Source organism: Nicotiana tomentosiformis, chromosome 2 (genome assembly GCF_000390325.3).
Source record: "Nicotiana tomentosiformis chromosome 2, ASM39032v3, whole genome shotgun sequence".
Classification (NCBI taxonomy): Eukaryota; Viridiplantae; Streptophyta; class Magnoliopsida; order Solanales; family Solanaceae; genus Nicotiana; species Nicotiana tomentosiformis.
Genome location: NC_090813.1, coordinates 143,170,251 through 143,242,339, shown reverse-complemented (window position 1 = coordinate 143,242,339; position 72,089 = coordinate 143,170,251). Strand labels below are relative to the sequence as shown.

The 72,089-nt window shown below is 38.1% G+C and overlaps 4 protein-coding genes and 1 long non-coding RNA gene across 10 annotated transcripts; 3 read left to right on the top strand and 2 right to left on the bottom strand.

Moving 5' to 3' along the window:
* The first annotated feature begins 7,997 nt into the window (after positions 1-7,997).
* Positions 7,998-13,441, top strand: LOC104097110 (protein GET1-like). Of its 6 annotated transcripts, none has more exons than XM_018771140.3 (7): positions 7,998-8,373; positions 9,042-9,121; positions 10,035-10,105; positions 11,113-11,183; positions 11,253-11,432; positions 11,572-11,621; positions 13,104-13,441. In XM_018771140.3, the coding sequence occupies exons 1-6, from the start codon at positions 8,266-8,268 to the stop codon at positions 11,605-11,607; spliced, it is 546 nt and encodes a 181-aa protein (XP_018626656.1). In that variant the 5' UTR covers positions 7,998-8,265; the 3' UTR covers positions 11,608-11,621; positions 13,104-13,441. The 6 variants fall into 6 exon arrangements, with proteins under 6 accessions (XP_018626656.1, XP_070052307.1, XP_070052306.1 ...); XM_070196205.1 differs by having other exon boundaries at positions 8,006-8,373; positions 11,268-11,432; XM_009603629.4 differs by having other exon boundaries at positions 8,008-8,373; positions 11,334-11,349.
* Positions 13,442-15,425: 1,984 nt separating this feature from the next.
* Positions 15,426-25,657, bottom strand: LOC117276952 (uncharacterized). Its single transcript, XR_004507219.2, has 2 exons — positions 24,664-25,657; positions 15,426-15,665 (listed from the first exon to the last, which is right to left on the bottom strand). It is a non-coding gene; the product is annotated as an uncharacterized lncRNA (long non-coding RNA).
* A 1,304-nt stretch (positions 25,658-26,961) lies between these two features.
* Positions 26,962-27,411, bottom strand: LOC138905770 (uncharacterized). The gene has a single exon (XM_070194291.1). It carries the CDS (start codon positions 27,409-27,411, stop codon positions 26,962-26,964), a length of 450 nt encoding a protein of 149 aa, XP_070050392.1.
* Positions 27,412-34,668: 7,257 nt separating this feature from the next.
* Positions 34,669-36,060, top strand: LOC138905769 (zinc finger BED domain-containing protein RICESLEEPER 2-like). The gene is made up of 3 exons (XM_070194290.1): positions 34,669-34,829; positions 34,900-35,759; positions 36,017-36,060. Exons 1-3 carry the CDS (start codon positions 34,669-34,671, stop codon positions 36,058-36,060), a joined length of 1,065 nt encoding a protein of 354 aa, XP_070050391.1.
* An 8,171-nt stretch (positions 36,061-44,231) lies between these two features.
* On the top strand, positions 44,232-44,684 carry LOC117276957 (uncharacterized). Its single transcript, XM_033656383.2, has one exon. The coding sequence runs from the start codon at positions 44,232-44,234 to the stop codon at positions 44,682-44,684; it is 453 nt and encodes a 150-aa protein (XP_033512274.2).
* Positions 44,685-72,089: the final 27,405 nt, after the last annotated feature.

The window sequence follows — 72,089 nt, the reverse complement described above, 5'->3', positions numbered from 1 at the left end:
GATACACTTTCACTATGTTTGGATCATTGTTTCCCATACTAAAGGTTTTGATGGCACCTAACATCGCCGTCAGGCAAGCCAACAATGATTGATCAACTTAATTACTTATTTTAGTATTTTTGAAATCATAATTTTTCTTAATTAAATAGTATGAAATAGAATTTATAGGGTAAATGATAATACTTACACGAACTACAATAACGAACAACCCGTAGGAAACCCCCAAAACCCGGTGTCACAAGTACATGAGTATTTTTTAAGGAGTACAATAATAATACAACATCTATCGAGAATGTAAATAAGACATGATAAAATAAATAGTATGATGGAGACTCGATGGATTGTGATGGGTAGCCTGAATTGCAGCTCACATAAAGTCTCCTCAACAGATGCGCCTACGCGCTAAGATGATCACCCAATGAACCTGTCAGATCCTGCACATTTAGTGCAGAAGTGCATCATGAGTACGTAAATCAAGCGATTTAATACAACCATAGATGCATCTATTATACTGCCGAGGCGTTCGGCCCGCTCTACAAGAAATGAAGGAAGTTACCGAATCACGAGATACGTGTTTATGATACAGTACATGAGTACAAAATGAGTATAATCTTTACCGTTCTTCAAAAAACTAGCCCACAACTCAACGTGTTAAGGCTCGGCCTAGTATATAATATTTATTTCTAGATCAAATTCAGTTATAATTTTAATTATTAAGACAGCAGGACGAGTTCAAATAATTAAATTATTACATGATAAAGTCCTTAGTCTACCCGGACATAAACATGCTTTAGCGACGTACGAACTCTCGTCACCTCGTGCGTACGTAGCACCCACAACTAGTGGCACATAACAACAAAAAACACCTAGGGGTATATTCCCCCTCACAAGGTTAGACATGAGACTTACCTCGCTCCAAAGTTCCATAACCGGCTCCAATGCCAGTCAAACACCTCAAACCGATGCCCGTCTCTTCAAAACTAGTCAAACAAATGTGCAAATCCATAAATATATACTCTATTACCTATAATTAATCAATTTATAATAATTTTTAACTCCGCTCGAAAAGTCAATAAAGTCAACCCTCGAGCCCACGTACCAGGATTCTAATTTTTTTTGAAGATAATCATTACCCATAACATTAAGAACTCAAATATATAATTTATTCCTAATTCCCTGTCCAATTTCGTGATCAAAATATAAAAATATCATTTCTAGATTTTCTTCCAAAAATCTCACAATTTCTACTAATTTTTATATTTAAATCCATATATAAGCCTTGTATTTAACTCACAAGGTGTAGAAATCACTTACCTAAAGTGTGGTGATGAAAATGGTACTCCAAAATCACCCCAAAGTCGGCTCCCATGGAAGGAATGAGGTAAAAATGAGCCAAACCCCCGAAATATAACTTATGCCCAGGTATTTACCCTTCGCGATCGTGGAAAATGCTTCTCGATCGTGAAGCACAACTTTTCTCAGCTCAAAATTGTCCTTCGCGATCGCGGAAAACCAATCGCGATCGCGAAGAACAAGTTGTCCAACTCCTCTAGATAGCCTCTAGTATAATGGTCATAACGTTTTGTACAAAATTCTAAATGATAAATGGTTTAACTTTCAGAAAACTAGACACCAAGAGCTATAACTTTTATTTTTAGATCATCTCCAAATTCTTTATAGATTGAAAGATATAAGCTCCCGGAGTCAGACCACTGACAACAGAAAATCCTTCTACGCGATCGCGAATTTCCTTCCGTGATCGCGATTCATAAGGCGTGGAACAACACTTTGCACTTCGCGATCACGAAGAAGGATGCACCAGATCTTAAAAACAACAGCTCAAACATGGCGAAATGACCCGTAACCCATCTGAAACACACTTGACGCCCCCGGGACACCGTCCAATCATACCGACCATTCCCAAAACATGATGCAAACTTGATCAAAACACCTATTTCAACTTTCAAACTTCGCCGAATGCGTCCGAATTATGCTTAAACATTCCAGAATGACGCCAAACTTTACGTGCAAGTCACAAATCACGATACGAACCTATTCCAAGGCTCGGAACCTCAAACGGACATCGATAACACCAAAGTTCACTTCAAATCAATCTTAGAAAGTTTTAAAACCTTCAAAATGTCAACTTTTCACAATAAGCACCGAAATACTTCCGGACCACCCGATACTCAACCTGGATATATGCCCAAGTCCGAAATCATCATATGAACCTATTGGAACCTTCAAATCCTGATTCTGATCTCATTTACTCAAAAGTCAAATCTTAGTCAATTTTTCAAACGTAAAGCTTCCGAAATTAGAATTTTCTTTCTAAATCAACTCTGAACTTCCCAAAATTCAACTCCGACCACACTTACAAGTCATAATACCTTAAATGAAGCTACTCAAGGCCTCAAACCGATGAACGACGCGCTAGAGATCAAAACGACTGATCGGGTCGTTACACCCATCATTTTATAATGTATTGTATTGTATCATTTTATAGATACAATATTTGAATAGATTGTATCATTTAATGTTATTAAATAATATTTTTATTGTTTGGTCTGACTGTATCGTATTGTACTGTAACCGATAAGTTCACTAAAATACCCCAATTGTTTTAAACAAAATTTATCATGAATTACACATAAAACTAATTTAAGAAAATATCTTTCTACTAATTTATCATTAATTACGTAGCTTGGAAACAAGAGCAAGAACCTGAAAAAAGGTTAACTAATATTAGCAACCAAAAAAAAATTAAAACGATGGAAAGAGACAAAGAATCGAACGGAGACTTGGATAAAAAGAATGGGGCAAACCAATTCTAGAAAATATAGAAGAAGACAAAGTATGTCAATAGGTTGGAGATTTGGAGTTAAATTTTTTTTAAAAATGATAAAATAGAATTATGGAGTAATAAAGTAAGGACATAATTGGAAAAGAAAATAGGAAACGATCTCACCACACCAAATCGATTGTTTCATAAAATGAGGTTTTTGATTGTTCCGGAATAATGTATTTAACAATACGATAGAATCAATTTTAAATAAACAATCAAAACAAATATTGTTTTGGGATAACACAACAATACGAATACAATGGGTAACAACCATCAAAAACAAGTTGTTTAGGTGTGTGTGTGGGGGGGGGGGGGGGGGGGGGCTGAAGTTGAAGAGATATGAAGGGCTTTGAAGGGAAGGGCAAAAGGATATATCGTTAAGAGTGTTAAAAATGGAATTCACGATACTGTGAGATTTGAGTTCCTCGGTTTGGTTTTGGCGGGATTTGGAAAATCTTTTGCCACGTCATCGATCTGCACTTTTTTTGGTTTTATTGGTTCTCGCATTGCTCTCGTAGGCGCTGTTTTGGGTTGTTTTGGCTTTGTGTTTTACCTGTGTTTGTTCTGAGAAGCATCGTGGCCGTTGAGTGGCTAAAGGGGTGTAGAACAGGACATGTGGCGCTATCCCGTTTCCTCAGGGTTTTTTATAATTTGTTTCACACGTATTACGCTTTGGACAATTTTAGCCTTTTGTATTAATAACGGCTTTGTAAGCGGCGTTGAGGCCTTAATAAAGAAATGAAGACAAAATGAAAAGAGATTCGTGGATCGCGAGTGGTAGGGTCAATCACGTCATTTCAATAGATTAAAGAATTCTTTTCCTAAAAGTATTTCAAGTTTTTGTTTTATTTTGCATCCAAATGCTCAATATGAGTTGTAATCTCGTCACTAGTAGATAATTGTAACTTGTAAGCTATTTCAGAAAATATTAAGTTCTTTTAAGTTTCTTCTAAATTATATTACTCATATAACACTAGCCATAGACATACATTAGAGCATGTTTTTTTTTTTTTTTGTTTTCCGATTTACAAATAAACATTCTAGCTGTCAAGTTATTAAAATTATTTTGGAAATATGAGAAATGTATCATGTTAGCCACATAAATCTAATGTCATATTTAAGATCAAAAATTTCAAAAAAATTATTTTTTTATTTGATTCTCGTAATAAAAAATTTCTAAAATGAATTTCCGTGCAAGTGAAGGTCTAAAGTATGTCCTGAGCCTGATTTTAAATGCGACCATTCTTGGATATCATAAGAGCACAAGGCTTGGCTGACAAGGTGCGAAGTGCACGAATAAATATTTTTAGGATTCATATTTAAAGAATAGTTGATTTTTATTAAGTTCATTCGCCTCAGATTCAATTTTGAATGAACTTCAAACTTAGACCTGGGGTTGAACTCCGGCTTTGGCAAAGCCCAACTTCAAATATCAAAGTCTGGTTTAACGTATGAATATGAGAAGAAATGGCGTGGGATAACCACTTTTTAACATGATATTTAGTTTTTATTCAATATTTTTAATGCTGAGCACAAATAGCAATTACTCTATTAAAATTAATACGAAAAGATGTTGTTACCCTTTCTTCATGAGTGTTGTGTAAATATTAAGGACATAGTATCCTTAACATTTACACTGCACACATCAAGTTAAGGACGCCGTGTCCTTAACATTTACACTACACATATGAAGTTAAGGACATCATGCCCTTAATATTTATACAACACTCATAAAGTTAAGGACACTATGTCCTTAACATTTACACTACACATATGAAGTTAAGGACATGAGATCCTAAAGTTTAACAATAGAAGGTGCAAATACAAGTTAAGGACATTATGTCCTTAATATTTACACTACACACATGAAGTTAAGGACGTCGTGTCCTTAACATTTACATTGAACATATGAAGTTAAGGACATGATGTCCTAAAGTTTAACAACGGAATGTGCAAATACAAGACACTTTGTCCTTAATATTTACACAGTATTTATGAAGTTAAGGACATCATGTCCTTAATATTTACACAACACTCATAAAGTTAAGGACACTATGTCTTTAACATTTACACTACACACATGAAGTTAAGGACATGAGATCCTAAAGTTTAACAACAGAAGGTGCAAAGATAAGTTAAGGACATTATGTCCTTAATATTTATACTACACACATGAAGTTAAGGACGACGTGTCCTTAACATTTACATTGAACATATGAAGTTAAGGACATGATGTCCTAAAGTTTAACAAAGGAGTGTGCAAATAAAAGATAATTTGTCCTTAATATTTACACAGTATTTATGAAGTTAAGGACATCATGTCCTTAATATTTATACAACACTCATAAAGTTAAGGACACTATGTCCTTAACATTTACACCGCACACATGAAGTTAAGGACACCATGTCCTTAACATTTACACTACACATATGAAATTAATGACATGAGGTCCTAAAGTTTTATGTCCTTAACATTTATACTGCACACATGAAGTTAAGGACGTCGTGTCCTTAACATTTACACTGAACATTTGAAGTTAAGGACATGATGTCCTAAAGTTTAACAACGGAATGTGCAAATACAAGACACTTTGTCCTTAATATTTACATAGTATTTATGAAGTTAAGGACATCATGTCCTTAATATTTATACAACACTCATAAACTTAAGGACATTATGTCCTTAACATTTACACTGCACACATGAAGTTAAGGACACATGTCCTTAACATTTACACTACAGAAGGTGCAAATATAAGTTAAGGACATTATGTCCTTAATATTTACACTACACACATGAAGTTAAGGACGACGTGTCCTTAACATTTACATTGAACATATGAAGTTAAGGACATGATGTCCTAAAGTTTAACAACGGAATGTGCAAATAAAAGACAATTTGTCCTTAATATTTACACAGTATTTATGAAGTTAAGGACAGCATGTCCTTAATATTTATACAACACTCATAAAGTTAAGGACACTATGTCCTTAATATTTACACTGCACACATGAAGTTAAGGACACCATGTCCTTAACATTTACACTACACATATGAAATTAATGACATGAGGTCCTAAAATTTTATGTCCTTAATATTTATACTGCACACATGAAGTTAAGGACGTCGTGTCCTTAACATTTACACTGAACATTTGAAGTTAAGGACATGATGTCCTAAAGTTTAACAACGGAATGTGCAAATACAAGACACTTTGTCCTTAATATTTACATAGTATTTGTGAAGTTAAGGACATCATGTCCTTAATATTTACACAGCACTCATAAACTTAAGGACATTATGTCCTTAATATTTATACTGCACACATGAAGTTAAGGACACATGTCCTTAATATTTACACTACACATATGAAGTTAAGGACATGAGGTCCTAAAGTTTAACAACAGAAGGTGCAAATACAAGTTAAGGACATTATGTCCTTAACATTTACACTATACACATGAAGTTAAGGACATCGTGTCCTTAATATTTACACTGAACATATGGAGTTAAGGACATGATGTCCTAAAGTTTAACAACGGAAGGTGCAAATACAAGACACTTTGTCCTTAATATTTACATAGTATTTATGAAGTTAAGGACATCATGCCTTTAATATTTACACAACACTCATAAAGTTAAGGACACTATGTCCTTAACATTTACACTATACATATGAAGTTAAGGGCATGAGATCCTAAAGTTTAATAAGAGAAGGTGCAAATACAAGTTAAGGATATTATGTCCTTAACATTTACACTACACACATGAAGTTAAGGACGTCGTGTCCTTAACATTTACACTGAACATATGAAGTTAAGGACATGATGTCCTAAAGTTTAACAACGGAATGTGCAAATACAAGATACTTTGTCCTTAATATTTACACAGTATTTATTAAGTTAAGGACATCATGTCCTTAATATTTACACAACACTCATAAAGTTAAGGACACTATGTCCTTAACATTTACACTGCATACATGAAGTTAAGGACACCATGTCCTTAATATTTACACTACACATATGAAGTTAAGGACATAAGGTCCTAAAGTTTAACAACAGAAGGTGCAAATATAAGTTAAGGACATTATGTCCTTAACATTTACACTACACACATGAAGTCAAGGACGTTGTGTCCTTAACATTTACACTGAACATATGAAGTTAAGGACATGATGTCCTTAATATTAGCACAAGGGTATTTTTGTCCGGGCGGGTAAAAAAATTATTAAGCACTGGCTAAAAAATAAATATATTTTAAACGGTGGCTAAAGAGTAAAGACATCTCTAATTAGTGGCTAACCGTGCACTTCCCCATGAATATGAAGTTATACTTTAACAAAGCCCAACTTCAAATCCGACGGTATGAAGAAGAGGAAAAGCAACTGTAGCGTCGGTAGGTTTATAGCTTGTTTAGCTAAGCTTCTCTAAACTTAAAAGTACTTTTATTTCTTTCAAAAAAGGTATTTTTTTTTAAAGTTGAAGTATTTGGCCAAACTTTTTTTTAAAAAAAGTGCTTTTGAGTAGAAACAGAACCAGCTTTGCAGAAGTGGAAAAAATAATTTTTTCCTAAAAATACTTTTGAGAAAAATACTCTTACAAATACTTTTTAAAAATTTGGCCAAACACTAATTGTTGCTTAGAAGTGCTTTTCAAATTAATTAGCCAAACACAAACTGATTCTTACAAAAAATACTTTCGAGAAAAATACTTTTGAAAATGGCACTTCTCCACATAAATTAATATTTGAAACTTGGTCAAACAAGTTATTAGTCTCTAATGTTTGCCAAAACTGATTAATTTTAAGTAACTTAAAAAAAATGAATATATTTTGAATAGAAATGCTACAAGCGGCTACTTGTATGTTAGCGCTTTTGGGCAATCCAAGTTTAATGGGCCTGTCCACTCTACAAATCCATTTTTTCGAGCGGTACAAATTGCATTGCCAATTGTGTGGAAATGATATCATCTAATATTTAAGTACATTGTTTAAAATATATTTATAATTTATAATTTTTTTTATTTAAAATATATTTATAATTTATTTAAAGATTATTCAATTTCGTTCAAGTTTTAGGACACGACATCCTAAGGTTTAAAAATCATCCTAAAGTTTAAAAATTATACAATGAAATTCTAATTTTTATGTACTAAATTTTAAATTATCAGTTAAGAATTTCAAAGAGCTCAAAAAATTTAGTACTTGTGTCCTAAATTTTCAAATTCGTCAAGAAAAATAATGTAAATTTCAAAACAAAAGCCAAAAGCCAAAAGTGTCAGAAAACTGGAGGAAAACCCGAAAGATCTGCGGACATATTGGTTGCAGATCCAACGAAAATGAAGCAGACATGAATCGATAAAGCCAAAATAGCTAAGCAGGAGAAAGCCATTGGAGCGGAAAATCCTCAGAGAAGAAAATGGAAGAATCAATGGAGAAACTTGAAGGATCGGTAGCCGCGCCGATGATATTCCTTATTGTCGTCACTGTTCAGTACCTCTCCCGATATGTCGAAATCAATATGAGTGTATTTTTCTTAATTTTCACCTCTTTTTTAGATTTTTTTAAAATTTGGTTTATATTAATTTCACAAAAAATTGTTGTTTAGATACATATCTGTATATGTCTGCATGTGTGTGTATATTCTAGTATCCATGTATAAAGTATAAGTGAGTATTTATGGTAATGTACTTTCTCATCTCATACACTCTTGATTTTGTCACCTATTTCCTAAGTCTGATATATATATATATATATATATTAAGGCCATCAGGTCAGCAGGTAATATTTTAAGTAAACTTACCTGTAGATATCACCCCATAGTGTAAAAAATTCTTTACAAGTATATAACTTAAAACTCTTTTTGTTTTTTTCGTTTTCGTTTATGATAATTTCACAATAATAAGATATTGACACACCTACGTACAGTGTGTCTCAGTGTCTGTGAAGAGAGAGACTGTGTGTGCTGTGCACATATATATACGCACACGCCTAGAAAATATCATCAATTGCTGAATATTGATTTGCTATGGTGAAAGTTGTTTTTAATTGAGTTGTCAAGTATTTGAATGGTCGATTTGTCAACAGTTAACACAATCCCTTTGTAGATAAATCATGAATCTGCTACTCTTTTTTCTTAAAAAGTTAATTGTTTTGCTATTGTCTTATGTCTAATATAACAATCTTTGTTTTCAGAGAGTTTCTGTAAATGCTGAGGAGTTGCAGTTGCGCGCAGAAATTAAGCAGCTGCTAAAGGAGGCGAATGCCATGTCACAGTAAGTGATTCCAATTGTTCAAGTAACTAATCTTTATGTAGTCTTGAGTAGGATTCAACGTCTTCTATTGTAATTCATTTTGGAGTTCTCCACATGAGCATTGGCGTATCCAGTAGTATAGTTATGGGTTCAAATCTTCTAGCCTAGATCTGCAGTTATCTATGTAAAATCCATTGAAATTGTTGAAAATATATACACACACGCACACACACCATTTGACTGTGTGTGCTGTGCACATAATTATCCATGTTCTCCATGATTTCATAACTTATTACCCCACTTTCTTCCAATTTAATTTAAGGAAGAATTCCTACACCTATAAATAGGAGTCTTTCTTCCATATTGTGGTGTGAAAAATAATTGTAGAGTGTTTCAATAAAGTGAGGTTAAAGTTGTGAAAAAAGAAGAAGAGAGTTTTTACTTTTGTTGAAGGAAGGTGTTCATAGAGCTTTAGACTCAACAACTTGTCCAGAGTTTTGATAGAGTCATACGACGTGATCGGGCTGTTGTATCCTGGGAGAGACAAGTCAAGAGGATTACTACTGGACCAGTGAAGACTTTGCTGCAGTGGGTTTGAATCTCCTTAAAGAGAGCGAGATATCCGCGCCTCAGCCTGAAGATATTTTATTTTCAACTGTAATTGTATTTTCACCAACACACATGATATCAATAATTCCCCCATTATGGTAAAAGTTATGATGTCTTAACCAAAATTGTATTTCTAGTAGTTTGCTGATAATTCTGATAATAGTAGTTTTCCAACCAAAATACTAGTATTTCTTCTGTTCCTTTTGGGCCTTTATCTAAGAAAGTGAGAATTGCCATTTGTTGATAATTCACTTTGTAGATCATGCTATTTTTTTAACAGTATGTATGATTGTAAAACTTTATGCTGTATTCATATTGATTTCAGGCCTTCAACGTTTGCACAAGCTGCCAAACTAAGGAGGATGGCAGCAGCCAAGGAGCAGGAACTTGTAAAAAGTACGGCATATACTACCATGCTTAGAATAGATACTACTGTTTATTCATAATTCTTATAGACTTTATTTATAGGAATGTTGCTGCATATGTTCGTAGTGCCCCATCAAACTATAGTTGGACAAGTAAAATAGCATGCACAGAGAAACTGATGCTACTCGTAGTAGAAATCGCTACAGTAAGAAGTAGCAGTCAGAGTCCCAGATATTATATTTTGCCTGGTGTACTTAGGCTACCGTAGGATAGAAGAATGCTTGAAAGTACTCCTATCAATATTAGCTATGCAAGTACTAATTAGGCTTGTACCACCTTTTAAAGAATTTGGGTGGTGAAACAACTAGACAGATGTTTTCAAGAGCAAAACATCTCTCGTTTGAGGTTCAGTACTAAAGGAACAAGGTTTGACATGCTAACACTTTCTCCTTAACATTTCTTTCTCGTACTGACCCATCCCATCTTCTCAGCACATCACATTTAGCGTGCACACAACCCAGCAATTTACATCATAACTTTTCTGGCAAACTTGAGGCCGAGGGGTTATAATAGCTGTTATAGGCATCTCAGAGCAAATTATCAGTTCCATTAACAATGTATTCTACTCCATGAACAATTAGCTAGGAATGTTGAAGTACCAAATACACCTGCCTATTGTTAGGACTTAAAATTATTTGACCTATAAACCTATGTGGATTTAGTAAAGAATAGAAAATAATGGATGCATAAGAACGAAATAGGTGATATTAGCTGGTTTAGTCATGTTGGTGTACTAACATTTCATCCTTTTCTGCCGAAGGTGTTCTAGTTTGTTTTGGATTTGTATGCCAGTCAAAAAGTAAAGAGATCCCCTAGTGAAAAAACCGTTAATTTGTTGTTAAATCCAAATTATTGGGTACAAGAATCTAAATGGATATTGAGGATTCATATAACCTATCTTAACTAGTTTGCGATTGAGGTACGTTTGGTGTTCTTGTTTTTGTTTATTCTCAATTACTACATTTGGTGCCATACAGATCGTGAAAAACTCAGAAAAGTAATGAAATCGTCATATGATTCACACACAAAGACCCTGATGATCTTAAAGGTAATGCAAGCAATCTTTGGTAGTCAAGACTTTTACAACCTTTGTTTTAACTGTAAGATAATTAATTAGCTGCTGATCACACAGGTTTTAATGTACTTGTTGCTGATTATATGGTTTTGGCGTATCCCTGTGGCTTCCATACCTAAGCAGCTCGTGCAACCTTTTGGTAATGTGTTATCCTCTAGTATTCTTGGTTTCTCGACACCTGCATGTCGTTTTATCAACTTTACGAGTTTTGTCATATATGAGGTAATCTTGAAATTCATATTCACTAATCTGCTATGTTGTGCCTTTCAATTTGACAGGTGGACAAAATACACATTTAATTGCTTTCACCACCTTTGTTTGCATGTTTCAAACTGATCTTCTATAACCTTCCACGTTGCAGGTAAGATATTGTCTTGGCGAGCTGGAGGTCATGTGAATGAAAACGTCATGGTAACTGCCTTGAGGATTTAGCATTGATTGGAAATTTCTTTTTCGGAGAACTGTGACTATATGAAGTAGTAACGAGCTTAAGTCTTGGGTGTGAGCCTTAGCATGTTTTACCAAGCTTCTAAAATCTGCTTATTTTGAAAAATGTTTATGGGTATGTTTGGTACAATATTTTTAATTTTTTCATATTTGATTGGTTTAAATATTTTGAAAAACATTCTCTTTATGAACTCATTTTCCTCCAAATGTTTTCCTTATCAAGAGATAGGAAAACATTTTTCAAAACTCCTTCTCAACCCTTCCCCACCCTCACCAACCCACCCCACCCCCTCTTTCCAAAAAGGTTTTTTTTTTTTTTTCTTTCAAATTTCAGTTTTTCCGTTATCACCTACCCTACTACCCTTCCACCCCCTCCCCCAACCCCGGCAAAAAAAATTATTTTTTTACCTTATTTTTTTTTTTTGCAATTTTAAATTTTTATTTTTTCGTTTTTCTGCACTCCCACCTCCTACCCCCCACCCTCACTGCCCCCCACCCCACACAATTTTTTTATTTTTCGGTTTAAAGGTTCGAAATTTTACAAGTTCCAAAGTTATGAGTTCGTAAGTTGACGGGTTCGAAATTTCGCGGTTTCGAAAGTTTAGCGGTTCGGAAGGTTGTTGGTTCGAAAGTTTATGGTTTTATGTTTATTATATCTAAATTATTTATGAATACTCTTGAGAAGTTCATTTTCTTAATTTGCGTACCAAACACCGAAAAATAAATAAGATTACTACTTGTTTTCCAAGAAAATATTTTTCACGGAAAAATAAAAATTTGGGTGGGTAGGGGGGCAGTGCGTGGGGGTGGGGGTGGGGGTGAGGGTGTAGAAAAACGAAAAAACAAAAATTTGAAATTACAAAAGAAAAAGTAAAAAAAAAATTTTTTATTGTGCAGGGTGGGGCAGTGGGGTGGGAGGAAGGGGGTTAGGGTGGGTGGTAACGGAAAAAAAAACTGAAATTTGAAAAAAAAAATGTTTTTTTGGAGAGGGGGTGGGGTGGGTAAGCATGGGGTGGGGTTAGGTGGATGGGTGTGGGGTAGGTTGGTGAGGGTGGGGAATAGGGTGAGGAAGGTTGAGAAGGAGTATTGGAAAATATTTTTCCTTCTCTTGATAAGGAAATCATTTTCCTCCGATGGGAGGAAAATGAGTTGATAAAGAAAATGTTTTCCAAAACATTTAAACCAACCAAACATGAAAAAATTGAAAAATGTTTTCTTCTTACCAAACACACCCTGAGAGTTCTGAAGATCTCAGTCTTTGTTAATTTTTCTTACTTTCTGTTGATTCATTTTGCAACTTGTATTTGGTTGAATCTTGTCCTTTTGGGGGGTTTGATTAGTGTGCCAATATGATCTTAAGCCAGTATTCATTAATTACGCCACTTCCAAAGCTGCCTATCTTTCGTTTGAACAATGTTATGGCTAACTTGTGTAATGTAATTGCAGGTGGGAATCATTCCATGGTTAATATTGTCCACTAGAATAAGCAAACTTATCTGCCGGAAAATATTCAAGTAGGAGAGCAAAGTAATTTGAAGCGAAGAAACTACTGATATATATTTATTTGATTGCGATTAACATGCATTATTTATTTGTCTGGTGTTCATTAATCACCTATCGATTACTGTCTTATTTTTGAAAAGATTATTAGTGAGGAGTAAAACATAAAGTTTGTATGGTAGTGCCAACAGTGCCATTGCCACAGAAAGCATACGGCTGTTCACTCGATTGAATATTGTCTATTTAGGTTATATATTGTTAGCATTTCTGATTTTGTTTCACAAGGATGGGGAGGTCCACATTATACTGATAAACTCTGGTGGTTAATTAAGATCTTTTGACCTGATAAAGTTTATTAGTCTTCCATTTATGCTATTGTCATGGGATGCTTTGACTCTTTTCACAATAATAAATGGCAAAATTGGAGGATTCTCGAGGTTCAATAAATTTCAAAGTTTCGAAGGAAAATTTTGAATTGAATAGGATCTCGTAAAATACTCTCTGTTCACTTTTACTTGACATTAATATTAAAAATAGATTTTTATTTTTATTTGTCACTTTATGCATATTAAGAGAAATAATTTTTTTTCTCTATTATATCTACAGTATTTATTACTCATTTCAAATTATTTTCTCAAATTCAATAAAATATACATCAATTAATATGGGTATCATGGTAAATTATGCATTTCATTTATTATTTTTTAAGGGACGTAAAAAGTCAAAACGTGCCAAGTAAAAGTGAACGGAGAGAGTAGTATGAATAATCTCATTAACTCATTCAGCTTGTTCTTTTAAGTCACTTCTTTTTTCTTTCATTTTTTGTTCTCTGTGTGATGCTTATTTGGGTGAAAGAAGAAAGTGGCTACCCTCGTGGAATTCGATAACTCTTTTCTGGCTTATACTTGAATAACCTACTTAAGCAGAAATAAACTAATTTCTAACACTTTTTACATGCCATTTTTCCGAGTTCACTAGCTAATGAGAATTATTTGTAATAATAGTTTTTAAGTGATATAATTGTAAAATATATATTGTTTTTTTCTCAATGTATAGAATGTAAACTCATAGAAGTTGATAGAGTTGGACATGGTTTGATCAAGCTAGTCATATATATATTTTGGAGTTCTAATATTTTCACCTCTCCCTGTATTCTTATGGACAATTTCATCTGTTCTCCAATTTGGCATCTTTTAGCCAATAGCAAAGACTTTAAACCAAAATTTTAAATGAAATTATTTTAAATAATTAATACATCACTTTATGGATAATTTGTCCTCTAAAAGGGAAAATGCTGAAGAATTGATCACAGTTTGTGATATTCCTTTTGTCAAAAAGCTGTGCTGTAATATGGATAGCATCCATTACAGGAAGGTGAGTGCGAATTTTAAAAAGAAAGAAAATTGCTAAATAGGAAAGTAGTAAGCTTCTTGTCAAAAAGATAAAAATCAAAGTTTACTACCACTTGATTACAGAATTATCATTCAAGTCATTATTTAACTGACCGATCTTCTTAGGTCCCCCGTTAAAAAAATATTCCTCAAACTTATGCACCAAATTTTGGTTTGACTTCCAACTTTTGAATTGGAGTCAGAGGCTCCTACTCAAGTGATACCTCACAGAAAGTTAATGTAATGTGACATCCATCGACTTAAGAAGACTCATCATTCTCTTATGCCAGTTTAACAAGGACATTGAAATTTGTCTGCACTTTGCAAACGCTAGACATATAGGGTTCGTTTGGTAGAATGTATTAAGGAAAGAATAATATATGTATTAGTTTAGTATTATTAGTTATTTGTTTGGTGCTAGTATTTTTCAATTTATGTATACCTAATACATGTATTAGTTATACATCCTATTTAATTAGTATCATTCTTATACATAGCAAATTATGATATTAGCAATACCATACATTTAATACATAGATAAACATGTATAAAGATATAACTGTCCTTTCAAAACCTTTTCCAAAGAGCATGGAGGTGTGTAAACAAACAATATCTTTTTTTTAAAAAAAAAATAATGCAAATGCATGCTATTTTTAATACACCAAACCAAATAGTCGATAAGAAATAATTCCAGAATAAGTAATCCCGGCATTACTAATATACCTCATTCAATACTATTCTTATATACCCTAATAAACGACTCCTAGTGTTTAAGTTATGTCACGATCCCAAATCCACTAGTCGTGATGACACCTAACCCAACCCGCTAGGTAAGCCAACTAATAATTATCCAATTCCAATAATATTAACAAGACAATTAAACGAAAGCAATTTACTGAACTTTATATGTTTCTCAAGGACTCGTAGTACAAATCATGAGTTTCTAAGAATAGAGTTTACAAAGCGAAAATGAAATAAATACATAGTTTGCTTAAAAAGTACGTAAACAGAGTTTTATAGACCTAAAGCTACTACGAACAAGGGGCAGCTTTAACCGGAACGCAGGTACATCTTCAATCCAGCTACCATCGAACGCTGCAACATCAGCAGCCAACATCTGTACGCAAGGTGCAGAAGTGTAGTATGAGTACAACCGAACCCATGTACTCAGTAAGTAACAAACCTAACCTTAGGTTGAAAGCAGTGACGAGCTAATACAAGATCGGGTTCAATGCCAAGATTACACAACAGTTCAAAACATCATAGTACAAGTATATAAGAGGTATCTCAGAAGTAAGATACTCAAATCGTTCACAATTTCAGAGAAGTAGTCATGCTTTTCAAGTATCTCAGTGAAAACCCAAATCTTTTACCGAAAATGCCAAAATTATGAGTAAGTTTGAAAACTGTAATTTTTTCAAATATCCTTTCCACAACAAATAACATGTTTCATTTTCTTTCCAGCTAACAAGTATTAAATACCTCTCTATGCCCACATATCAATGTGTATAATGAGTCATGAATGACGTGATACCGTACATCATGAGGAAAGATGTATCTCTATGCTTGTATGTCATGTGTGCATGCCAATGCCATGTGTCTCATAGATGAATCATGTACTCACACTCTCGGAGTACTCAATCTCATTGTCTCATAGTTTTCACTCATCATGCTCAACCACTCGGTACTGTATATGGCCCATACGGCCCATGGAAGATCCATCCAGGAATATATACATCACTGACCATCCGTCACTCAATACCGAAGAAAGGCCAATCCAGCCCCATGGAGAAGATCCATCTTCAATATAAATGTTTCGGACAAGATCCATGTCTAGGGAAGATCCATCCCTCAATATAATCAACAACGCTCACTGAGGGTGTGTACAGACTCCGAAGGGGCTCCTACAGCCCAAGTGCTATCATAAGCCAGATCCAGGCATAAATCAATATAACATGCTGCGGCGTGCAGCCTGATCCCATAACTGTCACTCATAATCAGGCTCTCAGCCTCACTCAGTCATCAATCTCTCCAGTCTCACTCACGGGCTCACAATGTCATAAAACTAGCCCGATAACAATGATATGATGTATCAATAAACAACAATTGAGACTGAGATATGATATGAATGCATGAATATGACTGAGTAAGAAATATCATTGAAATGAGTGAGATAACAGCAAGAAACGACCATTATGGGTACAAACAATATCCGCATAAAGGCTAAACATGATAGTTAACATGATTGACAACTCAGTTACTTTATCACTTGGTGAAAACACAGATATTAGCAAAATAGGGCCACTATACAGTGCCATGGAAATAACTGAGTCATAATTTATAGGGTGCACGCCCACACGCCCGTCACCTAGCATGTGCTTCACCTCAATACTAATCACATAACACGTATTCCGGGGTTTCATACCCGGAGTACTAAGTTTAGAAGAGTTACTTACCTCGAACGAGCCAATACCAATGCCGAGCAAATCAAGCGATGCTCCAAAGATGCCACCCTGCGCGTTCCGACCTCCGAACGGCTCGAAACTAACCAAAAACAATTCAAATACATCAAACAATGCTAAAGGAACCAATCCCAATCGTAAAAGTTCAATCTTAAATCACAACCCGAAATCGGCCAAAAAATTCCAACCCGGCCCTGCACATCAGAACCCGACAAAACTCGCAAAATCTGATCACCCATTCAATTACGAGTCCAACCATACTAATTTCACTCAATTCCGACTCCAAATCGATGTTCAAAACGCAAAAATTCATATTATAAAACTTTAGGCCAAAACCCCCAATTTCTCTTTAAAATTCATCAAGCAATTGCCAAAAATGAAGATAGATTCGTGAAATATAACCAAAGCCGAGTAGAGAACACTTACCCCAATCCTTGGGATGAAATTTGCTCAAGAAATCGCCTCAATCTGAGTCCCACATCTCAAAATATGAATAAAGACCCAAATCCTCGATTTTATATACCCTCTGCCCAGCACTTTTCGCATTTGCGGACAAATAGTCGCATATGTGACCACCGCTTTTGCGGTAAATGATTCGCTTCTGCGAAAATAGCTATGCTCAGCAACCCTCGCACCTATGGTCTTAAGCCGCTTCTGCGATCGCGCTTCTGCGCTCATGAACCGCATCTGTGGTTGCGCAGGTGCGTCCAAGCACCCGCACGTGCGATCCTCATGCCCAACTTCCTTCTCGCTTCTGCGACCCACTATCCACATATGCGCCTATTTTTTCGCAGATACGGAAACACCAGAACTAGCAGCCTTCAGCAATGCAACATGAATGAAAATGATCCGAACCTCGTCCGAAACTCACCCGAGCCACTCGGGACCCCGTCCAAATATATCGACAAGTCCCATAACATAACACAGACCTACTCGAGACCTCAGAACCCACATAACAACATCGAAACGACGAATCACGCCTCAAATCGAAATATATGAACTTTGAACTTTCAATTTCCAAAACTCGCGTCGAAACATATTAAATCATCCCGGAATGAACCCAAATTTTGCACATAATTCCCAAATGACATAACGAAGCTATTCCAATTCCCGGAACCACAATCCGAATCGGATATCCTCAAAGTCAATTTTCGGTCAAACTTATGAACTTTCCATACCTTCAAATTTTTATTTTTTGCTAACTTGTGCCGAAACCTTCTAGAAACATCCAAATGCAAATCCGGGCATACGCCCAAGTCCAAAATCACCATCTGGACCTAAAGAAACCATCAAAACTATGTTCTAGGGTCAAATTCACAAAAAGTTAAACTTGGTCAACTCTTTCAACTTAAAGTTTCAACAATGAAATTCATTCTTTCAAATCAACTCCAAATAACCTGAAAACCAAATAGACGATTCACATAAGTCATAATACATCATACGGAGCTACTCATGCCCGCAAACTACCGAGCAAAATGTAAATGCTCAAAACGACCGGTCGAGTCGTTACAAGCTATGACGAAATAAGTTACTCGATATCTGCACCAGTGAAAAGCAGAAATTATATGAGGTAATAGTAGAATTACATTTTCTTCTCATTGAAAAATATAATTTAAGTTTTAAAATTGTTAGTATTGGAGAAAAGTTTCATGATGGACTTGAATTTTTGTGTTTTCTATAGGATGAAGTATATGATACAACACCACAAGTGTCATTTCAGAAAGTATTTTTATATTCTACTTGCATTATCAAACTTCTAATGAACTCATTCAAATTTTCAATTGACAGGTGAAAAACTCCCTTCTTGCAGTTCTCTTCTTCGTTTGCCTTTCTATTCTCTACCACTTCTGAATCTCGACAGTGAAAAAAGTATATGGAACAGAATTGATTGGAATTCTTTATAAATTACTTTGTAGCTTTTCAGCTTATCAAAAAAGTTGAAATTTTATTTCAAAATTTGGAAAAATGTTACTACCTTTTTTTCAGAAAACTTTGCATAACACACAAAGTTGTGCAAAATGTAAAATTTTTTTACAATAATAATAATAATAATAAAACCGTTCACCACTTTTCCAATCAAACGCCATGTTCACAATGGAATATTAAATTATTGTACTTTCAGTATCTGATTTGTGTCCAGAACTAGTAATAACAAATTTAAAGTCAATGCTTATTTCTTTTTCTTTCTCTCCCTTCAAGACAGTCGTGGTGGTCCTTGGCTTTCTCTATGATATTGTACTAGTAATAAAATCATTCCAAGACATACTTGATAGATTCAGAATTTATTGTTTTCTATATAGCAATAATAATATTACATGACTTCATATATCAATTCTACTAGATACCAAATTAATTCTTTGACCCCAATAGTGTTCCCGTATACCGATAGACAAGTCATGGATTGTGAAATTCTGTTTTGACTTTGAAAACTTAGTTTTTCACAAGTAAAATTATATTTTATTAGTGCATTTTTGTTACATAACTCAAGCTCCTTTTAGAGCTCCTTTCCTCTTCTAACTATCATTCCAAAAAAAAATTGTTTTATTTTTTGCAAATTCTAAGCATGAGGAGTACTGTTAACCCGTAAAACGGTACAGTTAAATTTATACGTAGTTTCTATACAAGTAAATTAATTTGATCTTAAAATAATAAAATAATTAAATAAATACACAATACTTAGCCTTGAAATAATGATAAAATCACGAAGAACAATGATTTGGGAGCAGAGCTTCCGGGTACAACAGCGATGAAACCAAGGAACAAGAATGTAAAATTGCATAAAGCTTTTTATTGATTATAGTGTAAGTTTGCCAGAAAAATCGTGTCCTTTACAATGATAACAGAGATAACTATTTATAGTCGCACCTAGGGAACAAGGTCCTAGGATCATGCCCTTCTTTAATGTCAATTATGAGGGCCATTGAAAAAGGTGTAACAGTGAGCATAAATTCTCTGTAAGGGCAGCGCACTAAATGCTGTGGAATATTCTACATTAAATGCTACCGGACGGAGGATATATATTGCATCTTTATGAGCGTTATTCTTTCCGGTGACAGACGGGACAATTGCCTTTGGTTTTAACTATCCCCCAACTTAGGTTCCTCGTATCCCTCTTTTGGACGACCACGTATAACATATTTTACCCTACATAGATAGTCCTCCCCTGCTTTCCGGTGACATAACTTTGTGTCACCGGAAAGTTGGTGGAAGCACTCTTTTTGGCGGGAATTACTATGACTCCTTATGAAAATCTTCTGGCGGTTGATTAGACACACGTCTCTCCGTATTTAATGTCCCAAACATGCGTCATCCCACGATTCAGCATAACTTTTGCCGGTTATCGAGGCAATCATGACCACGAATTTAGCCGCCTAAATCTTTACTTATACGCATCAACCTTTTTTATTCATACTCCATAACTCTTCAAGCTCTCTTTATTCGACTTGCATCCTATTCTTCAACCTTTCTTCAACTCTCTTCAAACAAAACAGTTTTTTCTCCTTCCATATAATGGCTTATTCAAAGAATACCAGTTCTTCAAAGAACAAGAACAAAGTCGAGGATTCAGCTCCTCCAACAGTGGGCACCATCATCCCCAGAAGTCTTGTTACAACAAAAAACTTCGAAGAGAAATTTTCTTCTGCTAGCTCTCGTACATGGGCCATTAGTAGGTATCCTTCTTCCATCCAACCTTCTAGCATTCCTGTTGTGAAGGTAGACTGTCGTGGCCAGGACCTAACCATTTTCGCTCCCAATCTGACTGAGCGGGTAACCCTACCCAAGGAGGGTTTTACATACTTTTACATGTATCCCTTTACTTTGGGTGCGTTTTCCTTGAGTGAAAAACTTGACTCCGTTATTGCAGCGTTCTGCCTCCGCTACCATGTGTGTTTGGCACAAGGTAGTCCTTCTGTGTGGAGGATGATTGCTTGCCTTTGGCATTTCTGCCAAGAGACGGGAGGGGAGCTATCCTTAGCTCATGTGATGAATCTCTATTCCCCCAAGATCTTCCGTGGGGAATATAAACGTCAGCAAACGTGGCAACCATGCTCTACTATCTAACATGCATGACGACAACGACTGTGGGTGGATGGAACGGTTCGTTGTTGTTGCCACCAATGGTATCATTCCGGCAACGGCTTCATCCTTTCCGGAATCATGGAACCGCACTCGTGAGCTCCTTGTTTAATACCCCTTTTACTAGAAATTCCTTTATATTTGTATTGATCCTCCACTTTTCGCCTGTTTCAGAAACTCGGTAGGTTCCACCTAAGATTGAAGGCTTGGCCTGGTGGGTCCAGAAAATCTTGGACGTGACTACGCCCGAGACCCGCACATGGAAAGAACTGGCCCTTAAATACGGGTGGAATGCCAAAAATCATGATAACTCAAACTTGTCTCGTTTTTGCTTTTCACGCTAGGAAATTGATCGACTCTTTCTCCATTTTTCCTGAAATCAGGTCTACCTGCGGGCTTGATTGTCGTCCCCGAGGAGGACGTTTTTGTTGATCCTGCTGACGCGACTAGGCTGCTTTAGGAGGCGCTTACTCGAACAGGTGTCTCCGAGCCTGCTTCGGGCACAAGTGTTTCTTCACAGAGTCCCCAGCCGGAGAACAAGCAACCAAAAAGAAGGCGTTCCTCTACGGCCGAAGGGCAAAATAAGAGGGCAAAGAATGATGCCCCCGAGTTGTCTCCGAAAGTCATGGTGACGAGCCCTCCGCCCCGGCTGACCATTGATACCGTGATGATTGACGATGATGGAGAAGCTAGCGAGGAAGGAGCTTCTCTACATAGAAGACGACGACCTTCCTCAACTCAACAGACCGCTCAATACATTGAGTTTGTTACACCAGCTGAGGAAGACGTCTCGGCGCTCTAGGGGGAGTATGAAATGGTAGAAAATGACAACTCTCACTTCCGTGTCCCAGTCGTCGCACCCGATAATTTGGGGCTGTGTACCGGATCCCTTCCATCCTCGACTGACGAGCAACAAACAACCAGCACTGTGTTTGTTGTAGCTGCTTCTCACTCCTCAACTCCATCAGCTTCATCTCCATCTTCACCAACACCAGCAACTGCTACATCATTTCCACCTTTATCAACTCTTCCACCAGCAACTACATCTTTTCCAGCGGCCACATCTGCCCGAGAAGAAGGTGTCCTCCTCCCCTAGTCCCCAGTTCATGGGAATTTGGGGCAAAACTATGCTCCACCTCAGAAGATCGCAAAGGAGGAGGAGCGTTACTCTCCCGGTCTCCACCGGATGCAATTTGCTATCCCGGTCGATGGAACTTGCTAATTATCTGAAGCCAAAGGCTTCAGAGAAAGATTGAGAAAAGATACAGGCTCTCTCGGGAGAGTGCTTGTTGAACAATGCCATGCACAACGCCGAAGCGTTGAATTCCTTACTTCCTTTGTTATTCCTTTTGCTTTTGTCTGAAAATATCCTAAGTTTGCCTTTCTTGCTTTAGGGCCACTTTCTTGCTTCCGAGGGCGTCCAAAGGTTGATTCGAGAAAAAGAAGAAATTACCTCCGCACGGGATCAACTTTTGGTCGAGCGGGAGCAAATTGCCGCTCACCTCTCAGAATTGGAAGCCAAAGCTGCTGAGGCCGTTGTATTGGAGGCTCTTTTGCAGCAAAACGAGTAATAAGTGGTAACCCTTAGCTAAGAGATTGCCTGCTGAGGGTTAAATTTGACAAAGTCAGGACCAAATGGGCTGAAGTCCATAGTGCCGCTCTTGCTGCAACCGACCGCGAGGCTGCCTCCGCTAAAAGATTGACCAACTTAGAGGCAGCCTTGAACTCCAAAACTAAAGAGCTTGCTGTTGCGGGGGTGAAACATGCCCAGTTGGAAGAGAAGTATAGGAAAACTATTGAGCATAGTAGGCTCTGTAGTTCAATTGTCCGTGACCTTGATGTTAGCCTCAGATCTGTTAGATCCGCCCGGAAAAATCTTTATACCGAGGTAACCCAACTCAAAGAAGAACTTAAGCGCCGAGTGGCTTCCCTCATTGTTGAGAAAACTTACGTTATGTACAGCATGAGGAGAAAAACCTTGGAAGAGGCCAAAGCTGGTATCATTGACTTTGATGCCGAAATTGCTAAGGCCCGTGAGTATGAGTTGGCTTCTAAAAGTGGTCTCCCGGCAGAGCGTGATGCTACCGGTTTTGTACTTCGAGAACTGAGGAGGAAGCGGGAGGCAAAGATGTTGAAGGCCAAACTGGCGAGGGCCAAATGTTGAGCCATCGGCGGACCTACCCACTTCCCCTAGGGGCTGCAGAAATTTTCAGTTTTCAGTTCATATAATCAGAGAAGCAATTCAATATCGAGCAGGCCTCTTCGATTCAGTCGTAAGCTTCAGCTCTTTTGAATCAAGACACAAAACTACAGCAGCTATCAACCAGAATAACCACAAAGTGCAGACAATGTGCAGCTGAACAGTGCAGAATTTGCTTTCAAAAGACTGCTCAAAACTTGAATTTCAGTAGTGTATTGTTGGCATATAAACTGAAGCAATGCAGTTGAGTTAACTGAAGCTAAAACTTGTGCAAAATTCCCTCAACTGTTCAGAAAAACTGCAGTAACATCAATCCACAAAAGAAATGCAGAAACCTTCACTGTTGAGCAGAAGCTAAACAATACAGGACTGCAGGCAGCAAGCACGAAATCCTTTACAGCAACAGGAAACTAGCAGCAAATTATTGCCAGCAAACCTTCAACTTTTATCAGGAGATTCTAACAACTGGACAATAGCTTATGTAACAAGAGCACTCAATTCAACAAGGAGAACATTTCAGAGGTAAAAGCCAGATTGCAGCTATCACTGCTGAACTCAAGCACAATTTCAACTAACACAAATTTTCGGCAGATTTAGCTTACTATATGCTCAACCAAATCACAATTCAAGCTGCTCAATCTCTAGTCCAACTGAATCCCCTCTATTAAACTCAATGACAACAACAACTATTAGAAACCGGTGGTAACAAGTTCAAACTAGGAGAATTTCAGCTATCAATTTACTCCAAAAACTTCTCCACAAATAGTGGCAAACTTCAACAAAACAAGCTTCAGAACTTCGAAGTCTTAGCACAAAGATAACTGGTGTACAATGCAGGATTTACTTTCAAACATTGCTCCACAGATAGCTCATAGATTGAATTAAAATCACAAAACAATGCTCCTACAATCAAGGACTGATCCCAACAGAACTTTCATCAGCATACAAGAAGTTTGACAAGAGAATTTCAACTTGAACTCTAAATATTTCAACAGTAGAGTCCAATGACACAACTCAGTTCATACAATTTCCAACAAGCAACTCAATTCAAACCATCGATTCACTGATTCACTACAAGCAGTTCTGATTTTCTATCCCGAATTCGACCCTCAACAAACAATTATCAGAAGAATGTAGAGACAGAGTTTCAGTTTAAACTCAAGGAACTAATCTCCGTCCTTTCAAATGAATTCTCCATTCAGTTCGACAAAGAATCACACACACATGTTCGAACAAACTCAAGACTGAGCCCACTCGAAACAATAACAAAATTCCAGAATTATAGAGATTGAATTTTTCAGTTTAAATTCAGATAATTCAACTCAAATTGCCAGAAATCAGAGATGAAGCTCAGTTCTAATCTCAAAGAATCAAACCTGATTCGTTGCGACGATTTGTCAGCTGCTCGAGTCGAGTCGAGTCGAATCAGTCCGCGAAGTTCTTCAATTGAAACTAGTGCTCTTCGACTTCGACCTTCAATATCAGCTGCTCAAATGTTCATCAAATGGACTCACACTTTGAATTCAATTTTCAAAAGCATAAGAATCACACCCAGAAATCGATTTGAAGATATCACCCCCAAATTCAAAGAATTCAGTTCTTTTTCTCCACAGAATCAGCTCGAAAATTTTCCAATAAAATCACGTTCAAATCGTCTCTAAACCATCTCACTACAAAACCCCAGTGATTATTTTGAACAAACAGCAGCAAAAACAGAAGATCTAAGTGTCGTCTTCTTCTCCGCGCAATTAGTTCAATATTCGAACTTAAACCCTAGCAAATCAGTTTCAAATTGATCCCACACTTCAGATTGAGCTTCACAATGATGCAACTAAAATCTCGAACACCCAGCCAACTTCGAACCCTAATTTTCAGATTTCAAATGACCAGCTTCTTCGAGGAACTCGGCAAGGACGGGTTTCAAATTTGTGACTTGGAATTCCTCAAACTCAGTCCAGATTCAAAAATAATTATCAAAACCCTCCTTTTCAATCCAAAACCGCTGCTCTATACCAAGATGATATGGACTATGAATGAAAATACAAATATAGCAAAATATGCGGAATAAAAAATAAGAGTTAGACCTACAATTTATTGAAAGAATAAGAACCAATTAGGATATAAAATCTAATTATTTTTACGAACTCAATCAATTGTAATCATAACCTATCAAAATAAGAGGTAGGCCTACAATTGATTGGAAGAACAACAACCAATTAGGATACAAAGACCAATTAGCTCTATGAACTCAATCAATTGTAACCCTAAACTATGAAAATGCTCATAGATTGTCAACTCTTGAAAACTCGGATAAAATAATTAAGCATTCACTATTAATTGCTCACCAACTAAGACTAATTTAGTATTAATGAAAACATAAATAAAGCAATAAAGGAATTAAAGGCATAAACATAAATGCATTAATTAAGAGATAAGGATAGAGCGTAAGACTTGCATGTCTTCAAGTTTATTATTTATCAAGTCTATCTAAAATAAAAGCCCTAAGGGCTATTTATACAATAGTGGGTATTTGAATACAAATGACCCAAATACCCTAAGCTAATTCTAAAGAGTTAAGTGTAATTATTACAAGTATAGCCTTTCTTGATCTTGACTCCTTTAAAACACTCAAATGCTATGATGTTTACTTGAAAATCGTTAGGCATACTCATCTGGCGTGTATCATGCTTAAGGTGATCACCTACATTCAAAGACTTAACGAGCATATCGTCTATATAAACTTCCATAGTTTTCTCTATTTGTTTTTCAAACATCCTATTTACGAGCTTCTGATAAGTGGCTCCAGCGTTCTATAACCCGAAGGGCATCACATTATAGCAATAATATGCCGAAATTCGTTATAAATAAAGTCTTTTCCTGATCTTGCGGGTTCACCTTAATTTGGTTGTACCCAGAATAAGCATCGAGGAAACTCATTAACTCGTGCCCGGTCATAGCATCAATCATTTGATCGATGTTTGGCAGAGGAAACGAGTCTTTCAGGTACGCCTTATTCAAGTCTTTATAATCTACACACATGTAAAAAAATTAGTATTCTTAGGAACTACTACTACATTAGCTAGCTAGTCTGGATACTTTACCTCTCGGATCGAACCGATATCGAGTAAGAGAGTTACCTCTTCTTTGACGAATTTGTTCCTGGCCTCCACAATAGGGCGTTTCTTTTGTCTTACTGGGGGGATGTTGGGATCCAGGCTTAGCTTGTATATGGCCACTTCCGTTGGGATACCTGTCATGTCCGCATGCGACTAAGCAAAACAATCGGCATTAAATTTAAGAAATTCAATAAAGCCAGATCTGAGCTCGGGGTGTAGTTTTGTCCCTAAGTGGAATTTCCTTTCTAAGAACTCTTCAAACAATGCAACTTGCTCGAGCTCTTCCATGGATTTTGTTACATCTGTCTTTCCTGGTGCCTGAAAATACCTTGGCACCTGATAAGATTCTGACGCCTCTACCTCCGGGCTACCTTCATTCGGTTTGGGAGCAGGCGTCGGTTCCTGTAGTTGCTATGCCGCGTGTTCCTTCCCTTTGCTACTGGAGATCGAAATCGCATTCATCTCCCTCACCGCCGGTTGGTATCCCCTTATCTGTTTAATTCCTTCGGGCATTGGGAATTTTAGCAGTTGATGATATGTTGATGGTACATTTCTCATCTAGTGCAACCATGGTCTTTCCATAATAATATTATATCCCATGTCACCATCCACCACTTCAAAAAGAGTCATTTTCATCACCTTTTCAGCGATCGTGGGCAACAAAATCTCTCCTCGAGTTGTCACGCTCACAAGGTTGAATCCGGCGAGAAGTTTTGTGGTCAGAATGATGCTTCCGGTGAGTTTAGCTTGCTCCAATACTCTCCATTGTATGATATTGTCCGAACTTCCTAGATCCACTAAAACACGTTTAATTTTAAAGTTTAGCACATTTAAAGAAATTACCAATGCATCGTTGTGCGGTAGCAACAATCCGTCTGCATCTTCTTCCGTGAAAGTGATGTCGTCTTCAGCGACTTCCCGAAGTCTCTTGCTATGGGTTATCGATACTTTCATCTTTTTTGCTGCTGAGAAGGTGACCCCGTTGATTTCATTCCCACCGAAGATCATGTTGATCGTCTGGCGCGGAGGATCTTCTCCTGCTTTCGAAGGTTTCGCGTTATCCCGGTTGCGACCATAGTTGTTCTTGGCCAGATCACTTAAGAATTTTCAAAGGTGCCCATTTTTCAACAGTGTCGCCACTTTTTCCCGGGGATGTTGGCAGTCCCTAGTCCGGTGGCCATTCATCCCGTGGTATTCACACCACAAGTTGGGATCCCTCTGACTGGGATCAGATCTTATCGGGTTAGGAAATCGTGCTTCTTTGATGGTTCTCATGGCTGACACCAACTCTACTACACTGACGTTGAAATTGTATTATGACAGCCTGGGGTAGAAAGGGTCACCTTCATCCCTCAGGGTGCTGTTGTCGACCCTCTGCATTGTTTGATTTGTGGGAAGGGCCGGGAGGAACCAGATCTCGTCTATTCGCATTATTTGAAGCCTCCGGCAGCGCCTGCTTCAAATCCGTCATAACCTTATCCTGCCGCGTGAGGTGGCCTAGGATGATCATTTGTTGTTCTTGTAAGACTCTTACCGCATCAACAACATGCTCCTCTTCAGCATCGAGAGTTGCCCCCCAAACATGTCGTGGGTACCCATGTCATGGACCGGCTTGGCATCGTTTCCCTCATTGTGGGTGTCACTGACTGAATCCTCGAGATGAGGCTGGTCTCCTTGAACCTCATGATTGTGTGTGTTGTTAACACCATTATCTGCTATTTCTTATGATTTCTTGCTAAGGTAAATAGCCAAAACATGTTAGTAAAGAAGGCAAGGATCAACTTAATTACACGACTGTTGTAAATGCCTGATTTTTGCTTTTCTTTTTCTTCCACATTATAATTTTAGGATTGTTATGTGTGTATTTGTAGATTTTGAATTAGACTTTAGTTTAATTAATTAATGTGAGGTTCAAGGGATTGGGTTTCTTTATTTTTCATCCAAATTGGGCAGAAATTTGAGGCAAAGCAACAGCCCAAATCATGTGAACCCAGTCCAAGATGATTCTAAGATCAAACATCATAGTTTTATGTTGAAACTAAGTCGTTTCATTTGGTAATCTGAAGACTTAATCTCATCCATCCATGGTATTTGATCCAACGGCTCTCATTTGTTCAACTTTGAGGTATAAAAGCCTCTTAAAATTAGATTTTTGTCATTTCTCTAAGAACCCAAACCCTAGAGACCCCTGTCACGATCCAAAATCCTGCCACAGGCGTCGTGATAGCACTTAGTCTCTAAGACTAGGTAAGCCGAATTTATAACAACTCAAGCCATTATTTTTTTTAAATAAGAAACTAACAGCGGAAATAATTACAAATATAACAACCTCCCAAGACTGGTAGTACTGAGTCACGAACTCTAACTGAATATATGAAATGATCTCAAGGATCGAATCTCAATACTGTTTGAATAATAAATAACAGTACAATAATATGGAAAGACTCCAAGAAACTGCGATGACCAAGTAACTCTACCTTGAATCCTTGCGATCCCACTCTAACTCTATTCAAATCTGATATCCTCAATACCTGGCTCTGCACAAAAATATACAGAAGTGTAGTATGAGTACACCACGGTCGGTACCCAGTAAGTATCAAGACTAACCTCAGTGGAGTAGAGACGAGGTACAATCAAGACACTCACTAGTCTAATAACCTGTGCAATAGAGTATAAAAAATAATAGAAAACCAATAACAATAATGGCAACACAAATCAATCAGTGATATGCACAACAGGGCAACAAGAACACCATTAATATTGCTTCACAAATAGTAAATACAAGTACACCCAATTAATTGGTACCCATACAAGTACACCATTAACTTGCAAAGCATGATGATTCAAACATAATTTTCTCAAATAGGTAACTTTCAAATATAATTCTTTCAATAAATCTCTTCCAAATATAATTTCCTCCATAAATATTTTTCACATACAATTCCTTCAAATACTACTTTTTGAATAAAATCCTTCCAAATAAATATTTTGATTATAATTCTTTCAATTAAAGGTCACCATGTGACACCTCATTTCATAATCGTAAAAATTCGGGTCTCAGCCCTTTTCATATTTTCACGACACTTCGTACCCATAATTAAATCATCATATTTCTCCGGTACCTCGTGTCCATATTTCATATCATATCTGCACGGACAATTCACGTGCCAATAATAAAACCATCATATTTTTTCCGGCACTTCTTGCCCACATTTCATATTTCAACTGCACGGATAATTCACGTGCAAATATCATCATTATTTACTCACGACACATCGTGCCCACATTTCTTTTCATGATCCGCCTGGCAATAGCCACAAGCTCCTAATTTCAACATAAATCAGATTATTATCAATTTACCAACAACAATACAAATTGTAGCCACTCCACATCATCACATATCATCCCTGACAATAGCCACCTTTATCACTCCTATAGCCACCCTTATCACTCCTATAATAGCCTCCATCATCCCTCCGCCCTGACAATATCAATAGCAACTCTTATCGCTCCTATAGCCACCCTTATCTCTCCTATAACCACCCTTATCTCTCCTGTAGCCACCCTTATCGTTGCGTCCAGACAATATCCCAACACACATAACAACAATGAAATGCCTCCCTTATGCCCACATAATATCAACAGTGAAATGCCTCCCTTATGCCCACATAATATCAACAGTGAAATGCCATCCTTATGTCCTCAAAATAATAACTCAATTAACATAATAATTTACACGGAATATTATCACGGCAACGTAAGAAAATCAATTCATATCACTATTTGCCCAATGGCCATAATCAATTCCAAGGATATAATAAAATCAATTAATTTCACAACAAATAGACCAAGGCTCCACACAATGTATATAAAACCTCAAAATCAATCAACAGAGATAGAAAATAGTCAGCATAGAGCAATACCTTCATTAATCCAAATTTAGCTAATTATATTAACACTTTTTCTTAAGCTTACTTAATTAATTATTTGAGACGGAAAATTCATAATGAAATAAAATTTCAAGAAATATCAAATCATCAAATTCACGAAATTCACATAATTATACAAGTAATAATCACCTCAAATTGTCATATAAAAACAAATTCAACGAACGCGAATTGAGGCATGGCAAGTAGATAATTTTATAAATGCCAACAATTATCCAATTTACTATATAATATGCCCAAGACTTTAACTCAATATATTTTGCACATATAAGCCCGAGTATGTACTCGTCACCTCGCGTACAAGACTTTTCACATTTCACAGATGGCACATAAGACTCGATGCCTAAGGGGTAATTTCCCCACTCGAGGTTAGGCAAGACACTTACCTTTTTGAAGTTAGGCCGAAATTCCAAAATTGCCTTCTTGCTTGAATTGACCTCCGGACAACTCAAATCTAACCAAATTAATTATATAACTTCATTAAGATTTATCGAAAACAATTTCGGATAATAAAATGTCGACTTAGAAATTTATCATAAAAAGTCAACAAAAGTCAACACGGGACCCGCCTCTCGGAATCCGGCATAATTTTTATGAAATCCGATTACCCATTCCGATACGAGTTCAACATACTAAAATTATCAAATTCCGATGTCAAATGGACCTTCAAGTCTTAAATTTTCGTTTTTAAAAAATTTTACAAAAATTCGAATTTTTTCCATCTAAATCCGAAATAAATGATGAATATAGACATGGATTTATGAAATATAATCACTCTTGGTTATAGAACACTTACCCAATGAATTTCTTGAAAAATTCATGAAAAATTGTCACAAACTGAGCTCCCAAGGTCCAAAAATGAAATAATAACCTAAGCCTCGGTTATATAGTACATTCTCTGAACTCACCATGTGGGGTCCGTACAATTCCAAGTGCGGCCGCACATCCCAGCTCCTACGGTCGCACTAAAATTGTGCGGCCGCACTCTCTTGGTGACTGAACTACCAGGCTTTAGTATTTTGGACATAACTTTCTCTACATATGTCCAAATGATGACTTATTTATCAACATGTATTCTGTGTATTCTGTTTTGCCTTAGTTGTTAAGTTCTATTTTTATGTTTATTATTTGTAGTTTTGTCTATGTTTAAGCTAATTAGTTTAAGGCCTTAACTACATGTTTTGTTTGTTTGTAGTCATTAGGTTTTTTTGTTAGTTTAATGGTTCAAGTCAAGTTATTTGATTTTGCACCTTCTAGTTTGAAGCAATAGTTTAGTTTGATATTGGTTTGTGAGGGTAGTAGAATACTTGAGTATAGCGTCCGTGTTTGGTTTGCTTTATACTATTTGGGGACTGTTTTGGAGTTACAATACTCCAAAGTACCATCCACGTTTGATAGGAATACTATTCTTTGGACATATTTTTTACCAAAAGAATTATCCTTTGAATAGTATTGGACGGATTTTCGGTGAAAAATATATCCTTTGAATAGGATTGGACTGATTTTCAATGACAAAAGGTGTTGCTTCCTCTCCTATAAAAGGTTTGTCTTTCCTCATTTTAAAGGGACACTATCTTACACATATTCAGATCATATTTTACACACTCTATCACAAAAAGAACTCATCTTCTACACATTGAAAAAAGAACCAAAACTTGAGAGCAAAATTAACAGCTGAACATCTAATAGTAAGCTGAAACTTGAGAGTTTTGGAGTGAGTTTTCTCAGAGAAAAGAACACTTTAAAAAATAAAAGTCCGTAAAGCTAGTTTCTGCTTCTTCTTTCACTAAAAGTTGCTGAGTTTTAAGGTTTGTTCAGGGTTGTTCTGGGTTCATTTCACTACTATTCCCGCTACTGTTCGTACTGTTTCTGTTGCTGAATTTCCGGTACTATCATTTTCGTATTTTTACTTATCTAGTAACCTTCCAAACACTTGTAATGCAGGTTCTTTTCTATAGTAGAATATGATAAAAGATGGGCCTGTTTTAGCTTATTTCGAGCAATTGTCATCCAAAGAATTTGCTGAATATTTGAGTGCCAAAATCTGCATGTTATGATCGTTTTAGTGTTGTAGTCGAATAGTTAGTTTATTTTGTAGTTGGCAGATTCGAGTATGTATATTTTTGGTGTTACTTTGGACTACTTAGATCATAGTGCATAGCTTAAGAACGAGTGAGGTAAGAATGTTTTAGTGTTGAAAAAAATGCTCTAGCGTTAGAAAATTTAATTACTAATGTTGTCAAATTCTTTGTTTGTGCTAAACTTCATATGATAAAGTAATTTAGTGCACAACTTAAAGATATTTGTTTAGAGATTTAAGGATTTGAAGTTAGAAAAATCAATTGGAACCGAGTCTAAAGTAGTAGTGGTTATTTCTGCAAGGTTTGGTCTATCACGAAATGGGTTTGTTTTAGCCATTAATAACTGATTTCTTGCAAGTGGTTAGGTCTGTAAATTGTGACACATTAATCTGCATCCTTTATTATAATTAGAAGTGGCTAGACTTGCAATGTGGGTCTAGGTAGGTTGCCCATTGTATATTGGGCTTTACTGGCCCATTTTCATTTAATAACACCAGGCCCATCACTTTTAAATAATCACAGCCGGCCCATTTTCCTTTAAACAACAAAGCTACCTTTTTGTTAATAGCTAATTGGGCCAAATGAATCCATTTCAGCTGGACCATTTTGTATGCTAAATTGCAGCAGTCCAATACCAATAAAACTCAAGAGTTTGTCCATTTTCTTTAAGTAACAAAACTGGCATATTTTCTTCAATAAATTAATAAGTGGTCCAGTACCATATAGGTGTGTTTAAAATCGAACCGAAATCGAAAATCGAATCGCAAAAATAGCTTAATGGCTTATTGATATCGGGTTAACGATATAACGGATGGGGAACAGATTGAATTTTTTTTATTAACGGCTTATCGATTTGGGGATGAATTATTCAATTTTCTTAACGGATAATTTGTTAACCCGTTAAGAATATATATGTAATATGTATATTAAATAAGTAATAAAAATCCCTTTCTTATCGTGGGCCGTGGCATTATACAAGCAAAAGTGTTAAAACTTAAAAGTGTTTCTTTATAGTAGTCCAGTACCCTTCTTTACCAATACTCTATTAGGCATTTAGATTTGAGATATTAGAAAATAGGAACCCTAACGTCTAAAAGTATTAATTTCAGTAATACACCCAGCAGCCAGAGCAGCAGACTCACCGTCTCCCTCTCGCTAACTCGCCTCTCCATCTCGCCTCTCCCTCTCGCCAACTCGTCGTCTCGCCTCTCCCTCTTGCTATAGCCAGAGCCCAGAGCAGCAGATGGTAAGTTTTTTTTCTTGTTGAAATTCCAACTGTTGCCTTCTCTGCCTTGTGCTATTTTGAGATCGATTTTGATAGTTTCTGTTTAAATATTCGTTAAGAAAATTGTTATTGTTATTTTTATTCCTTTTCTTTTCTTGTTGTAGTGACTCATAGCATGGCTGAAAATATACAAAGTGATAAGATGATAGGTGGAAGTGGGGCTTCTAATTCAAATACAATAAGCAAATCTGAAATAACGGAGTCAAATATAACCAAAAAAGAAAAAAAAGGGTCTATTTTGTGGGATCATTTTACATAAATTATTACTTCCGAAGGGAGTACAAAAGCAAAATATGATTATTGCTTTATTGAGTATTTTTTAAGACCAAAGACGATACGTCGACACTTCTTTCTCATATGTTCAAATGTCCTAAACGCCCTGCTATTGTTGATAAAAAACAATCAAATTTAGGTTTTCAATCTGTTCCGGGGGGTAGTCAGGGTGACTTAGTTGTTGTTACTTGGAAATTTGATCAAGAAGAGTGTAGGAAGGCGTTATGTCGTATTGTAATAGTTGATGAGCTTCCTTTCAGCTTTGTTGAGAAAGAAGGTTTTAGAGACTTTATGAAAGCGGCGCAACTTTATTTTCTGATCCTTCCCGTAGTACTATAACTAGGGATTGTTTTGATCCTTTTAATGAAGAAAAGCAAAATTTTGAAGAGGTCTTTTATAGAAACGAAACAAAGAGTATGTATTACCACTAATACCTGGACTTCTATACAAAGAATCAATTATATGTGTATCACTACCCATTGGATTGACAGTGAATGAAATATGCATAAAAGAATAATTAATATTTGTCATATTGTTAGTCATAAAGGCGAAGATATGGCAAATGGTATTGGTAGGTGCTTACGTGAGTGAGGGATAAATAAGATCTTCATTGTCACAGTTGATAATGGAAGCTCCAATGATGTGACAGTAAAAGAATTATCTAAGCAATTAACAAAAAATGGGAACTAATTTGATGAACGACAATCACCTTCACGTGAGATGTATGGCTCATATCATGAATCTTGTGGTCCAGGATGATTTAAAAGAATCTTCAGTGTCTATTGAACATGTTAGGCATGCAGTGAGATATGTTAGGCAGTCTCCTGCGAGGTTGAAAAGGTTTCAAGAATGTTTTGATGATGAACAACTCAATTGTAAAAAAAACTTTATGCTTGGATGTTCCAACTAGGTGGAATTCCACCTACTTGATGTTGCGCAAGGCTGTTGAATTTGAAAGTGTATTTTCACATTATGCATCTAGTGAAATTGGCGTAAGACATTATCTTGAGCATTCTTATATTGAAGTTGAAATTCCTACAGGTGAACTTTTGAGTGGTGATTGGGAGAATGTAAAAAGAATTACAAAGTTTCTTGAAATCTTCTATATTCTTACTTTGAAAATATCTGGATCACGTTATGTTACATCAAATATTTATTTTCTTGAAATTTGTGTGGTTGCTGTTTATTTGAAGCAATTGATAGCAAATGAAGATACAGTTTTAAGTGAAATGGCAAAGAAGATGAAGGAAAAGTTTAATAAGTATTGGGGTGATCCAAGGAAAATGAACAAGATAATTTTCATCTTATGTATTTTGGATCCACGTTACAAGCTCGAATCAGTGGGTTATGCACTTGTAAAGATGTTTGGTGAAGATCTGGGGGCAACTATACAAGCAGAAGTGAAGAAGTACATGACTTCATTATTTAGTGAGTATGTAAAGTCTAGCTCAAAAGGTGTCGTGCTTGCTTCATCTTCAGATTGTTCTTCATTGGATACTTCTACTTCCGGGCTTTCTGACAGTCAAGTAAGCACCCAAAATACAGGACTTTTAGAATCACTATTGCAAGATATAAAAAAATATAAAAGTGAGAGTGGAGGTGTAGATACTAAAACAGAGTTAGATAAATATTTTGGTGAAGAAACTGAGGATGACACTAAAGAATTTGATGTTCTTCTCTGGTGGAAATTAAACTCAACTAGATTTCCTGTTCTTGCGGAGATGGCTCATGATGTATTAGCGGTTCCGGTTTCAAGTGTGGCATCCGAATGTGCGTTTAGTATGGGAGGACGTCTTCTTGATTCATTTAGGAGTTTATTAACTCCTAAATTGGTGCAAGTTCTAGTGTGTCTTCAAGATTGGCTTCGAAATAAAAAATTAAAATAACCTGTTAGTGTTGAGGAAGATATTGATAAAATCGAGCAGCTTGAACAAGGTAATAATATTGTTACTATATTTGTTGTATATAAGTGTTATGGATATGCTTATATTTATCACACGACTCATTATTTTAATTTGTTTTTTCAGATTTAGCCAGCGATGGAAAAGACCCTTCCGTAATTGACGTGTAGTGTTAATATATCTGGTAAGAATTCGAATTGTAATACAATGTTAATAAATATGTTAATATATTAACAACAAACATGAATTTTTAGATCAACAATTTATATAATTCTACTAATTAGCTCAAATTTTAAGGTGGATCTGCAAACTCATTGATCTCATTTTGTAAAGTCTTGTGCCCTCAAGCTGTCATATTTCAAGCCTGCTACCATCTGAGTTATATAGTGCTAGGCTGTTGGATGTTAGAAGTTTGTTATTTCTTGAATGCTATTAATAATGTAAATGGTTCTACCATTGCAGAGTGATTCCAAAAACTCTTAGGTTGCTGTTTGAACTTTGAAGCTGCAGAAATTGAAGCACTGTTAGGCGTTAACTGCAGCAGTTGTATTTTGTGGATGTCTCTAATTGTTATAGATTTTATGTCTAAATTTTTATTTTATCTCTAGTTGTATTCTGGACTCATTTTGACAGGTGTAATTGCCATGTTAGGAAGTATTAAGTGTTAATAGAATCTCCATTCATCATTATTATAAAACAATTAAGATTTTAAGTAGTTACTATATATGGATAGTAAATTGGTGATTAATAAGCATGGGTAAATATATGTATAAAGTTTTGTACTCTTTGTTATTTCTGTGTATGGATTAATCACGTACTAGCAAATAGTGATTTAAGCATGTGTAAATTAAATATCTTTACAACTTTGCCTTTAGATCTTTTTTATCTAGATCTTTACATATTAAATTAGTGTTGATGTGATCTTTATGAAAATGGTATGTGCGTCATATCCAATTGCATCCATTGCTCCAATATTTGTAGTCTAAACTGAAAGCAGCGTCAGTGGGCACTAGCAGATTTCTCTAGTGTTTAAAGGTGTCAATTTTGGTGTAACAACTAATAGGCTGTAACATGAAGGACCAAAAAAGTCCTCTGTAATACAGATTGAACTAGGCCGATAATAGCTAAACCGATATCAATCCGCCCGATATCTTATCGGTTGGCTAGCGGATTAATATATTTAAAAGCTGATAACCGATAAGCCGAACCGTTAAGAGTAAATAATCATCTGATCCGCCCGATAAGCAACCCTAGTACCATGGGATTTAAATAAGCATAAGCCTAGCAAGTTTAATGCTAGTATATGTTAATTAAATAAAGTAGTAATATATCCTCTCTTCTTGCATATTCAAATTACCTTTTATTAAATTAATCTAAGCGATAGGCAGTTTTAGGCACGTTCCAAATGTAGGCCATGTGTTACATACACGATCTTTGGTCAACATTTAATAATAAAATGGTCGCGTGTGCATTCTCGCTCCTTGACCTTGGATTAATAAATTATGCTCTTTAGTAATTAATTTTATTTAAACCATGTGTACTGTCACGTTCCTTGGTTTAGTACATGTGATTAAATAAGGACCTTGTGTGCTTGCACTCTCCTAGACCAAAATTATTAATTCTTAAGTGACAATAGATGATAGTAATTTAAGGTATAAATCATAGTTTGTCCAAAATTAATTCAAGCCAAGTTTAAGACAATAAAGCGACCGTGCTAGAATCACGAGATTTGGGGAGTGCCTCATACCTTCTCCCCGGTCAACAGAATTTCTTACCTGCTCTCCTATTTTTGCGGATCAATAAAAATAGAGTCAAACCTTCCTTTGACTAGGGATTCAAATAAAAGGTGACTTGGAACATCGAAAATCAATTCCAAGTGGAGACTCTGAACAATAAAATAATCCCTACTCAAGTTTGTCACTTTAATTGAAAAAACTCTTTAACCCACAATCCATAACATATATTTATTTTTGGGGTAAAAAGGGGTGTGACAGCTTTGGCAACTCTGCTAGGGAATATAGAATTCGAGCTTGTACATTGACTTTATTTGGCTTTATTAATTTTGCATATACGGTGATTTATTTGGGCCTAATATGCTACTTGCATGTTATTTACCGCTTTGATATTGTTGAACTGTATTATAAATTGTCTTCTTGCGCACCCCTCTGAGGCTTCTAAATACAACCCCAGGAATCGAGGATACACGTCTCGTTCTTTTTGAGATAAAGCCGGTGGGCCTGGGCTCCCGGGGAAGGATTTAGTCACTTATATTTAAGAAAGGGGAGGGTCCAGTAGTTAAACCGGAGAAGTATTGCTCCCGGTACGCTACCCCTTCCCAACTCGAGTTGTCTGCTCGTTTTATGGCCAGTCTAGATACACCTCATCCCCTAGGATTTTTAAAACCTAGAAGAATAAGTCACATGCCTGGTTATCCCTAGTACGATCATTTTGTTGAATCATGTGCATTTGACTTAGCGAAGCTCGACACATGGGTCGGGTCCATATAACACAGGTATCCTTTTTGAGACCATCATGTTCACTTATGTGCTACTTGCTGTATCATTTGGAAGGATTACTTACATTGTTGACTGGCTTTAGAAATTTAGTTGAGCGGAATTGAAAAAAAAAATCAATTCCCTAGTTTTGTACAAATAATTTGTTTTTACTATAAAAAAAGAACTAATCCGATATGAGGTGTCCAAAAAATGGTCAAAATCTATCAAGTCTTGGTTCGAACTACGCAAGTTTGATTCTCACCGGATGTGAGATAGGTAGGCAACCTTTATCGGGTCCAGCCCCCAATTTTCAAAAATTCAAAAATATTTTTCTTTAATTTTTTATGCATTAAATCTAGAAATTTTTTAAAATTTTTTTTTTAAAAAAATAAAATAAACTGAGTTGCAAAATATTTTCATTCTTCTTCTAAAGTTTTTCTTTCGAAAATTAAAAAAAAAACTCAGAATCCAAAGATTTGTTTTTTTATTCAACGGCAAAAATTCAAAACCCCACAAATATTTTCTTTCTTCTTTGGAAGTCTTTCTTTCAAAAAAGCAAAAAAAAAAAAAAAATTTCTTTAGAAGTCTTTCTTTCAAGAATTCCCACAAAAAAAAAATATTTTCTTTGTTAGGAGCTTTCGTGGTGTGATTTGTATACGAGTAAAAAAATAAAAAATAAAAAAAAGGAGTTAGTTTATTTATTTATTCCTGATTTTCCTAAACTACGTAATGATCTGATTCATGCGGCGACATGATACGTAGACAACCCCCAAAAGTTTCGATCGAAATATTTTTTCAATGACTCTAAAATGAGGCTTCAAAATGAGGTGAGTGAAAAGAAAAGCGAAAAAAAGAGAAAGAGAGAGAGAGAACAAAAAAAAAGAGCGTCAATAAGCAACAACCTAATAAGCTGGAGTAAAACATAAAGCCTTCCAAAAATATGTTAGAGATGGTAATGATTTTAGGAGCATAACATATTTACGTGTGATTCGTATCTATAAAATGCTTAACCCTAACACCTTTGTTTCCTCTTATATAGTAAGCTTAAGGTGGTTGGTTTGTGGTGAAACTGGCAATACATCATTACTTCACCAGATCTAAGGGAAAGGTAGTAATGGCTAACAATGATGAAATCGAGCTGGTTAGTGACGACCCCCAGGGTCAGCCAGTTGAGCAAGAGTCGGAGAAAGTAAAAGATTGAAACAACAACTGTCTGATGTGTATTATGTGTTGCCTTAGTTGTTAAGTTCTAATTTTATATTTATTATTTGTAGTTTTGTCTATGTTTAAGCTAATTAGTTTAAGGCCTTAACTACATGTTTTGTTTGTTTGTAGTCATTAGGTTTTTTTGTTAGTTTAATGGTTCAAGTCAAGTTGAGGAAGGCCAAGCAAATGAGAGAAGTCCAGTTGCCAATAAAGAAACCAGTCATTGAAGAGGAGGCGAAAGAGTTTTGAAAAAGATGAAATTTCAAGATTACTCAATCATTGACCAGCTGAGAAAGACTCCTGCCCAAATCTCTTTACTATCTCTACTCATACATTCAAAAGAGCATGTCCGTGTACTAAGCAAGATGCTGAACGAGAGCACATGTCTCAGAGAAGACCACTGTGAACCAGTTAGAGAAGATGGCCAGAAGATATTATGAGGTGAAAAACATCTCCTTCACTGATGATGAACTCCCGGAGGAGAGAGCCAGGCACAATAGGGCTTTGCACCTGATTGTCAAATATGAGGGGCACTATGTAAAGGGAGTCATGGTTGATGGAGGCTAGAGTGTAGATGTATGCCCTCTCTCCACCTTGCAAAGCATGAAGATCAATACAGATTGAATCCGACCTAATAATGTTTGCATCCAGGCTTTTGATGGCTCGACAAGAGATACCATTGGGGAGATCAACCTCACCATGACGATTTGGCCGGTTGATTTTGAAATTGTCTTCCAAGTAGTGGACATGAAAACTTCTTATAACTTTCTTCTTGCCATAGATCCATACGGCCTGACCTGTGCCATCCACCTTGCATCAGATGCTCAAATTCGAACATGACATGCAAGTAATTATTGTTCACGGAGAAGACGAGTCATCCATTTATAAAGCCCTGTTAATCCCGTGTATTGAGGCCAATGAAGGATGTGAGTCCATTGTCTATCAGGCTTTCGAAGTGGTTGATGTGGACCATGTTGAGGAAGGAAAACCCATTATGCATTCTCGTCTCTTTGCCACATCTGTAATGGTGGCTACACTTATGCTAAGACAAGGTTGTAATACAGGAGAAGGCTTGGGGGCATCTTTGCAAGGAATTTCGAAGCCCATTTCTCCATTCGGTAACAAGGGTACTTTTGGCTTAGGCTTCAAGCCAACACAAGCAGACGAAGACAAAGCCAAGCACAGCAAAAATCATGGGTGGGTCTTGCAGCAACCTATCCCTCACAGTTTTTACACTTTTGTCAAGCCACGACTCCAAGAGGGTCAAAATTCATCGGCACAGGAAAACATTGATGAAATTTTCCATGGCCTTAGCCAGATATTTTCTGAAGTGAGTATGATCCAGGCTGGTAAAGGCACTAGTCGTGCCGATATGCAACTAATTGGCCCAGACACCATGCTCAATAACTGCGAAGCAACTCCTCTCCCCCACAAGGAAGGAGTCTTGGTAGTTTTCTTTTGCAGCTTCTTTTTTGTACTTTGGGTTACTTTCAGGATTGTAATCCAAACATCTCAGTATGATTGTTTTGTTTTTATGTTAACCCTTCTATCCTTTCAAATTCAATGAAATACAGTTCACTTTCGTATTAAGTTTTGTATCTTTTTCTTTTTCTAATTCCTGTCATTTTGTTTCCATTTCAGTTTTGTTAATGCCGGCTTTAATAATATGACATGCATGCAGAATTCACTCCCAGATCTTAAAAAGCTATCTAATTTCGAATGCATCAAGAGGTTGAATATGATGAAGATGAGGTTGTCGAGGAAATAAAAAGAGAGTTGGAACAATTGAAAAACAAGCATAAGCCCAACCTCAATGAAACTGAGCCCATTAATATCAGAAGTCATGAAGATGTTAGAGAAACAAAGATAAGCATTCACACTGAATAAAAAAACTAGAGATTCCTTGATTCAACTTTTATTTGAATACAAAGATGTGTTTGCTTGGTCTTATGATGACATGCCAGGTTTAAGTGCAGATCTAGTGGTTCATAAACTTCTCACGTATCTTGATTTTCCACCAGTCCAACAAAAGAAACGAAAATTTAAAATGTACACGAGTGATAAAATAAAAGAGGAAATAATGAAGCAACTGATCGCCAATGTGGTCAGAGTTGTCTGATACACCATTTGGGTGGCAAATGTTGTGCCTGTGCCAAAGAAGGATGGAAAAACCAGAGTCTTTGTTGAGTACAGAGACCTGAACAAAGCAAGTCCAAAGGATAATTTTCCTTTACCAAACATCCACATCCTTGTAGATAATTGCGTAAAACATGAGATACAATCGTTCGTGGATTGCTATGTTGGGTACCACCATATTCTGATGGATGAGGATGACGTAGAAAAGACCGCTTTTACCACCCCATGGGGTACTTATTGTTATAGGGTCATGCCATTCAGTTTGAATAATGCAGGGGCAACTTACATGAGGGTCATGACTACCATTTTCCATGACATGATGCACAAAGAGATTGAAGTATATGTAGATGATGTAATCATAAAGTCAAATACACAGGTTGATCATGTGCGTGATTTGAAAAAGTTCTTTGAACGGTTGCAAAGGAATGACCTTAAGCTCAATCCCGCCAAGTGTGCATTTGGGTTATGTCTGGGAAACTCCTCGGTTTTATAGTCAGCCAGAGAGGCATCAAATTGGATCCATCTAAGATAAAGTCTATTTGAGATCTGCCACCCCGAAGAACAAAACTGAAGTCATGAGTTTGCTCGGAAGATTGAACTACATTAGTAGGTTCATTGCTCAGCTCACAACCACGTGCGAGCCCATCTTCAAGCTGCTAAAAAGGGATGTTGCTATCAAGTGGACAAATGATTGCCAAAAAGCTTTTGACACGATCAAAGATTATCTGTCAAAACCCCTTGTACTGGTCCCACCTGAACCTGGTAGGCCTTTGTTTTTATATCTATCGGTGATGGATAATACTTTTGGATGCGTTTTGGGGCAACATGATGCGACATGCAAAAAAAAACATGCGATCTATTATTTGAGCAAGAAATTCACCAATTATGAGGTTAAGTACACCTTTTTAAAAAAGACATGTTGTGCCTTGACTTAGGTTGCTCAAAAGCTAAGGCATTATCTTTTGGCATATACTACTTACCTCATATCCAGAATGGATCCTTTAAAGTACATCTTCCAAAAGCCAATGCCCACTGGCAGGCTCGCAAAATAGCAAATTCTGCTCACACAGTTCGACTTCGTCTATGTCACTCGCACTGCAATAAAAACACAAGCTTTGGCAGATCATTTGGCAGAGAATCCAATTGATGATGACTACAAGCCACTGAGCACATACTTCCCAATCGAAGAGGTCAACTCAATTATGGAAGTAGTTCCGGACGACAACCATGTATGGAGAATGTATTTTGATGGGGCTACCAATATCAAAGGAGTTAGGATCGGGGCAATCCTTATCTCACCTATTGGACAACATTAACCTGCAATGGCCCGACTTCGGTTTTTCTGTACCAATAATACGGCAGAATACGAAGCTTGTATCATAGGGTCTGAAAATGGCCCTCGATGTGGATATGCATGAACTATTGGTTATGGAAGATTCTGACTTGCTTATCCGGCAAGCCCAAGGCGAATGGGAGACTCGAGACATCAAGCTTACTCCATACAGTCAATGTGTGTAGGACCCGATCAAAAGATTTAAATCTATCGAGTTCAAGTACATTCCTAGATTTCACAACGAACTAGTCGATACCTTGGCTACCTTAGCCTCGAATGCTCCCTTATCCAGGCAACACTCATATTGATCCATTGGAAATCCAAGTCCGGAATTAATACGATTATTGCAATACTATTAAGACAGAACCAGATGGTGAACCATAGTATCATGACATAAAATGATTCCTAAAAACAAGGGAATACCAGAGCATGCCAAGGAAGATAAAAAAAGAACTATAAGGTGGCTCACCGACGGTTTTTTCCTAAATGGGGATATTTTGTACAAAAGGACCCGAGATTTGAACTTGTTGAGATGCATAGATGCCATAGAAGCTGAGCGGATCATGAGTGAAGTGCATTCAAGGTTATGCGGACCTCATATGAATGGATACGTTTTGGCGAAGAAGATTCTAAGGGCAGAGTATTATTGGCTTACTATGGAGTGAGACTACTTCAGTTTTGTTCGCAAGTGTCACCAATGCCAGATTCATGATGACCTGATTCACTCGCCTCCATCAAAACTACACCCCATGTCTTCTCCTTGGCCTTTCGTTACTTGCGAAATGGATGTTATTGGGCTAATCAAGCCAAAAGGATTCAAATGGGCATAGATTCATTTTGGTCGCCATTGATTACTTCACCAAGTGGGTGGAGGCAGTTACTTTTAGAGCAGTCACCAAGAAAGCAATGGTAGACTTTGTTCATTCCAACATCATATGTCATTTTGGTATCCCAAAAACTGTTATCACTGACAATGCAACCAATCTGAATAGTCATCTAATGAAGAAGGTATGTGAGTAATTCAAAATTGTGCATCGCCATTCTCTTACCGGCCAAAAACCAATTAAGTTGTTGAAGCGACAAATAAGAACATCAAGAAGATTCTCTGGAAGATGATCCAAGGGTCAGGCAATGGCATAAAAAGTTGCCTTTTGTTCTTTTGGGATACCGCATGACTGCTCACACATCTGTTGGTACAACTTCTTATCTGCTGTTATATGGAATGGAAGCTGTAATACCGGGTGATGTCGAAATTCCCTCTCTTCGGATCATTGTAAAATCGGAGATTGAAGATACAGAATGGGTAAAGACTCATTTGGAACAGTTAATGCTGATTGATGAAAAACGGCTAGCAGCAGTGTGTTTTGACCAGTTATACCAGCAAATAATGACACGTGCTTACAACAAGAAAGTGTGTCCAAGGCACTTCGAGGTAGGCCAACTCGTTCTGAAATGCATTTTTCCATACCAAGTAGAAGCTAAAGGAAAGTTCGCCCCAAATTGGCGAAGGCCCTACATCATCAAGAAAGTGTTACTAAAAGGGGCCTTGCACTTGGTAGATGAAGAAGGACGAGTACCGGACATGACTATTAATGCAGATACAATCAAAAGATATTATGTTTGATATATACCTATTGCGTAACTTTTATGCATGATTTTATCAGATCGAGATGACGAAGGCTATCATTGCTCGCTATCCCAAATAGGTGTTACCCTTTTGTTAACTCTTTTGAGCCGTATTTTTCTTCTTTATTTTCCCATTTTTTAGAACCTGTGTACTTGTAAAAGCAAAAAATAAAGTCAAACAACTAATCTTCTGAGTCAGTGAACTACGTTTGACCTGATTCAGAAAGGATACGTAGGCAGCCTTACCCTGGGTTCGGTCCCATCACAACAAAAAATTCCATATTCCCAATACTCCAAAACTGGGGCAGAAGTTTTTTTTTATTTTACATTTCTTTTTCTATAAAAACGGTTCCAAAAGTTTTAATTCAGTTCAAGTTTCTTTTCGCCTTTTCCCTATTAGGAACTTCTGATCGATCTTTGAGAATGTTTGAAGTCCCCATGCCAAGGGCGTTTGGCAACCTTCGCATGAAGTATCTTAGTCAACAAAAATATAAAAAGAAATGAGAGAGTCTTATCGGTGAAAACCCGTATGGGCACTGTAAGGCGACAATGAGCAGAGAAATGAGAGAGTCTTATTGGTGAAAACCTGGATGGGCACCATAAAGAGACTGTGAGTAGAGAAATGAGAGAGGTCAGTTAGCGAAAACCCGCATGCTGCTAGCCGAATGAGGGTCTTTGATACTCCGGCATGAGCACAAACAAGACAGTTTCAAGATGAACATTTGTGACGGATTTTGAGAATTAGACAACTCAGATGGATCAGGCGTCCAGTCCAAAATGCATGTCATAATTCATTGAAGTCAGCACACACCTCCAGATAAGTTTCTGTATTCCTCTCCCTGTAAGGGACACCTTTTGTTAAGACACAATTACTTCTTTTTTTTACTTTCAATTGCTTCTGTTTTTCCCATAATTTTTCTTTGAGTCCCTTTTAGTCTAATCTTGCATCAAAAGCAAAGCAAAGAAATAGCTGCAAAGTATCTCAAAGAAACTAAAAAGGTCGCCTAAGCAAGACTTGCTTCATGGGAAAAGTTGACAAGCACTACAGACACAAATTGATATTGGGTGCAAGATAACTAAATTTGATTTCCTCGCTTGGGAACAAGGATTAGCGATACTATGGACATCTGGGTATGAAATAGCCGGGGTAACGTCAGAAGGCCAAGGTCTCCAGGGCATCAAGGCCACAAACTGACCACCACTTTGAAAACTTACAATTTTTTCTTGTTTGAAGCAGGAACAAAGCAGTGCAGAATGATGATTCTCAAAGGACGAATATAACCAAAAGTAAGTTCCTTAAAATCTCCATTTTCTTTTATTTTTAGCATGCATCACTACTGTTCATCCCTCCCATTTACGCAGCTTAACTCAGGTAGAACCGTTTTGCCTAGGGGGATCCAACTCATAGTTCCGGGTAGAAGTACTCTTCGCTCAGGATGTTTTACGTAGCTTAACCCAGGTAGAACCTTTTTGCCTATGGGGATCTAGCTCATAGTTCCGAGCAGAAGTACTCTTCGCCCAAGTTGTTTTACGTAGCTTAACTCAGGTAGAACTTTTTTGCCTAGGGGGATCCAGCTCATAGTTTCGGGTAGAAGTACTCTTCACTCAAGTTGTTTTACGTAACTTAACCCAAGTAGAACCTTTTCTTCTAGGGGGATCAAGCTCATAGTTCTGGGTAGAAGTACTCTTCGTTTAGGATATTTTACGTAGTTTAACCCAGGTAGAACCTTTTTGCCTAGGGGGATCCAGCTCATAGTTCCGGGTAGAAATACTCTTCGCCCAAGCTGTTTTACATAGCTTACCCCAGGTAACCTTTTCGCCAAGGGGGATCCAGCTCATAGTTCTAGGTAAAAGTACTCTTCGCTCAGGATGTTTTACGTAGCTTAACCCAGGTAGAAACTTTTCGCCTAGGAGGATCCAACTCATAGTTCCCAGTAGAAGTACCATTCGCTCAGGATATTTTACGTAACTTAACCCATGTATAACCTTTTTGCCTAGGGGATCCAACTCATATTTTCGGGTAGAAGCACTCTTCGCTCAGGCTGTTTTACGTAGCTTAACTCAGGTAGAACCTTTTCGCCTAGGGGATCCAGCTCATATTTTCGGGTAGAAGTACTCTTCACTCAGGTTGTGTTACATAGCTTAATTCAGGTAGAACCTTTTTGCCTAGAGGAATTCAGTACTTTATCAGTAATACAGGGCACCAACCCCTGGTTACATTCCTACTCAATAATACAGGGTACCAACCCCTGGTTATATTCCTCTTTAGTAATACATGGTACCAACCCCTGGTTACATTCCTTTCAGTAATACAGGGTGCCAACCCCTGGTTTCATTCCTTTCAATAATACACGGTACCAACCCCTGGTTATATTCTTTCTCGGTAATATAGGGTACTAACCCCTGGTTATATTCTTCTTTAGTAATACATGGTGCCAATCCCTGGTTACATTCCTTTCAGTAATACTTGCCAGCTAGGGAAAGGGATTTTCTCTACTTTCCGGTGATACTAAAGTATTGTCCGTATACGGTAAAAGTGGATAGCGACAGTTGGATGAATGAAGGGATGACACGTGGAACTGAGATAATTGGGAAGTGAGTCAGCAAATAACTAGCGCCGGATGCAAGTATGTGACCGGTGTTGGATGAATCGTGAAGACAGAGTAGTTGACAATAAAGTTTGAAGATTTAATTTCAGATAGCATTCAATGAGCAGCCGTTACGGAGGATATCAACATCTATAACCAACCGTTATGCAGCCATCAATGACAGTTTTATTCTCATTCAAGATGAGCTTGATTCGGGAATCTTGTCTCCCTACACGAGGCTATAAATAGGAGAATGAGCACCATTTTGTAGGCACGAAATACTCTGTACACAAAAAAGCTATATTTTGCTCTCTAACACATAAAGTCGTTTACTGTCTTCCGCTCATATTATTATTCGTACTTCTGCTACCGGAAAGATTAAACTCATAACCAGGCTTGTATTTTCTTTAATTTCATTTCATAATCCTTTTATTTTTTACTTACTTAATATTTTTTGGGTCAAATTAATTCACTTGTCTATAAAATACGTAACAAATTCAATTATTCCGTTTTACGGTTAAACAACAATAATGTTAATCACGCGCATACAACAAATATATACATGCATAAGAGCTTTTGTTTAGCATCAATGAGCACAATCACAATTTCTAAGACATGGTTTTGTCTAACTTGAAAAGGCATGAGCGAACGTAGCAAAAGTTAAAGGATACAACTTTGCCGCAAGACGTAAAAGGACTAAGAGAACCAAACAATTTTTGGTTCATTAGTTTAATCTATGCATACTAAAAAATAGAAGTATTGTACAAGTTGACAAACACAAGCGACTCTCTCTGCTTTTGTATTTTGTAGCACTTTTACTCGGTTTCTGTGACCCCCATTTGTTTTTCGCCTCACCTTTTTTCCCAAGCAATCTGACCATCTGCAGGAGAAAAAGAAGTTTAGATGAAAGATTATTTAACGAAGGCTCAGATTTTGGAATTCTTGATCGTAGTACTTTTCATGATAGAGACTTTCTTTGTTTCTTCAATAAATAAAGAGCATAGTCTTCTGACCTAAAAAGTCATAATCTACCACTTTGTCTAAATAATCCGTTCAATAATATTTGTTTTTTAAAAGTTTTTTTATACTTTTTAAGAAATATATATCAAATAATCTTAATCATATACAGGTGTATTTGTCTGGATTACTTTTTATCTTTTCTTAAACATCTCACTCAATTAACACCTTATTAATTGAACAAGTTACGATAGAGTTGAAGAAACAAAAACAATAATAACTTTTTAGTTTCCAAAACAATAAATATTTTGATTTTTGAAAAGAAAAAATTCATTTACTAAAACGACTAACATGTGCAACCGGAGGGAGGAACATTCAAGAACTCTTCTGTTCGGAGAGTGGGTGGTTGAGAGTAATGAATAATACGAAATTATCCGCGCCAAGGTTGTATTGTAGTTAGAGATGTACGCAGAACGTTTTGTAAGCATTGTCGTATTTGCATAAATAAGTAAAAGAAAGTATTATTTAATATCATTTCCCACAAGTTGAAAGCCTTGACCCTAATGGTTTAGTTGAATATTATTGCTAAACCTCAATTTTTTTAACAAAAATACTCGCTCAAAGATCTTCAAAAAAATAGAACCTCTAAGTCCAGATTCGATCGTACGATCTTCACAAGCTCAAATACGAGCTTCACCGGCGGACCAAGAAGTACTCTCTGCCAAGAAGCAGTGTCATTACTATATATTGCTTTATTTTTGCAGAATATTAATATAAATATTTAGTTTTTATTCTAGTAATGACACTGCTTCTACCCATGTGCATCCGCCCCTGATTATAGTGAAGTCATTGTTTGACCATCAGATGAAAAAAACAAATTCTTTGACCACCTTTTTGTTTTCTGGTAAATGGGAAATATTTATTAATAAAAAACTAAGGCGTTACAATAGCAAAGGCGTTACATCTCTGCTATCGTAGATAGCGAGTACATAGGAGTTCACAAGACTTGCCAACTTATTACACATAGATATAGGAACTATTCTAGTAGATGATAAGCCTTCTTTGTCTGCTTGAAGTATTGGTAACACAGACTCTGAGGGAGAGGTTATAATAGATAGATAGTCACTTGTGGCTTGCTTGGATCCTTCCTTTGTCAAAACATGAGCTATTTTGTTTCTTTCCCGTTAGCTATGCCGGATCACTGGATTCCCCAACCTCCTCAACTGATACCTACAGGAATCAATAACACTCTGATCAATAGGGAACCTTTTGTCCAAAAAATCTACAACTTCAGTGGAGTCCGTTTCAATTTAAATGTGGATTAATTGTTGGTAATTAGCCGCTAGTATGTTCTAGTGCAATAAGCTCAGTGTGAGTGTGAGTGTGATTGTAAGCATGAATGTTTTTTGAATAGCCTAAGACCCAATCAACATTTGAATTCCTAATGACACCTCCAATACCACCAATTTGATCCTTCTCCCAAAAAGATCCATCAGTATTTAGTTTAAAGAATCCTGGAGCTGGGGTTGACTACCTGATTTGGATATTTTTGGTAAGAGTAGGAGATGATGTAGCCCTAGTGCAGTACTTGAATTCCATAGCCCGCATAAACCCTACTCTAATATCAAGAAACAAAGCAGTTCTGTTGAAAACGTTATGATTTCTATTCTTCCAAATGCGCCATAAGGCAAAAGGGAAGAAGATATCCTAGGTGAGGGGATGATTATGGATGGGGAGGCTAATGTCTTTTATTAGTTGGAGCCAGTGGGTCTGGTGATAGGGGAGAGCACTGACATTTAAACCAAGGTCCATCCAGAATTTCCTTGCAACAAGGCATTCTAGAAAAATATGGCGGATAGATTCTGCTGTATGGTTGCAAATGGCACAATTGGGTTCTACGTTGATACCTCTATGATGCAAGTAGGTGTTTGAGAGTAGCCTATTATGGGAGAAAAGCCAGAGAAAGAATTGTATCTTATTAAGAGTTTTAAGGGACCATATCCAATTAAAGTTGAAGTTACTGTGGGGACTGAGGTGTAGGAGCTTATAAACAAACTTTGTGGAAAAAGTACCATTTGTATTAATTGACCAATAAGGAATATCTATCCTGTCATGACTCAGAAAGATTGCAGTAGTTTTATTGATAATCTCGCGTGGAAGTTGAATAGAGATTCTTGACTAGTCCTAGTTAAGGCCGTCCCAAATGTTATGTAATTTAAGACCGTTGTCTCCTTGATTTAAAGGGCCTTGTATAATGGAAAGGAGAGAAGGTGTGCCAGGGATCCATCTAGTGTTCCAGAAGTTAATATTTGACCCTGACCCAGGGGCCCATGCAATAACGTTAGAGCATATGTTACCACCCTTCAAAATATTTTTCTGGATAAAAGAATGGGAGGATGATATGCTTTTGGGGCAATACTTACTAATTAAAGTATGGGCCCAAAGGGAATGGTGTTGAGAAAAAAAATCTCCAAGAATGACTTGTAAGTAGAGCTAGATTTTTATTTTGGGCTTTACGAACACCCAAACCACCTTGGTCCTTTGGAAGAGTGAGGGTGTCCCGGTTAACATAGTGAATTTTTTTTCTTTGGGAGGTAGTACCCCATATGAAGTCCCTTTGTATTTTATCAATACTACGACAAGCTTTCTTTGGGAGCTGAAAATATTGCATAACATATGATGGAGTGGAGTTAAGAGTGGAATTAACGAGAGTAAGTCGGCCAACTTACGTTAGGAAGTTTAACTTCCAGCTCGCAAGTTTACTATTCATATTATCAAAAATGTATTGAAAATCAGAGGGCTTTGGTTTATGATTGAGAATTGGAAAACCAAGATATTTGCCAAAAGTATTTGTAGCCTTTATGTTCAACAGTTGTTGGACTAAAACTCGAAGACTATCTTGACAACTTTTAGAGAAAATGACCTTGGATTTGATTGGCTTGATTTTTTGCCCTGATAATTGCAAAAATGGCTCAAGCAGTGGTGAATAGAGTGAATTGACTTAGGGTTAGCTTTGCCATAAGGGTGAGGTCATCTGCAAAAAATAAATGCAATAGATGAGGGCCATTTTTATTGAGGGTGATAGGATCCAAGAGTTGAAGATATACTTGATGATTAATGTATGTGGAGAGAAGCTCCATACATAATATGAAAATATAAGAGAACATGGGATCTCCTTGACAGATGCCCCGGAACAGTGAAAAGTAGTTTATTTTTGTACCGTCAACAAGAATAGCAATATTACTAATGCAGTTTAAAATGAGCTTGGTAATCTTAGGGGGAAATTTAGAAAAGAGAAGTGTACGGTAGACAAAGGACCACTTAATGCGATCGAAAGCTTTTTCAAGATTAATTTTTATTATAAGCTTACCCATAGCCCCTCTGGTTTTATTAATATGATTTAGGACTTCCTGAACGAGGATAGCATTATCACATGTCCTACGACCTTTAAGGAAGCTGGTTTGGTATGGACCATTAAGGTCAAGCAGGTAAGGCTTAAGGCGATTTGCTAGATCTTGGTAATTACTTTATAGATAGTGTTACATAAACTAATTGGCCAAAAATTCCTAAGGTTATTTGTATTATGAAATTTAGGGATAAGGCAAAGCTAAGTGTTATTAAGCGAGCTCGGAATTTGCTGAGTAGCAAAAACATTTCTACAAAGCTTGATAACAGAGTTCCCTACTATATTCCAATACTTTTGAAAGAAGAATGGATGCAAACAGTCTGGCCCAAGTGCTTTGTAGGGTTTGAAAGAGAATAAAGCTTGGGTGACCTCTTGATCTAGCAGGGGTTTATCCAAGGACGATAGGTCAAGGTTGTGAAAACTAGTAGGGGTGGTTGGAATGTTGTTCCATCTAATAGATGAATGGTCAGTAGTGTAGATATTCCGGACGTATTAGTTGGTATAATCAACAAGTCTGCCGTGATCAGTGATTAGTGATCCAATTGCCTTGATCATCCTTAAAAAAAGAAAACTTTATTTCTTCTTCTTCTTCTTCTTCTTCTATTAACAAGATACAAGTGGTAGAACTTGGTGTTGGCATCACCGTCATTTAGTCAATTGATTCTAGACCGAATTTTTCAAAAGTCTTCCTCAGTCCGAAGGATACTATTATATTCTGCTGTGAGGTTTATTTTCTAGGGACTGGAGGAAATTACTTGTGGGGTATGATAGGGAGAGTTGGAATCCTTCTAATCTAGCCAGTAATCTTTTTTTTCTATGAAAGATGTTACCAAAGGTGTCATTACTCCCGTTAGTAGCGTTGTGTTGAAATAAGTTTATGCCCTCAGAGAGGTCCCTATATTGCCAACTCTCTCTCACAATATGATCGAACTCTGGGTGGGAGCACCAATAGGATTCAAGCCGGAAAGTCTTGTTAAGGGGTAACCTAGTAATATTGTTTGTTTTAACTAGCAGTGGGTTATGGTCAGAGTAGGTTTTTGGGAGGTAGGTTATAGAAACATTAGGGTAGTTTACAAGCCAATCCTCATTAGCAAAACAACGGTCCGGTCTTTCAAAAATTAAACCTTTGTTACTCTTTCGATGGTTTGACCAAGTGTAATGGCTACACTTAAGTCAATTAAATTACAATGATTGATACAAGACCAAAGTCTAGAAGATCGGGACCTATTTATACTTCTGCCACCAAATTTTTCCTCTTATTTTAAAATGTCATTAAAGTCCCCTGCAACCAACCAAGGCCCACTATAATTATTAGATAAGTTTTCCAAATTATCCAAAAGAATTCTATGATTGGCAACTTTAGTACTAGCATAGATGACACTAAATAACCATGACGAATGATTAGAATTTAGCAGGATCATTGCATGCAACTCCTACGCAGATTGCCTAAGACGAGTAACAGTGACCATGCTAGTTGCCCAAAGGAGAACAATACCACCCGCTCTTCCTTGTGCAGGTACTTCCATCATGTCATCAAAATGGAATTCATCCCTAAGGCTTGCATGGTTCACCATTTTTGTTTCCAGTAGAGCTACCATGCAAGGGGTGTGAGTGTAAATAAGATCTCCAAGGTTTCTCTTAAAGGAATCATTATTAGCACCTCTTGTATTCCAAATGATAAAGCTAGTAGGCTTATTCATGGGGATCGTTTTGTTTTGTGGGTGAAGTGAGACTTGGTTCTCTTGTGGTGAGCACTGACTTCCCCTTAATGTTTGGGTTAATAGTACATCATATTTCGCTGCCGCTCTGTTCACAGCTGGTCGTAGATCGAAGGAGCACTTCATTAGAGCCACCAGACAATTGTAGATGAATTTTGTGTCCTCTCCCTCCAGAAATAACATAAGGGTTGCTTCTATGAGATTTGATATTTCTGTGAACGCCCCATGGGCAGTGGAATTTTCATGACCTCCTCCTCCATCTCTATTTCTTCTTGTTCTTGAGGAGGTGGTGGGATGTCCATCGGGTTTTGATTGAGGGGTGGGTCTTGAATTTGCTGAGGTTTCCATGGAAAGAACGGGGTGTTGACATTGATTGTCTCCAGTGGGAAGAAGAATGGTAGGTTCTGTGCCATGTTCAGGCTGAGAAGAGGGTTGGGGCTAGAGGGTCTAGAACATTGGCCAACCACATATGATTTAGATAGTTGTCCAGTGCCAATCTCATGCCCTCCGTTATCATTTGTGCTAAGAAGGTCGGGTTCTGAAGGATGATCAGAACTTCTTTTCCCTCTATGACCATCATGAAGAAGACAACTTGACCTTGTAACCCTTGCTCGATCCAAGAGAGTGGTTGTTGGGCAGGGTTGGGAGGATGAGCTACATATACCAGCTGGTATTGAGCTATTTGGGGAAGCAAGTGTGGAAAGTTGTCCATTTGGTTTGCTGGAGGTCGTATGAGAGGGGGAAATGGAGTTTGTCTGCTTAGAGGGAAGAGAGGTGGTAGCATGCTGTTTATTAGGAAGGGGTTTTAATAAAGAAGCATCAGTACAGTGAGAGTTTGAGGTTAATGATTATAGATATTTGTCGTGGGATTTAATGTGCATGGCATTGGGGGAGCTTTGCGTGGAGGAATGGATGTTGAGTGTTGGTGGCTCTATTTGCATGGCCACTTGGCCATCTTCAATTGCCATGTGTATAGGTAGTAAGGCTTGGGAGTCATAATCAGTGGTATTATTTGCTAATAGGGGCTTCTCTACTTGTTTAGTGGCTGCCAATGAGGGATTAAATAGCAAAGTTTTTATATTACGGTTATTGTTGTGGGACACGTTTTGTGCACGTGTCTCATTCATAATAGAGGACTACTTTGTTTGTATCAAAAAGGATAGAGAAGATAGAGAATTGATTGGTTATGGGAATTGCTTCCTTCATAAAACTAGCATGCGTTAGTAAGTTGTCATTATCAAGTTCTATAGGGTAACAATTACTGATAGAGCTATTATACTTGGGAGCTAATTCAGTAGAGATTAATTTTCTGGAATTGTAATAATTAGTTTGAGACTTAGTGGTGGTAGTGTCGGGATTATTTGCCTTGAAGGCTAGCTTTTGAGAGGGGAGAAACTTACCTGAATCTGCTGCAAAAATATTGACGTTTATACCTGAATGGATTATGGTTCTGGAATTACTGTATGATCTATCGAAGCTTGCTTCTTGGAGTTTGACCTTTTCTTCTTGACGAAAGGCACTGTTTGCCACTCCTCCGTTATTTGGTTGTCATTTTGCTGGCTAATTGTATCATCCTTTATGGGCTCCTTCCGATGGTGTCCTTCTTTTTCTTGATGAGGGCAACGTGATTGTATGTGCCCCAATCTTCCATAGTTTTTGCAGAGAAAACCTTCTCCTTCTTTGTTGGAGATGTGATCCAATTAGTATACATGTTGTAACTGGTTCTTCTAATAGCACTTGGATGCACAACCTTGCATACCGTTCTCTCAGTGTAGCACTCGTGCATGCATCGATAATTTGTAATGTCCCAATAGAGTTGCCAATTTTTTTCAGCAGAGCTCCATCGTAAAATTTTGTGGGAAGCTGTGGTAGCCTTACCCAAACAGCTGAGAATGTTTTCTTTGCTTCAACTGCCACAAAATTGGGTTCCCATCGCTTGACGAAAAGGAAGTGTCTATTGATAAACCATGGCCCGTTTTTTGAGAACATTTTTCATGTTCTCTTCTCGTGTAAACTTTACTATGAAGTAATCAGAACCTAAATCAATAAGAGAGAATTGTTCAGTGGGCTTCATAAATCTTGAATCTTGGATTTCGAGTAGTGATGAGCGATTCTTTTTCCAAGGAGTTTGATGATTAAGGAGTATTTCCAAGGGGAGTGAAGTCGTTCCTTATCCTCAGCAGAGAGTTGGATTGACTTTATCCAACCAAGAATTGAAGCTGTATGCACTTGTGATTGTATCACCCTTGAATCACAGATGTCGTGCACATGATCCTCTTCGTTTGGATCCATGTCAAAATCAATTATTTCTTCATTTGTCATTAGCTTAGTGAGTGAACCGTACATATGCAAACAGCAAACTACATATACAAGACCATATTATTCAAGTTTTTCCCCCAGTTTTGTAGCAGTGCGTTAATATTTTATTATATATAATTAACCTTGTCAGTCTTTTTTCTTTTTTTCTTAACCTTGTCTGTCTATTGAAGGAAACTTTTCCTACTTACAAGCAATTAACCGAAGAGAGAGACAGAGAGAGAAGGTCATGAAAATAACGTTACAGTCCTCTTCTCTAAAACTGTTTATTATGCAATACCTATAACTCGCTTTAACTTCAGTGTATCCAGTGTTGATATTTGAATATGATACTCCTACGTGGAGACTATCATTTTTACCAATTCGTTTTGTTTCATAAAAACATTATTATCTCTAAGTAGACCGTAGTAGTAAACGTTATGTTAGGAAACTCGGTATTGCTAATTATAGTCTATGCTATCCTACGTGGCCGTTCAAAAGAGGGACACGTGGAACATAAGATGGGGATAGTTAAAATCCAAGACAATTATCTCGTCTGTCACCAGAAAGAATAACGCTTATAAAGATGCAATAAATACCCTCCGCCAATAGCATTTAGTGCGCTGCCCGTTACATAAAATTTATGCTCACCATTACACCTTCTTCAATGGCCCTCATAATTAACATTAAAGAACAGCATAATCCTAGGACCTTGTTCCCTAGATACAGCTATAAATAATGATATATATTATCATGGTAAAAGACACAATTTTTCTGGCAAACTTATGCTATAATCAATAAAAAGCTTTATATAATTTTACTTTCTTGTTCCTGGGTTTCATCACTGTTGTGTCCGGTAACTCTGCTCCCAAATCATTGTTCTTCGTGATTTTATCATCATTTCAAGGCTATATATTGTGCATTTATTTAATTATTTTATTATTTCAGGATCAAATTAATTCACTTTTCTAGAAACCAAGTATAAATTCAACTGTGTCGTTTTACGGGTAAATAGTTTGGCGCCCACGTATGTGTTATGGATTGTGAGTTAAAGAGTTTTTCCAATTAAAGTGACAAACTTGAGTAAGGATTATTTTATTGTTCAGAGTCGCCATTTGGAATTTATTTTTCGGTGTTCCAAATCATCTTTTATTTGAATCCCTAGTCAAACGAAGGCTTGACTCTATTTTTATTGGTCCGCAAAAACAGGAGAGCGGGTAAAAAATTCTGTTGACCGGGGAGAAGGTATGAGGCACTCCCCGAATTCTGTGATTCTAGCACGGTCGCTTTATTAACTTAAACTTGGCTTGAATTATTTTTGGACAAACTGTGATTTATACCTTAAATTGCTATCATCTATTGTCACTTAAGAATTAATAATTTTGGTCTAGGAGCGTGCAAGCACACAAAGTCCTTATTTAATCACATGTACTAAATCAAAGAACGTGTCGTCACACATGGTTTAAATAAAATTAATTACCGAAGAGGATAATTTATTAATCAAAGGTCAAGGAGCGAGAATGTGATTACCTAAAAGGTCATCTTATGTTTTAGAACTCGAATCTGCGCTTTTAAGCCTTAAAAATTTTATTTTTACCCTCTTCGATTTGCGTGCATAATCCGAGCATGTTTCCGAAAAACTTTTATGTTGAAAATTGATGAAAATAAGAATTTTGGCCTTAAAAGTTGATTCTAGTTAATTTCGGTCAATATTTTTGGTAAACGGGTCCGGATCTATATTTTGACGGTCCTGGTGGGTCCGTAACAAATTATGGGACCTGGGCGTATGCCCGGAATCGAATTCGGAGGTCCCTAATTCGAGTTATAAATTTTTGATGAAAAATTAAAAGTCTGAAAATTATTTGTTTTTAAGAGAATTGATTGATATTTGACATTGTTAGTACCGGGTCTATAATTTAGTTTCGAAACCCGGTACAGGTTCATTATGATATTTAAGACTTGTCTGTGAATTCTAGTGAGAAACGGAGTTGGTTTGACGTGATTCGGACGTCCAGTTGTGAAGATAGAAATTTTAAAGTGTTCTTGAGAATTTCATTTGATTTAGTGCTAAATTCGTAGTTCTAGGTGTTATTTTGGCAATTTGATCGCGCAAGCAAGTTCGTATGATATTTTTAGACTTGTGTGCATGCTTGGTTTGGTGCCCCGAGGGCTCGGGTGAGTTTCGGATAGGCCACGGAATGATTTGGACTTTAGAAAATCTGGTTTTCTGCAGATTCTAGTGTTCTGACATGTCCTTCTTCGCGTTCGTGAAGGTACTCTCGCGAACGCGAAGAGTGAACTGGTGAGGCTGAAAATCTCTTCTTCGCGAACGCGAAGGCCTAGTCGCGAAGTGATGGGGGATTTACCCTTCGCGAACGCGACTGGCTCATCGCGAACGCGAAGAACTTGGGGACCTGGGGGAGAGTCAGCCTTTCCTTCATCACGAACGGGAGCAATGTCTCGTGAACGCGGAGGCCAGGGAAGTAGCCTACACGAACGCGAACACTGTCTCGCGAACGCGAAGGCTTGGCAGCCAATGCTATTCGCGAACGCGACAAAGGCCTCGCGAACGCGATGCATACTGTCGCCCAGCACTTAACAGACTCCAAACACGGGATTTAGCCAAAAATTCATTTTTCTCAAAAATTAAACGGTTTGAGGCGCTTTTCAAGAGTCATCATCTTCCCCAAAGTGTTGGTAAGTGATTCTAAACCATTTTCCTTCAATTACCCATTATATTTTATGAATTATCAACCTAAAATCTAGAGTTTTCATGGTAGAATTAGGGGTTAGGGTAGAAACTAGGAATTTCAGAAATTTGGGGATTTAGACCTCAATTTGAGGTTGGATTCAAAAATCAATTATATATCCGGGCTCGGGGGTAAATAGATAAATAGATTTTGGTCCGAACCTCGATTTTGACCAAGCTGGCCCGGGGTCGATTTTTCAACTTTTTGGAGAAAAAATTGGGAAATTTAATTTATGCAATATAATTGATTCCTTTAGCAATATTTGATATTATTGAGTCATTTTTGAATAGATACTAGTGGTTTGGAAGTGAATTCTACAGGAAAAATTGTGATTGAGAATTAAGTGGTCTTCAGAGCGAGATAAGTGTTGTGTCTAACCCTGACTTGATGGAATTAGGAACCTTAGACTATTTGCTATGTGACATTCATGTGAGCGGCGTATATGTGAGGTGACAAGTACTTATGCGCCGCCAAATTACCTGGTTTTCCATGTTCCTTCCTTTTTTCTTACATTGTCTCTTTCCTATGCCTAATTGCTACGTGTTTATACTAGTGTTGTTAAATTGATTGTTCTTATCATGTTTACGGATTTTCTGGTGAAAATTGAATATTTATTTCAAAGTTGAGATTGATATTGTGGAACCAAATGTTGAAGTAAAGTTTGTACATGTTATTCTATCTCCAGGTTGTTATTAATTCATTACATTATGGTAAGGGAGAGTGTTAATGCATGAAGGGTGATGCCGTGCTATATTGTGAGTGTTAATGCACGAAGGGTGATGCCGTGCCATATTGTGAGTGTTAATGCACAAAGGGTGATGCCGTGCCATATTGTGAGTGTTAATGCACAAAGGGTGATGTCGTGCCATATTGTGAGTGTAAAATCACGAAGGGTGATGCCGTGCCATGATATGAGAGTTAATGCACGAAGGGTGATGTCGTGCCATTTCTATTGATTTTATGGTGAGATTGAGAGTAAAAGCACGAAGGGTGATGCTATGCATTTTTCCTTTACTGTATTCATGCTCTTGTTGATTCATATTATATTGGTTGTTTCACCTCTCATTCTGTTGTATCTCTTTACTTTGTATTTTCCCCCAGCAAGTATCCCCTCCCGATAATTCTTGTCTAGTTCTTCATTACTGCTATTTGTGTATACACAATTAAACTGTACAAGTTGATTTGTAGGTGCCTTCCCTTAGCCTTGTCACTACTTCGTCGAGGTTAGGCTCGACATTTACCAGTGCATGGGGTCAGTTGTACTGATACTGCACTCTGCACTTTCCATGCAGATTTTGGTACCGGCTCGGATTGATCGAGATTTTAGCTGTTGGACCCGCTATCTGGAGACTCAATGTAGATCTGTCGGCGTTCACAGACCTTGAAGTCCCCATCTATCTTTTCAGTTTTACTATTTCTTTCATCCACAGTTGTATTTTTTTCAGATTATTACTTGTAATGAATTTTAGAATGCTCGTGAATTGTGACTCCAGATCCGGGTAGTAGTAATTAATGCAGCCTTTATATTATTTCGCACTCATTATATTTCACCTTAGCTAATTATTATTATTTACTAAATGGAAATAAAGATTTGGTTTAATGATTCTCTATTGTTGGCTTGCCTAGCAAGTGAAATGTTAGGCGCTATCACGGTCCCGACGGTGGAACTTTCGGGTCGTGACAAGTTGGTATCAGAGCACTAGGTTGCCTAGGTGTCACGATTCACGAGCAAGCTTAGTAGAGTCTGGAGGATCGGTACGGAGACGTCTTTACTTATCTTCTAGAGGATATGCAGTTTAGGAACAAATTTCACTTATATTCTTCTCTGTCGTGCGATTTTGTTTTCTCAATACTGATTGAACTCTTCCACTCTTATTCTCTCGCAGATGGTGAGAACACATACCGCTTCCTCAGTTGAGCAGCATCCAGAGCCTCCAGTGGAAGCTCCTACGCGGGGCAGAGGTCGAGGCCGAGGCCGTACCAGAGGCCGAGGTAGGGGCAGGGCTCAGCCCAGAGCCCCAGAAGCAGCCCAAACACTGGAGCCTCAGATAGATCTTGACGAGGAGGTTCCAGCCCAGACTGTTCCTGCCGGGCCAGCTCAGGTTCCGGAGAGGTTCATTTCCACCCCAGTACTTCAGGATGCTTTGGTCCGTTTGGTGGGCCTTATGGAGAGTGTGGCCCAGACAAGCGCATTTCCCATGGCACCAACAGTCTCTCAGGCTGGAGGAGGGCCCTAGACTAGCGCATTTCCCGCTCCGGAGCAGATAGCTCCCCAGTATTAGGCTCCAACAGCTCAGTCAGTCGGAGTAGTTCTGCCGGTTGTTGCGGTACAGGTCGGAGATGGGCCAGCTATGTCTTTTAAGGCTTTGTGAAGATTGGACAGGTTTACCAAGCTCTTGCCAGTTCACTTCAGTGGTACTACTTTAGATCCCCAGGAATATCTTGACAACTATCACGAGGTTCTACAGAACATGGGCATAGTGAAGACCAATGGGGTCGATTTTGTTGCATTTCAGATGACTGATTCTATCAAGAAATAGTGGAGAGATTATTTGCTGACCAAACCAACTGGGTCGCTTGCTCTTACTTGGGACCTGTACTCTCAGCTCTTCATAGAGAAGTTTTTGCCTATCACATTGAGAGAGGAGCGTCACCGTCAGTTTGAGTGTCTCCAGCAGGGCAGTATGACTGTTACTCAGTATGAGACCCGTTTGTGGATTTGGCCCGTCATGCTATTCTTTTGCTTCCCACCGAGAGAGAGAGAGAGAGATAAGGTGAGGAGGTTTATTGATGGACTTGCTCAGCCTATCAGATTGCAGATGGCTAAGGAGACTGGGAGAGAAATTTCTTTTTAGGCGGCTGCCAATGTCGCCAGACGAGTCGAGATGGTTCTTACTCAGGGAGGTTAGGGGTCTGACAAGAGACCTCGTTATTCCGGTGAGTTCAGCGGTGCCTCATCTAGAGGCAGGGGTATTTTTGGTAGAGGCCATCCTCACAGGCCGTTTCATTCAGCATTCCAGGCATCCAACAGTGCCTCAGGTGGTCGTGGCCCTCAGATGCATTATTCTGACCAACTAGCCTACAGTGCACCACCAGTTCCTATTAGTGCACCTCCACTCTAGAGTTATCAGGGTGGTTACTCAGGTCGACAGGGTCAGTTTCAGGGTTAGTAGTCACAACAGCCGAGGTTATGTTATACTTGTGGTGATCCGAGGCATGTTGCTAGATTTTGTCCTTGGGCAACGGGCAACTCACAGTATCAGGGTTCTTGTGCCATGGTTCCGGCACCAGTTGCTGCACCACCTGCTTAGCCAGCCATAAGCAGGGTTCAGGCAGCCAGAGGTAGAGGCCAGACTGTTAGAGGTGGAGGTCAGGCCATTAGAGATGGAGACTAGCCAGCTAGAGGTCATCCCAGGGACGTAGTTCAGGGTGGTGGGAAGTCAGTTTATTAGAGTCGCGCGGATCGGTATGGAGACATCTGTACTTTTCTTCGAGAGGCTATGGAACTGTTAGGAAAATTTCACTTCTTTTGATTCCTTGTCGTACAAAACTATTAACTTCGAAATTCTAAACTTTTGTCTTCTAATCTCTCACAGATGGTGAGGATATGTGCTACTGGAGATGACCAGGCACCCGCACCCCCTACTAGAGCCGGCAAAGGCCAGGGCTGGGGCCGGGGAAGAGGCCAAGGACGCCCACGTGGTGTAGCTAGAGCACCCGGGAGAGCTGCTATAGAGGAGCCACCACTAGCTCCAGTTGGAGCACAGGCACCTGAGACGCCTGCTATTACTACTCCAGCTCTTTAGGAGACCCTTGCACAGTTCATGAGCATGTATCGCACTCTAGATCAGGCAGGGTGGATTCCCCTTGCTGCAACCACATCTCAGGCCGGGGGAGGAGCACAGACTCCTGCCTCCCGTACCCCAGAGCAGCGTGTTCAGGTTGATCAGATTCCAGAGGTTACATCGGTGCCACTGTAGCCCCAGTTCAGCTCGAGGATAGGGCAGTAGCTTCATAGGAGGATGAGCTTAGACTTGAGAGGTACAAGAAGTACCACCCTCCTATATTTAGTGGCATAGCGACAGACGATGCTCAGGGATTTTTGGAGGAGTGCCACCGTATCCTTCATACTATGGGCATAGCAGAGTCGAGTGAGGTTTCTTTCACAGCATTTCAGCTTAGAGGAGCAACCAATCAGTGGTGGCATACTTATGAGTTTGACAGTCCGTTTGAGGCAGCTTCCCTTACATGGACTCAGTTTTCTGACATGTTTTTGAGAGAGTATGTCCCTCAGAGCCTCAGGGACGCATGACATGCATAGTTTGAGCAGTTGCGCCAGGGTACTATGACTGTTTCTGAGTATGCAGTCTGTTTCAGCGACTTAGCTAGACATGCACCAGCCCTGATTTCTACAGTTCGAGAGAGGGTCCGTCGGTTTATTAAGTGGCTCATTCCCAGCATCAGGACTAACATGGCCCGGGAGTTGTATATGGATATCTCGTATCAGCAGGTGGTTAGTATTGCTAGGAGAGTGGAGGGCATGCTTTCTCGGGATAGGGAGGAGAGAGAGGCCAAGAGGTCTTGAGAGTCTGGCCATTATTCTAGTGCCCGTGCCCCAGCTGCAGTTCGTCATGGTAGGGGCTATGTAAGTCGCCCCGTTCAGTCAGCTCATCCAACCGCCAGTGGTATTCCAGCTCCTCTTAGACCTCAAGAGCTTTATTATACAACGCCAGTATCCAGTATGCATCCTGCACTGGGTGTTTCCAGCGATCAGTCTAGTAGACGTGGCTCGAGTCAGCCACAATCGCCACGTCCTCCTAGAGCTTATTTTGAGTGTGGAGACACTCGCCATATGGTGAGGGATTGCCCCATACTTAGGAGGGGTGCACCTCCACAAACTTCTCAGCCACAACGTGCTCCACTAGGTCTTCAAGCTATGATTATAGCACCAGCTGCCACTCCACCTGCTCAGCCAACTCTAGAGGGAGGTTGGGGAGGTAGAGGTCGCCCTAGAGGGGGAGGCCAGGCCAGATACCATGACCTTCCTGCTCGTACTGTTGCTGTTGCTTCTGAATCTGTCATTTACAGGTATTGTTCCAGTCTGTCATAGAGATGCATCAGTTCTATTCGATCCAGGCTCCTCTTATTCTTATGTGTCATTTTATTTTCCCCACATTTGGGCGTATCTCGGGATTCCTTGAGTTTGCTTGTTTATATGTCTACTCTTGTGGGAGATTCTCTTGTTGTGGACCATGTATATCGGTTGTGTTTGATTATTATTAGTGGTTTTGAGATCAGAGCCGATTTATTATTGCTCAGCATGGAAGATTTTGATATTATCTTGGGCATGAACTGGTTGTCGCCCCATTATGCTATTCTTGATTGTCACGCCAAAACCGTGATGCTGGCTATGCCAGATTCACTACGATTAGAGTGGAGGGGTACCTTAGATTACACCCCCAGCAAAGTTATTTCATTTCTTAAAGCTCAGCGAATGGTTGAGAAGGGGTATGACGCGTATCTAGCTTATGTGAGAGATGTCAGTATTGAAACCTCTACAGTTGAGTTAGTCCCAATAGTGAGGGATTTCCCTGATGTGTTTCCAGCTGATCTTCCGGGTATGCCGCCTAACAAAGACATTGATTTTGGCATTGATTCATTACCGAGCACTCAGCCCATCTAAATTTCTCCTTACCGTATGGCCCCTACTAAGTTGAAGGAGTTGAAGGAACAATTACAGGAATTACTTGATAAGGGCTTCATTCGGCCCAGTGTGTCACCTTGGGGTGCTCCTGTCTTGTTTGTGAAAATTAAGGACGGTTATATGCATATGTGTATTGATTACCGCCAGTTGAACAAAGTCACAGTGAAGAACACGTATTATTTGCCTCATATTGATGACCTATTTGATTAGTTACAGGGTGCCAAAGTATTTTCCAAGATTGACTTGTGTTCAGTCTATCACCAGTTGAAGATTCGGGAGCTAGATATCCCGAAGACTGCTTTCAGGACTCGGTATGGCCATTACGAGTTCCTTGTGATGTCATTTGGTCTGACCAATGCCCCAACAACCTTTATGCACTTGATGCACAATGTGTTATGGCCCTATATTGATTCATTCGTCATCGTATTCATTGGCGATATTCTAGTGTACTCCCGGACTCGGGAGGATCATGAGCAGCACTTGAGGACAGTGCTTCAGACTTTGAGAGAAAAGAAGTTGTATGCAAAGTTCTCAAAATGTGAGTTCTCGCTAGATTCTCTGGCATTCTTGGGTCATATTGCATCGAGTGAAGGGATCAAGGTGGATCCGAAGAAGGTGGAAGCAGTGCAGAGTTAGCCCAGACTGTCCTTAGCTACAGAGATCCGGAGCTTCCTTGGTTTGGCGGGGTATTACCGTTAGTTTGTTAAGGGAGTTTCTTCTATTACAGCACCTATGACCAGGCTGACTCAGAAGGGTGCTCCGTTCAGGTGGACAGAGGAGTGTGAGGAGAGATTTCAGAAGCTCAAGATAGCTTTGACTACAACCCCAGTATTGGTATTGCCTTTAGGTTCGCAGTCTTATACAGTGTATTATGATGAGTCGCGAGTTGGCCTCGACGCGGTGTTAATGCAGGATCGTAAGGTGATTGGCTACGCGTCCAGATAACTGAAGATGCATGAAAAGAACTATCCTGTCCACGACCTTGAGCTAGCAGCTATTGGTCATGCCTTGAAGATTTGGAGGCACTATTTGTACGGCGTTCCTTATGAGATCTACATTGATCACCGGAGTTTGCAGTATCTGTTCAAGCAGAAGGATCTTAATTTGCGTCAGAGGAGGTGGTTAGAGCTGCTTAAGGATTATGATATCACCATTTTGTACCACTCTGGGAAGGCCAATGTGGTTTCTGATGCTCAGAGTCGCCGGGCAGAGAGTTTAGGGAGTTTAGCTTATCCACCAGCAGCAGAGAGGCCCATGGCGTTGGATGTTCAGGCCTTAGCCAGCCAGTTTGTGAGATTGAATATTTCGGAGCCGAGTCGAGTATTGGCTTGTGTGGACTCTCGGTTTTCTCTTTATGATCGTATCAGGGAGCGTCAGTATGATGACCCCCATCTGCTTGTCCTTAAGGACACAGTCCATCTGCTTGACCTTAAGGACACGGTCCAGCACAATGATGCTAATGGTAAAAAAATCGGTCAATATTTCGAGGATATTTTTATCGTTCAATATTTTGCATGAAATTGTGATGACCCGATAGGTCATCTTATGTTTTACAAATTAATTCTACGTTTTGAAGCATTAAATACCTTATTTTAGCCTTCCTCGATTTACGTGTGCAGTCCGGGCATTTTTCTGAAAAGCTTTTATGTTAAAAAAATTGAGAAAATATGAAATCTTTGCCTTAAAATCCATTTGAGTTGACTTCGGTCAACATTTTGAGCAAACGAACCCGAATTCATATTTTCTCGGTCCTAGTGGGTCCATATCGTAATTTGGGACTTAGGTGTATGCCCGAAATCAAATTCGGAAGTCCCTACCTCGAGTTATCGCACTTTGTAGAAATTTGAAAGTTAAAGGCTTAATGAATTTGAAATGTTTGACCAATATTTAACTTTTTGGATATCGTATCCGTATTTTGGTTGTAGAACCCGATATAGGTCTAATACTATATTTATGACTTGTCTGTCAAATTTGGTGAGAAACAGAGTTAGTTTGACGTGATTCGGACGTCTAGTTGTGAAAATAGAAGTTTCGAAGTTTTCTTAAAGATTTCATTTGATTTAGTGTTCAATTTATAGTTCTAGGTGTTATTTTGATGATTTGATCGCGCGAGCAAGTTCTTATGAGCTTTTTAGACTTGTGTGCATATTTAGTTTAGAGCTCCGAGGGCTCGGGTGAGTTTCGGGTAGGCTAGGAAGTGAAATTGGACTTAGAAATGTTGGTGGTGTTTTAGTTCTGGTACACGCCTCTGATCTCGCATTTGCGATATCAGGCATCGTATTTACGACCTCTGATGGGTTTGCATTTGTGAGCCACTCATCGCATTTGCGAAGAGTAGCTGGGCCACTTTATGTTCGTATTTGCAAAGTGGGACAGGAAGGGCAGTGATCGCAATTGCGATCAAGTCGTCGCATTTACGGAAGGTCAGAGTTCGCATTTGCAATCCATTCATCGCAAATGAGATGAAAGCAAAGGTGTGAAATCTTCGCATTTGCGATAGATTCTTTGCATTTGCGGGGCTCGCATTTGCAAACCCCAGGTTGCAAATGCGACATCTGCAACTGATCAAATGGGGTCGATTGTACTCATACTATACCCTTGCTTTTCTTGTGCAGATTTTGGTATCGGCCCTAGCTGATCGTGAGGTTAGCAGTTGGACTTGCTTGTCGGAGACTCAAGGTAGATCTGCCGACGTTAGCAGACCTTAGAGTCCCTTTCTATTTTTCTTATTTTATTATTTCTTTTCATTCGGGACAATTGTATTTTTCTTTTAGACTCTGTTTGTAGTAAATCTTAGAAGCTTGTTGTTACATCCCGCATTTTTCGTACGTTAAAGTTTCGTCTTCAGTAAATTGACGTAGACTCGGGGATGAGATGAGATTATAAGCATTATACTATTTCAAACACATGATGAGTAAATTCGTGAAGGAGAGAAGGTAAGCAAATAGAAGAAAATGAGTTTCGTTGAAGGTTGTCGATTTGGGATAAAATACGGGTCGAGCGATAATATCCGATATTTATGGATTAGTACCATACAAGGTACCGTATGACCATGATAGTATAATGTATAAAATATATTAAAAATAAGTAGAATTTTAAGTAATTGAAGATAATTCTTAATTATGCGGATAATTGGTTAATTACCAGATAACAAAATATTACCTAATTAATTAATTGGTTATGGGATAAGATTAAAATTTCCCCCACCCTTACATGGCAGCAAGCCTCTACCTAAAGATATGACTCTTAGTCATTTTTATTAGGTGGCACGATAATGTGTTAGTTACCAAAACACTTCATTTCTAAGATTTTCAATACCAAGAATACTACAAGCAAAATAATGTGTTAATTACCTAAACACTTCTAGCCTATTGAAGAAAAAATGCTCCTAGGCAGCTTTCCCGAGACTAACACCTCCAAACCTTTCTAGCCTATTGTACTTCATTCCGAGGGGATTTTCCGGTGGCCTTTGGCCGGAATCAACATTTTTGGGGATATGGATGATAATGCAATTTACTTCGCTATAGGTTTTAAATCATACGACATAACCAGGGAGGAATCAAGAGCAGAGGTATGGTACAACTGGACAGAACGAGGTCGAAACATGATCAGAAGAACTTTTTTCAGCCAGAAGACTATGGAGTGATTGTGTTATGCTCTAAAAGAAGCCTCGAAAATGAAAGGAAACTCAGTAAGAAGATGGAAGTTCCAGGATCACTTCTCAGAGTCCTTTTGCTCGAGAAACTACAACAATCATAGGCGTTACATAAGTATTATAAGCATGCAAGGCAAAAGGAGATCTGTCATTATTATACCTGTAATGGCATTTAATGCCCCAGGCTGGACATTGCAGATAAAATATCAAAATTCATTAATGGAAAAGCCGAGAAGGCAGTTACAGTTGTTTAAAGAAATACAAAGGAAGGACTCCTTTATTCAGACTCTACCAGAAAAAATAAATGGACAACCAGAGAAATGGAGAAGGCAACCATGCAAGAAACAGATGGCGTCATATGCATCTCAGGAGGGATCAACACTTCCCAAAACGAGCTCCTTTCTAGGAGTGTAGTGGGAAGCCTCCCAACAGGGATACCCGACACCTCTACCCTCTCGGAGATCCACCACTGGGCCAGCAGCACTTAGAAGCAGGCACATGGAGTGAATATTTATGATATGGGTCAAAATCGGTTCCTCTTCGAATTTTCATCAAAGACTACTACTGAACATGTCTTAAAAGGGAGATGGAACTGGAAATTTCATAAATTCCATCTTCAATGGTGGTCGCCGACGATGGGATCTCTCTCAAAAGCTGAACCAGTGGACCAAGTTTAGATTAGACTTATTGGACTCCCTCTGCAACTTTGGTCACATAAGGTTTTCAAAGAAGTTGGAGACTTCTGTGGGTGTTGGGTCCAAACAGAGGAAGTGACGGAACTCAGGAACCATCTGAAATGGGCACGTCTGAAGGTCAGAGGTAATTGTGATCCAATTCCAAAAACAATCAACATTGAAAATAAAGGGATCACTTTTTTAATTCAAGTTTGGTCTAAAACTCCGGTAAGATTTACCTCCGGTGAAGACAGAGAAGAAAGAGAAGAAAGAGAAGAAAGGGTTATGGACCAACAGTTAATTGTGGGCTTTACTTTGGCGGGGGAAGGGCTCAAGATATTAGTGATGTGATAGGGCACGTGGGTGGTTCAAAAGCAACATAACATGTTCCTAATGAGGGAACATATGGTCTGCCATGTGAGAGGGCATTTAACCCTAAAGTTCTGATACAAAAAAGGCCCCAGTTTTACTTGGGCCCAGACATCATGGCCCAACACATTTTAGAAGGCAAGTCCATTCAGGAATCTCCAACTAAGCCCAGAACTGATCCACTGAAAGAAGAAGTTGCTGCTAATTTTATATCTTCTTCAATTATATTGCACGCTGCAAACATCGAGCCCAAGCTATCAGAGAAAAATATGATATGAGAAGAAGAAGAAGGATACAAATAAGCAAGTGAAGACTCAACTGACAAGGAAGGTACTATGATTATGGTGAAAGAAAGTGACTGCTCTTTGCTTGAGTTACAAACCTCCAACAACGTGCAAATCTATGAACTGGGGGAATCCTCCGGCTGGACAATCGAAGAGGCAGAACCTTTGAACTTGCAAATCAAAGAGGTCGAGAAGGACCCAGATTATGACACACCTATTTGGATCCAATAAAATATCATGAGACTAGGCAAAAAATTTGGGGTAGACTTCCAGGGTTGCGAGAATGAGGCACTACAATTGTTCATGAAGATTGACCAAAAGAGGCAAATAAACAAGGAGAAAGCAGGGCAGATTGAGACAGCTACACCAATAACAAAGATATCAAAAGAATTGAAAAGCCTGGATTTTGGGAGCAATTTCAAAAGCAATGGCACCAACAGCAAGGGGGGTTACCACATCAATCAAGATCAATGAAAGTAAATATTTTATCATGGAATGTAAGGGGTCTAAATAGAGCAAGGAAGAGAAGACTGATCAACAATTACATTAACATTTGGAAAGCAGATGTTTACTGCTTTCAGGAGACCAAAATTGAAGGAGACATCAAAGGAATTGTGAAAGAGCTTTGGGCAAACAGATGGGTGAAATTTTAACAATTGGAGGCTAGTGGAACTAGGGGAGGTATTTTATTAATGTGGGATAGTAGGGTTTAGGTAGAAGAGACCAGCAGCTTATGATCATACTCTATCACATGTAAATTCAGTGGGAAAACCCAAGACTTCACCTGGAACTTAACAAGTATTTATGCTCCAAATTCTAGGGAGAAGAGAGAAGATGTTTGGTGGGAAGTGGGAGAAGCAAGGGGTTTGTTCTCAGGCCCTTGGGTGGTATGTGGGGACTTCAATGCAGTCAGATTCCCGTCAGAAAAGAAAAATTATAATAGAATCAACAGATCAATGACTGAATTCTTTGATTTCATTCTAGACATGGAATTGGTGGATTTACAACTGTTAGGAGGAAAATTCACATGAAGGAAAGGGGACAAACATGATATTGCAGCTAGATTGGATAGATTTCTAATCTCTAACGAATGGGATGAGGGCTTCAGAAACATCAAACAATCAACACTTCATAGAGTGACTTCTGATCATACTCCTCTGTTACTTCAATGTAGTAACTGGGAACCAACTAAGTCCTACTTTAAATTCGAGAACTGGTGGTTACAGACCGAGGGATTCAAAGATAGAGTTAAGGATTGGTGGGAATCTTTCATTTGTGAAGGAAGGTCTGACTATATCCTAGCTTTCAAATTGAAAGCCCTGGAGGACAAACTTAGAGAATGGAGTAAAACTCTTCAAGGGAATTTGGAAATGCAGAAACTTAACATCCTCACTCAACTATCAGAATTAGACAAGATTCAGGACCTCATAAACTTGAATGAAGATGAAATACTTACAAAAGCTGCATTATTAGTAGAGTTTGATGAGATTGCAAAACAGGAGGAGGTTGCATGGAGACAAAGATCGAGAGCACTCTTGCTGAAACAATGAGACAACAACACCAAATTTTTCCATAGAACAACCATTGCACACAGAAGGTACAATAACATCGACATGCTAGAAATTGAAGGTAAACCTGTAAGGAACCCTGCTCATATCAAGAAGGAGATCATCAATTTCTACCAAAATCTTTATACTGAGTCAGAAGTGTGGAGGCCCCAAGAAAACCTTAGAGTTTATCCTACGATCACCTTAGAAGAGAATGAGATGTTGCAGAGCCCTTTTGATGCCCAAGAAATATAGAGCAATGTCCAAGCATGTGCTGGGGACAAAGCACCTGGCCCTGACGGCTACACTATGGCCTTTTTCATCCATTGCTGGGAGGTGGTCAATTCTGATGTCATTGCTGTTATTCAAAACTTCTATGACAAAGGTGTTTTGAAAAAAGCTTCAATGCCACCTATGTGGCCTTGATTCCAAAAAGGGTGGGTGCTAGGGAATTGAAAGATTTCAGACCTATTAGTTTAATAGGTAGTATCTACAAAATTATCTCAAAGCTACTAGCTGAAAGACTCAAAAAAGTAGTACACAAATTGGTGGATGCTCAACAGATGGATTTTATCAAAGGGAGACAATAGCGGATGCCATACTCATTGCTAACGAGTGTATTGATGAAAGGATTAAAAGCAAAAAACCGGGAATATTATGTAAGCTGGATATTCAGAAGGCTTTTGACCATCTAAATTGGAGCTTTTTTCTTGGAATATTGGTGAAAATGGGCTTTGGAGATAGATGGATAAAATGGATTAAATTTTGCATTAGCACTGTAAAATTTTCTATCTTGATAAATGGCTCCCCAATTGGTTTCTTCTCATCTCAGAGAGGATTGAGACAGGATGACCCCCTATCTCCCTTTTTATTCATCATAGTCATAGAAGGTTTAAGCGACATGTTGAAAACAGCTCAAGTCAACAGTTGGATCAAGGGTTTTAATGTATCTTCTAGGACAACTAACAACCTGGAAATCACACATCTCAAATATGCAGATGACACACTTGTATTCTGTGATGCTGAAAGAGAGCAACTGACTATTCTAAGGGTGATTTTTATCTTGTTTGAAGCCATCTATGAGTTGTATATTAACTGGAACAAAAACTATCTATACCCTGTCAATGAGGTAACTGAAATCCAAAGTCTGACTCACATCCTTGGAGGGAGAATTGGAACACTACCAGCTGTTTATCTTGGAATGACTCTGGGAGCCAAGAGAAAGTCAAATGATATATGGAATAATGTTTTGGAGAAGTGCGAAAAGAAGATTACTAATTGAAAGAGCCAATACCTATCCCTGGGTGGCAGGCTAATTCTTATTAACAGTGTACTAGATGATATGCCAACTTACATGATGTCTTTATTTCCTATCCATGTAAATGTGGTGAAAAGAATAGATGCTTTGCGTAGGAACTTTCCGTGGCAAGGCAACAATGATAACAACAAAATCCAT

What these genes read in the sequence shown, in the direction of transcription:
- LOC104097110 (XM_018771139.3), top strand. Translation starts at nt 8,266, where the DNA reads ATGGAAGAATCAATGGAGAAACTTGAAGGATCGGTAGCCGCGCCGATG. An exon ending in GAGGCGAATGCCATGTCACA is followed by an intron (nt 9,122 to 10,034) that starts GTAAGTGATTCC and finishes TATTGATTTCAG; the next exon opens with GCCTTCAACGTTTGCACAAG. An exon ending in ATGTGAATGAAAACGTCATG is followed by an intron (nt 11,622 to 13,103) that starts GTAACTGCCTTG and finishes ATGTAATTGCAG; the next exon opens with GTGGGAATCATTCCATGGTT.
- LOC138905770 (XM_070194291.1), bottom strand. Translation starts at nt 27,411, where the DNA reads ATGATCTTCGGTGGGAATGAAATCAACGGGGTCACCTTCTCAGCAGCA.
- LOC138905769 (XM_070194290.1), top strand. Translation starts at nt 34,669, where the DNA reads ATGGGAACTAATTTGATGAACGACAATCACCTTCACGTGAGATGTATG. An exon ending in TCTCCTGCGAGGTTGAAAAG is followed by an intron (nt 34,830 to 34,899) that starts GTTTCAAGAATG and finishes TGTTCCAACTAG; the next exon opens with GTGGAATTCCACCTACTTGA. An exon ending in TTCAAGTGTGGCATCCGAAT is followed by an intron (nt 35,760 to 36,016) that starts GTGCGTTTAGTA and finishes TTGTTTTTTCAG; the next exon opens with ATTTAGCCAGCGATGGAAAA.
- LOC117276957 (XM_033656383.2), top strand. Translation starts at nt 44,232, where the DNA reads ATGACTGCTCACACATCTGTTGGTACAACTTCTTATCTGCTGTTATAT.